Below are 72,089 nucleotides of genomic sequence, written 5' to 3' on the forward strand. Positions count from 1 at the left end.
TCTTAGCCCCGTCGCAGACCTGTCTAACTCCCAGACTCTTCCGCCAAGCCCCTTTCCACCGAGCGCACTTGTGCAGGGCTATGGCATAGGAAAACCGAGGCCAAATGAATGGTACAGAAATCCTTAGAGCGTTAGGAAAACAGGTGGCTTGAGCCCGTGTTTGTAATTCTATCCGTCTTTGTTTACTTGTTAAACTGTTTTAAGAAACCATCCCCAATTTCTAGACAACTCATGGTCACAAAAGACAGCAGTAACCCCTCCCTCCGTCTCTCCATGGCAACAGTAGCTGCTGTGGAAACCGCAGAGGAAGAAAAGGGAGAGACAAATGCTAACACTAACTTAAAGGATCCTTCGGTTCCAGAGTGGAGGGACAAAACCGACTGTGAAAATCAGGAATATTTTAGAAGACTGCGGGAGGCCCTGCTCAGTCTCCCCTAGGGAGAGACTCTTTCTGATTTTTTTTCCTGCTGTCTTGCTGCAAATCGAAGGTTATTTGGGGTCACTCGATGGGCTGCTTAGGGTTTTTTTGTTTTTGTTTTTGTCACCTTGAGAAAGGAGAACTCCGGTTGAGAAAAAAATGCCTCTATCAGATTGGCTGTAGGCAGCTCTCCAGAGCATTTTCCTGACTGATGATTCGGTGAGGGAGGGCCCATGCTGCTGTCTGTCGCCAGTGTCACCCCTGGGCAGGTGGTCCTAGTGATGTAATGAATAAGCCACGAGGAGCAAGCCAGTAAGCAATGTTCCTCTGTCATCAGTTCCTGCCTCCAAGTTCCTGCCTTGGGTTCTTACCCTGACCTCCCCTGGTGATGAAAGAGAAGCCAAAATAAACCCCTTCTTCCCTAAATTGCTTTGGCTCTGGCTCTTTATCATAGCAATAGAAACTTAACGAAGACATCCAGGTTTCTTCTTTCAACATCAAAAACAATTCTGGGGCTCAATGGGTAAAACGGCTTCCAATGCAAACCTGAAAACTTGGGTTCAAGGACCAGAATTTATGGAAGGCGAGAACTGACCCCATAAAGCTGTCTTCTGACCTTCCTACACATGCCGAGGGGCACAAGACACACACATACACACATACACACCTATACAAACACATATACATGGTGTACATATACATATCATGCACGTGCACACAATAATATTAATTCTGGGTCAGTATGAGTATACAAACCATTAACACGCTAGCATGACTAAGTTCAGTTAAAAAGCTTCCAAAACGTTCACTGTAGAAATGGCTCCAGAGAGAAAGAGAGCTTGGACAGGTGTGTTTGGAAAGTGGATTGATTGAGGATTCCGGGGGAACATTTGAGGGGCAGAAAAGGAGGCAGCAGAGGAAGAGGGACCAGAAACAGAATGAACCCCTGTGCAGAGAAGAGCTGTCCACCCACTGCAAGAAGATTCTGCCGCCACTCAAACCCCCGGGACAGTTCACTAGTCACGTAGTTAAATATAGAAATAAGCGGGGTTGGGGATTTAGCTCAGTGGTAGAGCGCTTGCCTAGCAAGAGCAAGGCCCTGGGTTCGGTCCCCAGCTCCGAAAAAAAGAAAAGAAAAGAAAAGAAAAAGAAATAAGCAAGAGACATTCAAAAATATGACAGCTGTTGACATACATAAACTTCACCTAAATGAAAAAAACCTGAGTGGTTTTATATTGCATGTGCATGTGTGTGTGTGTGTGTGTGTGTGTGTGTGTGTGTGTGTGTGTGTGAACATGGAAGTTAGAGGACAGCTTTCAAGAGCCAGTTCTCTCCTTCCTTCCACCATGTGAGATCTGGGGATGGCGCAACCGGAGGGTTGTCAACCTCGCTAGCAAGAGCCTCTCCATGCTCAACTGTCTCATTAACCCCTAATTAGATGTTTTAACTGAGATTGCCTTGAAGTCTTTACTTTCTCCTCCTTTCTTAGAACCTGACCCCCAGACAGAACTCACGTGAGGTCCATCTCTATACTTCATAGCAGATCTAGCAGACTATTACCCTGCTAAAAAGTGTTTTGCCTCCACAAGTATGGAGGGAGATTGGTTGGTGGGTCCTAGGGTGAGCTGGAGAGAGATTGTGGGGGTTTAATAAGATCAAAACACATCTGATTTGTACTCGACGGGTCTGGGTGTACCTGGAAGAGAATGGGGGACAAGAGACGTGAAGAAGGACGCCAAGACAAGAGTCTGATCAAGGCGACAATTTTATTTTTCTCCAAGGCTGAATTTATACCATAACATGAGTAACAGAGGGAGTGGGGAAGTAATACGCAGGCCAAGGACACAATATTCGTGTGATCAGGGAATCGGCTGATGTTGACAGGATGTCAGGATGTCAGAAAAGTCACAGGGTTGTCATATCTATTAGTCAGCAGGATATTGGTTTTTCAGAAAGGTTACAGGTCACCACATTGGGTATCTTGACGCATCATATTTGTATTCGTCTTCTGCAGCTGGCTGGGGATTTTCCATGAACCCAGTCATACTTAATTCTAACCATAATAATAACATGAACAATGGAGGGCTTCAAGGGCATCGCTCCCAACACATCTGCATGGCCTTTGGGGGAGGCCTGGGACATCAACATCGATCCTGGTTGCCATAGAACCACAGACCCAGACATGACCCTCAACAACAACCTGGGCCTGGATGTCCCCTTGGCCTCAGGCACAGCTTAGGACACTCAGAGCAGCATGTCCCACCATGACAGCATGGCCCTTAAATATCTACATGGTCTTTGGTAGCAACCCCAACATCCACTTGGCCTTTGGGGATAACTAGGGCCACAGACATTGACACAGAACCCAGCTGCAGTAAGACCATGGACCTAGATCTGGCCCTTGGTGGCAGCCCAGGCCAGCATCTCACCCTGGCCTCCTCATATCTACCTGTTTCTCACAGCCTTCGAGTCTTCAGTCCCACCTTTCTCCACAGTGTACAGACCCCTCGGCTTCCCCTTCTCTTTCCAACGCAAACTCCATCTATATCATCTTTCTCTCACACATTTATCCATCGTAGTGGTGCTGGCAGCAGGTCCTTGGGTATCTTTCTTCCGACCTGCCCTGGTCTACCAGTAGGATAAATTCAGCAAGGGAGAGACGTGCCCTCTAGCCCTTGCCTCCTGCGGCAGGCAGGTGAGCTGACCCAAGGTCATGAAGAGTGGAAGAGAGCAGAAGAGATGCCCCTGCCCCTCAATGGCTGCAGTGCTCAGGAGAGCAGACCGTGGGTAACACAGTAGAGCTGACCATAGGGTGGCAGGGGTGTGAGCCGGACCCAGGGTCATAAGAGCAAGAGAGCTAACCTTGTCCCTTTGTCAGCTGCAGCACTGGGGCATCTAGCCGAGGCAGTACTGGAGCGCTCACCCTGGAGGTGTGGATGCAGGAGAATTGGCAGATTGACCAACTCAGCTACCACCAAACTCATATCCAGGGGATTGAGTCGACCAACCATAACATCTACGTCTACTGTGATCTACTGAACTCCAGGAAAGGGCTGGTCCTGCAGATCAGAAGCTGCAGGATCTCCATGACACGAGGCCATAATAGGATATCTGAGAGGAGTCCCCTTGAGGATCTAGAATAGACAGGGTAGGAGAAGCCAGAGGCCTCAAAACGGACCAATGAATTGCAATGAACGTTTGCAAATAGAGGTATGGACCAAAAGGGTATGGTGTATGTGACACACTACAGCTTCCATGATGAGATACTATTATTATTATTATTATTATTATTATTATTATATCATCATCATCTTATTTTCTTTTGTGGGGGAGGTGGCAAGGGCAGGGGGCAGATATGAAGGAACGAGGAGTGGAGTGAAGTCATTGAGCATGATGGGTTCACAAAGAATCAATAACAAGTACGATGAATAAGTCTGATAGTATAAAGTAGCATCTTGTTGCTGTAATTTATATCTCTTTGATCTCTGAGTTTGAATTTTATGCCTATGCCGGGACACTTCCCATATATCTACCCTGCTTTGCGGCTGGAGTCTCGTCTGTTTCTTGTTGGCTTATGGAGTGGCTGTAACACTGGAGACTTGTCTCACCAGCCTCGCCTGCCACAAACGTCTTCTCAGAGTCTTCCTTCGGTCAGTTTTGTCTGAATCATGGGGAGCAGCGTTATGAACACAGAATTGGGAGCACAGCATGGGTCTAACGCTGGCCTTGTCATTAAGCAGCTTTGAAAACTTGGGCAGGTATCTAACGGCTCTGAGCCTCCATGTCTTGATTTGTACAAGGGGATTTAATAATTCGTTAGCCGATCTTAGCCAAAAGGCAAAGAAATGATGGATTTATTATTTATTATTTATTATTCTAACCCTTAGCCATATAAGACTGTTATAAAATGTAAAATGTACATGAACCTCCAAAGCAGCAACTGGTACATGGTAAGTTTAGTAAATACCAGGTTTTTTATGAATATTATAATTATTATTGAGTAAAATATATATAATTTCTACATATAAACCAAAAGATGCTTATTTGTTTTTAGCTTTAACGTTGCCTTTCTCCCAATTCAAACACTTGTAAAATACTAAAAATTAATTTTACCACATATATTTACTATTCACATCTCTGGTGGTGTTCTTCATTTTGGGTTGGGTTAGATGGGGTTGGGTTGGGTTGGGTCGGTTAAGACAGGCTCTTGCTCTATAGCCCAAGCTGGCTTTGAACTCACAATCCCAACTCAGACTTTTGTATCTATTCCTTAAAAGACCAGGCAGAGGGGTTGGGGATTTGGCTCAGTGGTAGAGCGCTTACCTAGGAAGCGCAAGTTCCTGGGTTCGGTCCCCAGCCCCAGGAAAAACAAAAATTAAAAAAAAAAAAAAGACCAGGCAGAAACTTGAAAAAGTTACATGTAAAGGAATGGTCATATGATTCCGAACAGCATGCCCGGACTTCTGACACCATACTCTGCACTTGCCCTTAACCCTTCTACTGCCTAAGCAGCCGGTATCCGTGTAGGCTTCTATTTTTCAAACCTACTTTACTTTTAATAGGGGTTCTTAAATGCTTTAACCTCCCTTCTAGCCCACCTCCCACCAGAGGCAGTGGAAAGGGAAGGTTAACAGGGCAAAGGAGGATGTGGACCTGCTTAGAAAATAATTCGGTGGAGTGAATCCAATCTGCGCCATCAGCATACCAGCCATTCAGCTCCCAGGAATCAGCAACAACAGCCCTATCTGGAAGAAACTACGAGCAGGGCTCTGCCAATCAGCAGAATTGGAGCAAGGGGTGAGAAGCCTGCCAGTACCGCACCAGAAGACCTTTGATGCATTTCTCTCTATGAAGTCACGACGAATGGTGACCAGCAAAGAGTGGCAAGGCGAACCAATACCACAGAGCATTGTCAGGGAAGCCCAGCTTCAGCAAAGCCCAGTGATGACCAGCAAAGAATGATAAGGTGTAGTGAACACACAGCCATGTCTGCTCTAGCAAAACATCACATGCCCTTTCCCCAGGCTGCTTCCAGAAAAACACCGTGTCTGTTCTCAGCAAAACATCCTCCCATGTGTCTGCTTCAACAACAACAAACCCGCTAAGACAGTTTCCAGAAAAACATCACATGACACAACTGAGTCTCCAAAGGAACCAGAACTCTGTTTCATATCCTTGTACCTGATTTCGTTACATAGTAACTGGTCATTTAACACCTGCTCTGTTCTAGATATTGTCTTAGGCTCTGTATTTAGAGAATCCCAGAGAGGCCCATGGAGATTATCCTAACTCTAATGAGAGTGGGTCAGATGGCCAAGTCAAACAGGACACTCTGGACTCAGCCAGGCTGCACCTCCGCCTTTGAGCAATTTCAACTTTTTCCTCTATTCTGCCAAAAAACAGTGTCTACCCTTTTCTCTGCCATGTGGCACCTGGATTGACCCTTGAACTAAGTTAACAATGTACCCACTACTGTCTAATTTAAATCCTGACTGCAATAAGAAACCTGGTTTCAGGATGTCCTTTATGGAGACGAAAGGTGGGTGTATTCCATCACTGAAGCTTTTTACAAAGAGCTTCATCTCATCTTAAATGTTTTAAGGGCTTCTCAGCCCTGTTTCAGGGTACAAACCCCATTATAAGAGGGTTTCTGACTCTCTGACTCACAACGACATTGTCAAATTTCCTAAAGATTAAAAGCACTCATCTTTGATATCTGAGATTTTCGATGGTGGTTGATAAGAAATGAAAGATTTTTCTGGAACTGTACCAACATCTGGACTTGACAGGCAGGCTGAAATCACTGGGAAAGGGGGTGGGGGGCCGGATAAGTGATTCCTCTTGCTGTTGGGACTTAACTGATATGGGATTGTCTTCTTCCAGAAGAAAGTGGGATTGTTAGGATCAGAGAATCTCTCCAAGCACGGCCGTGAGTGTGCCAAGAGGCTCTCATGTAGGCCACTCGACAAAGTTTTCTGTCCAAATCAGACAACAGACAAGCACACAGCTTCTCCCACCATCTTGGCCACAGGGCAGCAGTCCCCAGCTGACAGCCTTGGTTTTCTGATCCAATGGTTGCTAATACTGCAGCTGGCCTGGGCCTAGGTCTTCCTGAAGCTGCTCTGATGTCTCAGACCAAAGGCAGTAAGAAGATCACCCTATTCCCTGGTCATAAGTTTGTGATCAGTGTGGCAGTGGGGGAGATGAGCTTTCAGGACAAGTCAGGACTCCAATCTGCAGCTTGTACCGTCTGCACCGCATGCTGTCGGAGGGTCAGATTTATGACCCAAGATGATGCTGATACAGTAGTGGCTGGATTTCAGAATTTTGCATTTGCCCTTCATCACTTATGAGATTTTCCAGCCTGGGCTCTGAACGTACTAGGATCACGATTGGCTCTTTAGCCATTTCCTCTAAAGATGATTTGATAATGAAAAAAAATTACTGCTATGCTAGCGCTGGGAACATGATTGTACAGTTCAAAGGGAGGACTGGATCAATGGAGGCTTGTGGCTATGGACTCTCAGTTGGTGCTGGTCACATAATTGCCCCTAATTCTGAAGGTCAAGGTACCTTGTCATGCTACTATAGAAGATACAGTAGTATAATGTGAAGAGCTATCCTAAACCAGCACACACACTATACCCATGTCCCTGGGAGACGCTGCAGCAAATGCACCATTAAGCATCTCTTGGGGGACCATCATATATGCTCTTGAAGTTTCTTCAAGGAAGAAGCCTCAAGACATCGGCTAGGAGCTTATAGGGGTGCTCATGGTTGCTTTTACTGTGCAGACTTGACTTTGAAAACTACTAACAACTTTAAACCCAGATGGCGCAGACCCAAGATTTGATATCAATTATATTGCCAGGGCTGAGTATGCTAATATATTCCTCTAGCTGCAGCACTTGGAGGCTGAGGCCGGAGGAGATCAGTCTGTATCACAGAGTGAGCGTTGGGTCAGCCTGGGCCAGAAAGCAAGACTGCCTCACATAAACAAAAACCAACTGCAGACACTGGAATGTAAAACAGAGGAAAGACCTGTGGGGCTCACCAATCAGCTTGGGTTTGGTGGTATTAATGCAACACTGTATTGCTGTCATGTAGGACAAATCATTTGTAACCATGCACTAGCCTGTTACTGTTTTTAAAAATATTTAAAATGTGTCTTAACACTTAACACCAGAAATAACATCTAATTTATATAGTGTGCCTCAATTTAAAGTGCTACAGCAATTTAAGATTACCGAAGATTGATGGGCATAATGGCACCCATCTGGCATCCAAGCCGGGGATTATGAGTTCCAGTTCAACCTGGAATACACACTGAGCCGTGTGTTAAGGGATATATGAAGACTCTATTTTTAATTTTTAAAATATCATAAAAGTAAATGAATACTATATGACCTAAAGTCTGACTACAATGTCTACTATGTCTACTAAATTTTTACTACAAGACACCTCAGTTAAACAGTACTTTGGTTTATTCCTGCCTCCAGGGAAGAATAATTTCTGACAAACAGATGGCAAGATCCAATTTCCCCTTTCACATCCAACGACTGGTCTATCGGCTCGGCCCATGGGAATCCTGAACAGAAGCAGAATTCCCCAGGCTCTCCTATTGAGCTGTAATTGACTTCTGACAACTGTCAGTCAGCCCCTAGAGGCTAGGCTCCTCTTTCTTTTCTCACCTTCTCATTGGTGGAAGAGGACCTGAAGGGAGACACCTTGAACTCTGGGGACGGACGCTATGGCTAGCTCAGTGAAAAACCAAGCACTTGATCTCTGTCTGTCCCAACTGGGACTTCAGCACAATAGAGAAATCGGCCTCCACCCAGTTAAAGACACAGTCACCTGAGCTCATCCAACCACACCCATGTTCTCCAATGTCCTCTGATGTCCCGCCACCCTCCCTGTTCTTACAAACGTTAACCGTCAGGTCTTCTTGCTGCAATTCAGATACCCTTTGTCCCCATCTATTAATAAAGTAGTTGTCCACCTCCTGCCAACAGTAACTGTCATTCAGAGACTACACTAAAGTAATTATGTACCAAGTCCGAGACCTAGGCAGCCATACCGTTTCCAATTTTAAGAAATGAGTTACCAGACAGTTAAGAGCCGTACACTTTTTTTTTTATTATTTTACTATTAAACTTTCTGTAAATTTGAAATTGGTTAATCTTAAAGAAAAAAACTAACCATATATTTGTCTTTATACATTATATACACTCAAGAAATAAATAGTGGTCTGAGCATTTTTTTTTTAAAAAGCAACAGATATACAAAAAAGGCTTCAAGCCAAATGGATAAATACACGACCCACAGAGGATTCAGCTCTCGAACCTTCCATTACTAAACACAAGCTGGACATCACAGGATGCATGGCCAATAACAAGCTTCACTTTGGCTAGAAGGCAGTCGCAGAAGCACACCCGGGGCTCGAGAGGGCACTTTGTGTGAAGGGTCAACTGGCTATGTCTTCAGGACTTTGGCATGAAGCAGTGATAGAAAATTGGGACGGTACAGATACGAAGAAAGCCCATCACGAACCTAAACACAGTGATCGCTCTCCCACCCCCAAGCCGAGAGCACACTCACAAAGCCTTGCCCCTTCTCCCATGTGCTCTCCTGCTTGGATCTTAAAGGAAAGGGTTTGGATTTTAGAATAGCTCTGAAGCTTATCACGCATCGGGAACATATTGGTGGGAAATGGCTGCAGACATCTTCATGGAGTTACTGAAAGGATTTCATGAACTTGGCCTCCAGGAAACCTTGCCGGGTCCTTAGCTTGCCCCCCCTCCCACCACCACCTTGATACGTCGTCTAGGCAGGTGGCTGGACTTCCCTAAGCCTTGATTTCGTAGAACAAGAATAATGGCTGCCTTGCTCCCTGTACTCTAATTAGGTTGCACACATGCAAGCTGTCTAAAAGCTACAAAAGGGTGTCTCGGGCATCACGTGTATGAGTTCACATGAAGCTCTAGACTAGGGGGGCTTCCCTCCAGGAGTTTAATAGATAAGGCACTGATATAAACAAAAACTATGTTGTGGAAGGAAGAGCACTGTAGCAAACACCAAGTCAGCTCTGTCCAGCAAGTATGCAGAACTCATGCCATACTGTGTAACTCCCTAACCAGCGAAGACTTTGCTCCACCACTGCGGCCAGCAGGCTTGATTTTCTGCTTGCCATTCTGCTAGTGATCAAGGACGGCCCTCAGAGGAAACGGTACAGAAAAGCCTCAGAGCCCAAGTTCACTCAGCCTGTAGCCCTCGCCTTGATCCCATCTTTCTTTAACTAACACAGGCACACCCAGGGGCCCGTGAACTTGAGAGACTACAGGGATCTTGATCTCATTGGCTCCGAATGCCAAAGTTGAGTCATGTGTCTGCTGCCTGGTGCTAATTAGTTGAAATGCCCAATAAATGTTGGTTCAGCCGAAGTATGAATAAAAGGAAAAGGAAATGCCAACGATGTGAACTTCAGAAGGTGTGGTGAAATAAGCAGGACCCATCAGTACCTCGTCGGGGAGGGCAGCAGTCCCAGCCTGATCTACGGTCCCCTCTCTAGGGAACAGGTATGCCACAATGGCATGAGACAGCTCCTGAGGCAAAGACTTGTCACTAAGGTTCAACAAGGCCAAGCAGCTGCCAACCTTCCACACAGAACCTGTCTTCCCTGATGCTGGACCAAGCCAGCACCCACCTAGCAACAGTGAGAGCAGCCCAGAGTGTACAGGGGCTGTGGGCATTCCAGTGCTCACACAGCAACCCGGACTCGGCTTCCTGAGGTGGCAACAGAGGTTTGCAGTTAGAATCATCAGCAGGAGCTTCGACAGTGCACAGGCCTCTCTGGGAGAAGTCCCGGATGTTAGGGGAGACAGGATAAGCCCAGCGAGCAAGCTCCTCCTGGGGCTCAAGGCTGAGGTCTTCCATCCAGTGGGTCTTCAGCAGTAACGTTCCTCCATGTATATGGACAGTAGGGTGTGGGTGTGGACATCAGGACTTCTTGGGCCCTCAGGCCAGCTCCACAAAGGGACTAGAAGGAACCGTGTGAATCCAATGTTAGGTCACTCACCAGCAAGTGGACAAACCAAGGTACATCTACCAAGATTTGAACAAGAGCTAGTGTTCTGCTATGGACAGGCTAATTTATTGACTTGGCCTTAGGAAGATAAAAAAGGTCCCCCTCCCCCTCCATGAGAAACACGCATAGGCTGTCCAGGCTGCTAGGTGCACATGGTATAGAGTTGATCCATTTATGTGCTTTGGACCACACACACACACACACACACACACACACACACACACACACACACACAAAGGGAATTATCAAACTTCTCTATCTACAAGACTCCACTGTGGCAGGAAGGGAATAAGGCTGAATCAAGAGATCTGAATTCTATTCTCAACTACAGGAAGTCTCTGAGCTTTAGTCTCCTTATTGGTGAACAAGTTCATGTCAGGAGAGAGAAAGCTGATGGCAATGCATGTGACCAAAGACACCAGGACTTCCTAGTGCTCCTTCACTGCTTGGGTTCCTGTTGTTTTCTGGGTCTTGGAGAGGAAAGAAAGGGCTGACTTGTTTCCCAAAAAGAAAAAAGCCTGAGCCAACTTGTGCATAAGCTGGAGCATTCTAGAACAGAAACGGTAAGGGATCGAACCTTATCCCTTACATAAGTCCTTGTACGGTTTACTGTCTATCAATTAAATTAACATATACAGAAGCACTTTGAAAGAGGAAAAATTAAATACAAACAAAAAAGGATTGAGGTAAGGAAAGGAGCCTGCACCAGGCTGCACCCCTTAATGGGGGATGGGGTCAGTCTTCAGACCCCACAAGTCTGTAACTGCTAAGTGCAGGGTCTGCTGATAATCCTTTACAGAAGTGTGGCTACCTTTACAGAAGCCACATCAGCTGGGGGTGCGGTCAGGCCCACTGGGTTGGCAGATGGCCAATCACAGGGGATCCCTGAGCATGGCTTAACTAAGAACTGGTACCTAAACAGAGGCCGGTGCTTCATCCGAGCAGGTGAAAGCCCTCTACCGAAATGAGCAGGCTTTAAGTATAAAAAACCCATCACACACCAGGCAATCTTGGGGGGAGATACTGCCTCTCCCCATGCCTCGGTTCCCTCAATGTCCACAGAGACATGAACACCTGCCTCCTGAGGTAGTCAATAAAATTAAACCATTCTGTAAGTCACTGGAGGCCACATGCTGTGTGTCCAACATTCCACTGCAGGATTAGCATCCAGTGCTCCCCCGAAGGCAAGGGGCAGGAAGCGCAAGTGGCTAGAGAGAGAGCCTCCCTCCTCTCCAGAGGGTGTTCTGACTTAGATGGCATAAGACAGGCTCCATGGAAGATCCCATTACCATACACTACGACATGGACTTTCCTCCCCCTGAGGTCATGTGGTTCCACGCCAAGCAACGTGATGCTACGCAGGAGAGGCTCTCCATGTCACTTGACTCTACACGCAAGCATTTGTATAACTCAAATTGGGCAAGAATTAGGACACTGACATGAGCTCATACCAACCTGGGTTCCAGGAAATCTTATAAATGGGGTATATCTTGCCTTCTCACCCTACCACCTACTCCAGCCTAGTGGCAGAGAGGCTAGGAAACCAGACTTCTCCCCAGCCCTGCTCGCCACAGAAAGTACCACCCTACAAGGAGGGGTATGGACACCGGTGCTGGGGGTAGGGGGTTAACTACATGTACAGTGAGCACAGAGAGAATAAGACAGAGGGAGGGGCAGAGAGACAGACACACTCCCCTGAGGCCTCATGGTTTGGCTTCGGTGTTTGTGTTTGTCTCTCACCCTCCACCACATGAGTTTTTTTGTTTTTTGTTTTTTTTTTAAAGAGAGTCCATCGGTGGCCATGGGCAAGTGGAGCATAGGAAGTGCTAGTTACCTGGTTTAGTTTTTCACTCTACAGTCATTCTGACACTTGTAAAACCACAGCTCCTGGCCAGGGGAGATGCTATTCTTCATAGGGTCTTGAACGCAAAATGCCACTCTAAGAGAAAAGAGAAGCGACTGTTGTTAGACAGAACTCTAGACAGTGCTTTCCGGATTCAGCATATACGGGAAAGAGACTTTCAGTGTGCTGCGTCCACTCCAGAGTCTTCAGAGCGGCCCATCAATCCCTGCTCCAGGACCACCCATCGCCCCTGCAGGACTGCCCACCCATTACACAGGACTGCCCATCACTGCCGCAGGACTGAAACTGCTCTAGGGTTTTGAAATGAATGGTCAGTCTTCCCACCATACTTGAGGTCCCTCCGGGACAGTGCTATGAACTATCCACTGACGGGAGCCTTTGGAACTCAACTCCACACCAAAAGCAAAGGTCTGGACTGGAGAGATTACTCAACAGTTAAGAGCACAAGCTGCTCCGTGAAGACAGGTTTCTGTCTTTGGCATCCAGGTCAAGTGGCTCATAGCCACCTGTCACTCCAGCCCCAGAGAATCCAATGTCGTCTTGTGAACTTTGTGAGTACCCACGCTCATGTGCACACACCTACACACACATGCATACAATTTAAAATTTAAATTTTAACTCTTAGAAAACGTGTTCAGCACACGGACAGCCCAAAGCATCAGAAGGAATCAAAAGCCTAATAATCCTCGTTTCACAATAGTCTGTGGCTGCACCACAACAGTAGCCTTGGCAGTGTGATTACCACACTGATGACCAGCACGATTGGTCATTTCATCCTGGTGCTGAGACAGGGGGAAAAAAAGACATACTCTAGACCTTTCCTGGGGAGTTTAAGCACCTCTGGGCCTACGTGCTTATAAACTTATAAAAGAGGATAGCTTATCTCACGCAGGATCAGAAAATGTGAGTTAATACACTGCCCAAAAGACCCGTCCCCATCTCACAGAATGGCAACAGTGTCCCACTGTGGGCGAGGAAGCAAAAGAGGGAAGTTGTGACTAGAGACAAGATAGAAAACGGATCCAACCGCTCTGGAGAGCTAATTATCGATAAACTACATCTAAGGTTACTGGATAAATTCCACAGACATCTGAATGCTTAAGAGCAATGTATAAAACAGTAGGTCCAATCCTGGAAAACTTAGGTGCCTCTGAAACAACTCTACATGCTGCTAATGGGTAGAAACAGAAGTAGTAATGGGCGTAAAAATATAAAGGGAGGAAACACCTTACCGTTAGTTAACGTAAAATTTCCCTTTCCCTCTGGTTTAAAAGAAGGGAGGACATGAGCAGAGGAAGGATACAGAATTGACTCCAGTGTTTCTGTGACAGATACCTGAACATAATTTGGGAAATTGCTTGCATTTATTAAGTCTCGATAGTGAGTGTTTACTATGTCTGAAACGTTTTATTATAATAGTTGTGTTTCTGCTACGGCGCCCGTCAGCACAGGCTGCACGTAAGAGTGTGGGGGAGTAGGACAGGTACAGATATGCAGGATACAGGCTGGGTACTCATCACTCCCCACTCAAAACATCGCCAATCCAGGTCCCTACTCTAGACATGCTAAGGAAGGACTCACTCCCCTTGCTGCCAGCATGGCCAAGGACAATAGACACAGAAAGAATTGTGGAGACAATGTCAGAGGAAAGACAAAAAAGAGACAGGCAGCTTCCTCCAACCCAAAGCCAGTGACAGGTGGTCACTTATGCTGAGGGAAGAAAACGGCTCTCTCTGCTTCCTCTGCTGAGGAAGCTCTCTGGGGCTTCACTGCCTTCGAGCCCTCCTTGGCAGAGTTAGGGCGCAGTGACAAGAGTTGACATATAAAGATCTGGTATAGTGTTCAAAGAAATGAGACGTGGTCAGCCAACACAGCATAGAGCTCTCCGCTAGTGGAAACTACAACCCCAACTGGGACTTGGAGGCTCTTAAGGAGACACAACAATGTTCTGAAAAGTGAGGTCTGGATCGGAAGGTTCCATAGGAGATGTCACATGTGGACCCAGTTGCTCCAATCTGCCCCTCAATGCAGCACACCCAGAGAGCCCTGTCCAGGGAAAGTCCACCTCCTCAAGGCTGGCACAGGACTTGGCATACAGAACGAGTCCTGAACTCCAGGGCCCTTGCCCATCCCCCTCCCTCCTGAGGGCTGTGATCAGGACATAAGACGTATAACAGTTTGTTTCCAGAAGCCCTTATCTGGGAGTCATAGTCCTTGCACAGTTAGCTGAGGTTTCTCTGGCAAAGAGAGCCCAAGTGCTCTCCTCACCCACAGACCAACAAGGGCAGGAACACTTACTTTCGCTGGGTTTCCCCAGACTTGACACGGATTCGTCGGATGTGCAGCTCCCTCGAGGGGCTGCTGGGTTGTGACAGGTAGCTACGAAACTCATTCCACAGGTTGTACCAGGAACTGGATACTCCCTCCCAGGTAAGTCTGATCTTGAAGAGATCACCCAAGTACTCCTCAGTGTAGACCAGGAAGGTGTTTGTGGCATTCAGCTCAATCTTCTCCACGCTGCAAGGTGAGGGCGAGGCTTATCTCACTCCCCTCCCCCATGTGGGAAACTGCCCACCTCACACCCTCCATGTCCCCACTCCACCGGACCATGCACCATGACATGACCATGAAGCTGAGTTGTGCTCCACAGGACAAATAACTCTGCCCAAAGAGCCCGACTTCTTATCAAAACCATTCCTGAGCAGCTCTCTCCCTTTGTGCCACTAACTCCTAAGAGACAGTACCAAGGAAGGGCAGAAAAGAGAAAATGCTAAGTCACCTCCCTGATGCAAGCATGCTGTCCCTCAGCTCAGAGGCTACAGTCTCACTTTCTCCCTCCCTTCCGCCTCCTCCTCTCCCAGTTTGCATGGGCTGCCTTGCCACATCAAGCTAGCAATCGTAGATGGTCTAACCTTGTCTTCCAGCAGGGCTGGAACCTTACAAGTATGACCCTAGTGGCCTTCCTTCCTTTCTTATTCCTTACGATTCGCTCGATGACCAGGTCCCACTGTATTTTCAGGCTGGTCAGGAACTCCCAAGTTTCCTGCCACAGCCTTGCTGGGATTACGGGCTGCACGGCCACACCTGGCTCTGAGATTCCTTCACAATGCCAACACCCCTTGGCAGGGGGACGCTTTGCACGTGGTGGGAATTGAACCAATCTCTACAGTCGTCTACGCAGTCCTCCCACAGATGATCACCACAGAAGACCCAGGGATGATATTACAGAGTTCAAACCCCTAAAGCCTCCGCTCGGATGTCAGGCGTGGCCTCAGATGAAGCTCCAGCAGTTTCTCACACAGCTGAATCATCTCAGGCGCTTCCCTCCCTGAAGCCCTCTGAGTCAAGGACTTGAAGGAGAACACACAGTAGAAGAGAGGAAAGAGAAGACACAGATGCCAGCTAGAACCGCCCCCACTCCTCCCCCAGGCAAGCTGGCTTGACTCTCCTGCCCGTCTCAACCTCAGGCTAAGTCGTGAATCAGAGTTGCCCGGAACGCTCACACTTACATCTCCAAGGGCAGGTTCTGGGAGTCTGCGTTGCTACCATACAGGGTAATGTAGAGGTCGGGCTGGATGTCTCCGCTGTTCTTGTAAGAGAACATGTGAACTTTCAGCTGATAATGGTAAACTGCAGAGACAAGAACGGAGGCCTCGGTGAGCCTTGCTTGCATCACGAGAGTCAGACGGCACACTGACTTTTAGAGACAAACATCCTGCTGGCCCAGGCTAGTCTCAGCCTGGCTCCGGTCTCGCTCTATCTAAAAGCATAAGAAATCACTGAAGAGGTAACCTGACCTTGGCGGGCAGCTGCACAAAGACTCGGAGTGATTTCTTTTCTACTGTGTGACACTGGACCAAGGACAGAAGTATAAGCCTCTCCGAGTCTCAAGGTCTTCCTGTATTAAGGGCTGTTTTGCAAACCATTGTAAAGAGGTTTATAAAAGTAGAAAACATTGCTTCAACCATCTGTGTGCGTTGTTTCACAGCTACGGAACGTGAACGTGCTTTAAAAAACTAAACGCAGGGTAGAACTTCAAGATATTGATACAGATGATTATGGGGTAGTGGTGTCACGAAAGGGTCCTAGCCCTGGGTTTCCAAGGAGCCACTCTACTAGGGCATGCATAACATGATCTGATTTGCAATAACTGGCTACAGCTAAGTAGACCACAGCCTCCCTGGGCTGCAGCTACACGTTCTGCTTTGCGGGAAAATATAAAGGAAGAGAAAGGCTAAGGGGCACTTGGGAGCCGGAAGGTGAGTTACCTCTGAAAGGCATGCCCGCCCGGGTTTTTAAATACATCTTGCTATTCCTCTTCTTTCTCATTTTCTTAGCATTGTAGCCAATGTTGTTACAACGGTTCTTCCTGCAGCTGAGACAAATGCCCCTTTTGAAGCGGTTGGGGTCCGTGCACTGGAAAGCGAAGCTCGGCTTGTCCTGATTCACCAGAGAATCGACAAAGAGGTGTACGGCTCGCTCGTGCTCACATTTCACCATCTCTGAGATTGCTGAGGAAACACAGGACAGAGGACACAGGGGATGAGCCATTTCTGGGTGATTCCACCGCTCAGTAATCAATACACACACACTCAGCGGTCTGTGACTCTTAGCACAGGCTCAATGGTATTCCAAGCTCCTAGTAAGAGGCAGAGGGATTGAAGACCACTCCAACCGTGTAACTGTCCACTCCATGAGAGAAGGCCACAGCATTGACTCCAAGAAATAGAGAGAAGAGAGTTCACACACTGAGAGTGATCTGGATCCCACAGGACCCGTATTTTGAAGGGATGGACATCAACAGGAGGCTGTCCACCAGGAGCGGTGGCACATGCCTTTATTCCCAACACTCCAAGGTGGAAGACAGGAAAGCCTCTGCGAGTTCGAAGCCAGCCTGTTCTACATAGCAAGCTCCAGTACAACAGAGACTACATAGAGACCCTGTCTCAAAAAAACAAAACAAAACAAAACATTAAAACAGAAAGGAGGGGGATGAGGAGAGGGGGGAAGGGGAAGAAGAGGAGGAGGAAAATCGAGTGTCAAAGGGCAACCATGTGGTAGAGTCACTGAGCTCTAACAGCTGTCTGAATAGAAATACTAGACATAAATGCTGGGCATGGTGGCACATATCTTTAACTCAGAAGGCAGTGGGAGGCAAATCTCTGTAAGTTTGGATCCAGCCTGGTCTACATATCAAGTTCCAGGCCAGCCAGGGCTACATAGTAAAACCCTGTCTCAAGCAAAAAAAGAAAATTAATCAGTATCGACTGTGATTTGGAAGCGGGTGAATGCTGTTAACAGGCAAGCGATGTGCCTCACCACTGTGGAAAGAGACAGGAGTGATCAATTGAACTCCGCTAGCTCCACTCACAGCTTGGGCTGACTCACACGATGGACAGAGCGGATCAAACACGAGACAGATGCGTACGAACTCACTTCCATACGCGAAAGATCCCATGACATCGTTGAATCCGCAGCCGGGCTGGAAGTCACCACCATTGGGATAGATGTCAATGTGACCCACGGGCATCCGAATCCCAATGCTCAAGCCAAAAGACAGCGTGTAGGTATGCAGGACATCCACAAAGTCCGCATCGTCCGGGGACAGCCTCCTGTTGATGTCCACCCCTTCAAACATGGGTCCGGCGGGATCCAATCCTGCAGCAGAGAAGGCCAAAGCGAACTTGGTCAGAAGCATCAAGGCGTTGAGCCTTGACGTAGAGCCCGAGGATGCTGAGTGGAGATGCTCTCTAAGCCCAGTAGCCAAATCCTAATGTAGCTGGCCTGGAACAAAAAATAGAAGCCCTTAGGTGGTTGATGGAGATGCTAGCACCAGAATTAAGTCCTAGAATCATAGAACCAGCTTTTCTTCCCTGAAGCCCCCACATGTCCCAGTGCCTCAGTCAACCTGCTACACTAACCACAAGGTTTACTTCAGCTCTGGAGGAGCACGGGGAGTAAAAACTAGCACCGGTCTAGAACACGCTCAGCTCCTGGCCCAAGCCATCCATCCATCCCAGTCATCTGGCTCTAGGCACCTCCCACAGCAGAACTCTCTCTGCCCCAGATTGGTTGGCTCCTACTTTGACTCATTTCTCCCCCTTCCTTTATGGTCAGGGCCCAGGCCCAGGTTTGGATGATCAGAACAAAAGCATCTCTAAAACGCACCACAGTGAGAGACTAAAAGCCAGGGCCTCGGTATGCCTCTTGTTTTGCAGCCACAGTAAAAACAAGACTCTTCACCTCCCCACCTTCCGTGTTGAACATGAAAGATGCTCTACTCGGGAAGCCGTTTCTCCCACTCTGGGCTGCTCAGATCATATGAGGAAACTTGCTGAAAAGATTCTACCATGTAGCTCTCAAACAAACAAACAAACAACACTAGAAAGACACTATCCAAGCAAACGGTCATCAGCACAAAGGTGCATCAGGAGGGAACTGGTCAAGTGCACACAACAGGGTGAGACTTGAAACTGTCTTCTCATTCTGAGCTATACAAACACAGCAACATTGTTTAAAAGAAAGGGAGAGGGGTTGGGGATTTAGCTCAGTGGTAGAGCGCTTGCCTAGCAAGCGCAAGGCCCTGAGTTCAGTCCCCAGCTCCGAAAAAAAGAGAAGGAAAAAAAAAGAAAAAGAAAGGGAGCCCCCTCCCCAAAGCATAAATGTAGAATTTCTGGGTTCCTGGTCCCCAGAGAGTTCAATGGGGAGGGTTGGCATAAATTGGCTCTCCAGATGACCCTGAAGTCATGGCTTGTGGTCCAGACACTGAGAATTTTCCCTATTCTTCAGGACCATACATGAAGTGGGACCTCGGGCCTCAATTTATATATAGCACGTGTAGAAAAATTTAAGAGCTTAAGAACGTGTCTGTGTTCTTTTTTTTAATTATTTATTAATTATTTTATAAGTACACTGTTGCTGTCTTCAGACACACCGGAAGAGGGCATCGGATCCCCTTACAGATGGTTGTGAGCCACCATGTGGTTGCTGGGATTTGAACTCAGGGCCTCTGGAAGAGCAGTCAGTGCTCTTAACCACTGAGCCATCTCTCCAACCCCGTCTGTGTTCTTTATTATCAGGCTGTGATCATATACGAGCTGGATTTGTCCCAACCAGAAAGCTGGTTGCTCCATGGATGAAAGGAAAGTGTGGAGAGAATTAAGCAGTGAAATACATGGGTCCTATTTCATCCTGAACAATGTTGGACCCCAGGAAGTGCTTCTGTCACTGAGAAAACATTTTGTTGATTTCAGAAATTTTTGATTATGGCGCTTGTGGGTAGGAGAACTAGCAGCATCTACTGAGGACAGGCCAGAGATACAGATAAACATCCTACTGTGTGCCACATGGCCCTGACACACACACACACACGCACATGCACACACACACACACACACACACACACACACACACACACACACACACACACACAATCTCCAGGAGCCCCACAGAAAAGCACTTCCCACACTGAGAGACCCTAGTCTAGAGATACCAAGGCCTGGAGGTAATAAGGCCAAAATCTGTGTCATTTGTTTTGTGTTGTTTATTTAGACAAGAGCCTGGGGAGCTGGCAGAATGCTAATCAGTGCCACATGCAGCAGCCCCCATGCCTGAAAGCAGGCCCTTCCCTCTACCCTCTCTGCAGCGGGGAACTGGCCTCTGTCCAGTTGCACGCCCCACACTCTTGTAGAACTCACTATGTAAACCTCACTGGTCCTGAACTCTCGGAGATCTACCTGTTTCTGCTGGGATTAGAGCGAGCGTCACAGCACCCAGCAAATCCACGTCTTAGAGAGAGGCAATAGGCAATGGAACCGCGTTCCCCAGATCCAGTACAAGGAAATGTCGAGTTCACAGGGATGCGCATGAGAGGGTAACTTTAGGACAAGGACTCCTTGCTCACAGAAACATGTGGAGGCTAAAACCAGAAAGTTAGAGACATTTGGATGATTTTATGGGTGACCACGGCAGAAAGGGGTCCCAGGCAACTTAGGGCTCAACCCTAGCCCAGGACCAAAAGAAAGATGGTGTGAAAGTGTGTCCTTTCCAGGATAGTCCACAATGTCCTGTTTGATAGGCTGCAAGGCCACAGAATGACACAGAAGCTTCTCCCTGCCTCTCACCATGTGCACCGAAGGGGAAAAGAAAGAAGAGGAACATTATGCTTTGCAACCAATACAAGAGAGGGGCTCTTTGCTTGGTGCAAACAAAGGTCCCCACCAGACAGGCAACTCCATAGAAACGAAGCTGGGCTGGAGGAATGCCGACAGCTGAGGGGGCCTCACAGGCCAGTGTGGGGCCTTCACCTACCCAGACTGAGGCAGCTCCCTGCTCGGACTGTGTGACACACATCCCTGGCCCACGAGCCAAGGCAGAAAGTGACATGATCTATTTTTTATTATATATTTTAATCTATACTTTTAGATAGTCGCTAAGGGCAGGCCCTGCAATCTAGTAACCTGGCCTGAATCCCAGATCGACTACTTAATATTGTGCAAGATATTGGGCTCATTGTTTAATCATCCGGTCTTCCTTCCCCCATCTGTGAAAGCTGCAAGGTTACTGTGTGGCTTGGAGATAACATGGAGGAAGTACCATACATTTGAGGATCGGATGTTAAACAGCGCCTATCCTATAGCCTTCCCAGGAGTCATACATACCTCAGTCATACCCTTAAAGGAATCTACCTGCTTGGTTCTTGCTGATTCAGTTAGGAATGCATGACCTCTCCCCTCCCCACCACAGATTGCTGTCTGAAGCTGGGGAAGGTTAAACTCCTGCAAAACCACACCCTCAAGCCAGGCAAGCCTGGGACTCAAATCTCTTATAGGCCCCGAGCTACCTGTGGTCTCTGCACGGTGGTATCACTGCCCCGAGAACCACACACAAGCTGTGGTCGTCTCCAACCTCTTAGCGCTCAGGACTACATGAGAAGAGACAAGACAGGCTACCCCCATCAGATACCTACACCAGTATGTGGCACGAGACTGGACAGAGGCCAGGTCCCTGCTCCACAGAGAGGTTGGAGGGAAGGGCCTGCTCCGGGGACAAGGGCTGCTGCATGTGGCACTGATGAACACCCTGCCAGCTCCCCAGCTGGTCACAGACAGGAGGCCCTCTCCTCAGCTGCCACCACCCAAACAAGCAAAAAGCTGAACGGAAAAGCTCTCTTGCTGGCCCTATCTCTCCTCAGACTAGGAACCTGGAAAAACAAAAGCCTTGGTTTGTCCTTCCTACCAAGGACACACTTGGCCTTGATCCTGGTAGAGACTACACGTGTGCACAGTTTGTCCCCGGCTGGAACACTGGAGAATGGCCACACAATCACAGCCTCCTTTGGACAGTTCAAGCCCCGATACACTACAAGTCAGGAAGAAGAGCTCTCGAGGTATGCTGGATGGAATCACTGGCTCTAAAGGAGTTTGTAAGCATGTCTATGTGTGTACCCATTAGATGCTGTGTGTGCCCCTACTAGACTGTGTGTGTATCTATTAATCGGTATGTGTGCACACCCGCTAGACTCTGTATCTTTTAGACTCTGTGTGTGCAACTATTAGACTCTGTGTGTACCTATTAGTCTGTGTGTGCACACCTGTTAGACTCTGTGTGTACCTACTAATCTCTGTGTGCATTAGATCCTGTGTGCACCTACTAATCTCCGTGTGCACACCTGTTAGACTCCTTTCCACTTGCATACTGTCTTAAACTGAAAGAACTACAGGGAAAGCTGGTCATACCTTTTCTTCTAGGTGCCCTCTGTGACTTAAATGTATTCTCCCTACAAAATTCACAGACAGAAAAAGAAATCCCAAATCCATGGTAATTTGGAGGTGAGATGTTTGAGAGCCAATTAGCATCAGGAAAAAAGTCATCAGGGTAAGGTTCCCAACCTGATTCTGTTGGAGCTTCTAAAAATAACTTATTTTCATTTTATTTTATGTGCAATGATGGGAGGATGTCAGATCCCTTGGAACTGGAATTACGGTTCTGGAGACAGTCGTGAGCTGCATGTGGGTTGCTAGGAATTGAATCTGGGTCCTTTGGAAGAATAGACAGTACTCTTTTTTTTTTTTTTTTGGTTCTTTTTTTCGGAGCTGGGGACCGAACCCAGGGCCTTGCGCTTCCTAGGTAAGCGCTCTACCACTGAGCTAAATCCCCAGCCCCCTAGACAATACTCTTAACCACTGAGCCATCTCCCCAACCCTGATTCTCATGGTCTTATAAGAGAAAGAATGACCTATATAAGCACAAGTGTTCTGGTTAATCATGAGATACCGTCTGCCATGTAATCATGCAGCAAACAGATGCCAGGGAGAAAAAAAAAAAACCTCCTATTATAAGTCATCTAGTCTGTGCCATTCAGTTATAGCAACAGAAAGCAATCTAAGACTTTATCCTTAGTACATTAGAGATGAGAAGGGAGCTAGGGATAAATACCTGTAAATGAGTGCTGGAAGGAGAAAGAGGGTCAGGGCAACAGATTCACCAACGTTAGTGTAAAGGAAGCTCTCTTGTGTACCTGACAGACGGCCCTCCAAAAACTGCATAAAGGATCTTTGACATTCTCCCTAATTGGCAAATAATTTAGTCCAAATTCAAGCATTAAAAGTTCAATTTTCACTAGACTATGCGGGGAGGGTGGCAATGGGGGGAGGTTTGGGAGGGGAACACCCATAAGGAAGGGGAGGGGGGAGGGTGATGTCTGTCCGGAAACCGGGAAAGGGAATAACACTTGAAATGTATATAAGAAATACTCAAGATAATAATAATAAAAAAAAAAAGAACATTAATAACGGGGTTGGGGATTTAGCTCAGTGGTAGAGCACTTGCCTAGCAAGCACAAGGCCCTGGGTTCGGTCCCCAGCTCCGGAAAAAAAAAAAAAAAAGAAAAAAGAAAAAAAAAAGAACATTAATAACAACCTGTAAATACACAGAGTGGAATCTTAAAAAAAAAAAAAAAAAAAAAAAGTTCAATTTTCAATACAGGGGGAAAAAAAACATTTTCTATTGAGTACCTGGATACCAGTATCAGAAAAGTCTCTTTAATTACCAAATTCAAGCACTCGTACTGCACAGGTAACTGTCACTGATAAAGAAACAACCTTAACCCTGGAAAGGAGGTGTCAGAGGCAGGACTCAGAGTAGACTCTGCCACTCGCGCCCTTTCTCAACTCTCTGGAATCTCAAGGGTGGAAACCAAAGCCCAACACTCAGAAGCTTGGAAGCCAGGGAGGGCCCTTTGGCGCCTGCTCTGGAGTTCTTAGCTATTTGGCCCTGAGCAAGTTTTCTCACCTCTGCCTGTCTCCTCTCCTCCTGGACTAGACCAGTGGTTTCCAAACTATGTTCCCTATTATCAGAGACCTTGGTATTTCCCTACCTTGAATTTCTCCCAAGAAGGAGAAAGTCAGAAAGGCATGGCTAATACAGCCCATATATACATGTGGAAGGGCACAGCTAACACAACTCATATATATATATATATATATATATATATATATATATATATATGTATATATATGTATATATATATACACACTTACATACATATATACACATATATGCATACATATATACATATATTCATATACACACATATATAATATATACAGATAAACATACTTATACATATGCATACATATACGCATAAACAAATATACACATATATACATACATATACACATAAACATACTTATGCATATACATACATATACACATATACATATATATACATACACACACACATATATATACCTATACATACACACACATATATACATATATACACACATACACACACATATATATACATATACACACATATATGGTGGAAGCAGATCTTACCAGTGATCCTGCCCACTGTTCCCTTCACAAAGTTGCCAGCGTATCCAGCCACGTGTGCTCCCAGGCTGTAGCCAATCAAGTGAACATCCCCAAGAGAAAACTCTCCCTTCTCCTGCAGAAAATCATCAAAGAGTATGAGCTAAAGAGGGAGGGTAATCCTGAGGCTCCAGGATTACCAACAATTAAACAAGCCCATCGTGAGAAAGAAGGGCTGTAGGAGTCATAGGCATAGGACTCCCTGCATCACCAGTGTTGCAGCATGCAATGTGGATGGTCCACCAGGGAGGGGCAGAGGGTTCTAAAGGCCTCAGTGTGGCTCTTGAAATGCCAAGGGGGTGGGATGGAAGATGTGACTATGGGCGAGAGGCCTGACCTTTCCTCTGCAAGCAAAGAACGGTTTCCTTCCTTTGGGGCAGAATTTGGAGGACACATCATCAGTGTAGAGGTAAAAGACACCATACCTACTGCCGACCAAAGTGCCAGCCATGACTGCAGTGAACTTCGTCCTGCCTGTATCCTCGGGATTTGACCGCTACTCTACCTCCAAGAGCTTTTGATTCCTCATCTTAAGCTACCTGAGGGACAACATATTGGAGCTCAGGTATCCATCTCTGACCTGTGGCTCAGAAAACACTCTCTAAAGTTTGTAGAGCAAAGAAATACTGCTTGAAAATCTTATCCAGGATGCTGCCAGGACTCATAAGATTCCCAGGTGAGAGGAGAGCCAGGCAGGAAATGCTCAACCCCTGTTAAGTCTACCAGTCTCAGGCAAGCAGTTAGCTTATAAAAAGTAAGTCAAGACCTCAAGATCTGTTTATTTAGCTCAGTGGTAGAGCGCTTGCCTAGGAAGCGCAAGGCCCTGGGTTTGGTCCCCAGCTCCGAGAAAAAGAACCAAAAGAAAAAGATCTGTTTGCACATGCTATTTCAAACAATACAGTGGCTGCTCTATTTGAAGCAGCCTTCTTGCCATCCCACAGCAGTCACCCTCTAAAGGGAAGAGCATCTTTCTTTGGCTCCTTCAGATTGAGAGCCGGCCCAAGCTCCTGGCCACTCTCAACCACCCTAAGATCAGGAGCTCATCTCCCTCTCCCGCAAGGCAATTTTTTCAAATAGCAAATAAAGTAACAGAAGAATCCAGAGATCTATCAATAATTAAAAGTCCCCGATGTGGGCTTTGAAGCAGTTCACGAGGTGCTTTCATTTAGCAAACTGTAATGCCAGAGATTTCGATCTCCCTCGAAGTTCACAGTAACAGCATGTGCTCTGTTTCCTAAGGAAAAATGTTGTGGGAGGCGCCTCCCTTTCATCTCCGCTTACCTGCAGCCAGTTTAGCATCCCAGCCACTCTCCGTCCCACCACTCTGGTGTTACTGACGGCATCTATGTACAGCTGGTGAGCCAGGGGCAGCCAGTCAACCACCACTACGTTCGCCTCTTTCTCTCTCGTCTGCAGGGCTGACACGAGTTTATGCAGCCAGCTTTCAAACATGCCACTCATCTGCCAAGAGAACACAACGATTATCTTCCTTTTAACTCTTCCTTCTGGATCTCATTAACCCCATGATCCTCTCCCCATCCTCCACATAGGCTGCTGAGGAAATGAGGATTCGAACGTGTGCAAGTCAGCCGGAGGCAGAAAGGCTTGAAGCTTCTCCCCACCCCACCCCCGCTCCCCACCAATGCTCTGCATGGCTCCAGTTTCCCACCAAAATGCTCACAGCCCCTGTGCTGTGCTCTACTGTCTTGCGCTCTCTTACACGGGTATTGGTAGTGAGTGAATAATGGTGTGGCGTTAGTCTGAATCCCTCTATCTGTCAGGCAAGTGGCCTGGTCCATCCTTCAAGGAGCTGGAGAAGGTTGCCTTGGAGAATGAGCTCCCCCTCCCACACCCACCCCGAGATGCAGGGAGGCACTGTCACTTATGCAAACACCAAGTTAACAAATGATCCCTTCCCATAACCCATCTCTGCCATCCTCTTGACCCCAGAGTAAGGAAAACCCACCCCTGGAATTCCAAATTAGAACTCAGAACACATTTTCCCACAGAAGCAGCACTATACAGGGTGACTAGAAGCACACGTACATTATCAAATAGATTTTTTTTTTCCCTGTGCTTAGCCTGGGAACCCAAACACTATTTACAACTTCCTTGTATGGGGAACTACCATTCCTGGTTCCAAACACATTACAAAAGAACTTTCTGGAATGCTCTCCCTCCGTAAGCTCCAGGCAGTTAGTATTTGCATTTTTGACAGGAGGACCTTAGAGAAATTCAAGTGTGAGATTCCACCCGTGTCCCGAGGGATGAAGACGGACAGACAGACAGATCCTCAGTCTTCTTTTCATTCACTTTAGGAAAGAAGACTCCTAGCATCCCAACTCCCAAGCCAACTGCTGACAGTGGATCTAAAGACCCAGCAAGAATGTAACGGATATGAATTTCTCATGATTAAGCGGAAGAACGTCCCCTCCCAATTAGTCCAGGCAGAAACCTGTTCACTTAATAGCACCATTTTCCTACAGACTGTCATTATATGAATGAACAAATCCCTCGCTGGCCAAGAGTTTCTGAAGCCGAGTGTTAAAGCCCTTTTTTGTGGAAGTTTGTCATGGGCCTTTCAATGGGAATTGCTCAGCTAGGGCACATAAAGAGACCAGTGCCTTTAAACGGGGCCTTCTCTATGCAAACAGGAGGGCAGCATGCCAACAGAAGCCAGCCAACCAGGCCAGCTGGGCCCTCCAATTCTCTGAGCCAGTTACTTGCTTCAGTTCGGCTCTGCTCTTGGAGTAGGAAGGGCCCCCTCCAGGCGGTGGTTGGCCAACGTAATTAAGCATAATTAGAGCCCCTTCATAGCTAGAGGAGTTGGGCTGCTGGCCTCAAGAGAACCGCTTTCTGAAAGCCCACTGCATGCCTGCCCTAAATGCCACCCTGCCGAGCCCAGATTACCCCCTCTGAGAAGTACCCATTACATTCTTCACAGCTGTCTGAAATACAAGCAGCCCACAAGGAAAGGGGGGAGAGGATTTGGGATCTGCGAGCAGCACTATTCTTTTTAATTGACCAAAACAAAAGGAATCAAATCTTCTAGAAAGCTGCAGAGCCCCCTCCTGGGCTCACCGTCCATCCATGAATGATGAAGAAGGTTTTGGCTGTCATGTTGAAGCCACAGTTTTCTAAGAGTTTGCTGTCACCAAGGGAGAGATTACACCCTTCGTGCTCTGGGTCCTTAGAAGTGCGGATGTTAAAAGTCACCGAGGGTTTGGTGGTAATGGTAACTGGTACTCCGGTGGGTTTATGGTGCTCATCTGGGAAGAAAGAACAGGGTGATTGGAGTAGTGAGATCGAGTTCAATCCTGAGCAAATTCCTTTTCATTTGGGTTTTACTTCCCCCCCCCCCCCCGGAGCTGGAGACCGAACCCAGGGCCTTGTGCTTGCTAGGCAAGCGCTCTACCACTGAGCTAAATCCCCAACCCCTTGGGTTTTACTTTTTACACCTACTGAGTGTTTCCTCTTCGCCTCCTAAGGGACTCTGAAATTATCATAAATCTGATATCCCAACTATCTTCAGTGAGTATTAATTAGTCATTTGAACTAAATTCTGTGGCTCAGAAGTAGCTATCTTTCTTACTTTTCTTTATTTTTTCCCTACCAAACTGATTTTCCCTCCCTTCCCTCCCTCAAATTCCTACCTTTGGAGTGTGGGTTCTCTTTTCCTGAAATCCTTAGGGCCAGGTGAGTCAAGAATTTAGAAATTTTCAGATTAAAAAAAAATGTTTATGGCCAGGCACGATGGTATGTGTCTGTAATACCAGCACCCCAGAGGCAGGACTGGGTGGGGGCAGGATGACTGTGTATTCTAGGCTAGCAGGAGCTAGAGAGAGAGTTCCAGGTCCCTTGGAATCTGTCCTCATCCAATATTCTCTCTCTCTCTCTCTCTCTCTCTCTCTCTCTCTCTCTCTCTCTCTCTCTCTCTCTCTCTGGCCTGTTGGCTCACACCTGTTCAAATTACTTCATAATGACTAATCTCAGTACTTGGGAGGCTAAAGCAAAAGGATTACTAGTTTGAAACCAACATGAGCAGCACAGTGAAATCCAGTCAGCCAGGGATTTATGTGGCAAAACTGGGGGAGGGAGAGGGGTTGGCAAGGAGTGACAGCGACATCAAGGGAGGAGGCAAGCATTGAGAAACATACTGCATATTGCAGGGCAGCCCCAGTAGAGTCTGAGGTATCCCCCATGGATCAAGTGTACTAACACTTTTCTGCAGAGAAACATAGGACAACTCACACTCTAGAGAGAAAAAATACAAAGACCACAAGTAGCTCTCTCTCGGGGTTTGCTGCCACAGGACCTGAGAGCATATCAGGTTCTTGCCATACAAGTTCCCAGGTTCCAAGTTTTGAGAGGTTTGGGATTATATTGATCCACTGTACAAAGGGCTTTCCCTGACATTCCCATTGCGATCTAACACTTACTTCAAAGACCTTACACATTCTCAGGGCTCTCTGCAGGAGCAACAGGCACCAGTTTGTTACTCCAATAGCAGAAGCCACGGGAAAATGCCTCAGAGCAGCAAAGCTGCCCCTTCCAGCTCTCTGTCACATACACTGCTGTCCTTTCCTGCTCCCAGGACGTGGCACCGACGGCCACGTGACACTATCACTTAAGACAGTCACTAACTGGCCCACACTGTGGCTCCTCCATCCACCCTAGTAAACCTCTCTTGATAGTGGATTAGGAAAGAAGAGTGTACTCAGCTGTTACCCAGAAATCTCAGGGAGATATCAAATGAGCATCCCGGAGCCTAATTTCACCAAGAGTTAAGAAACGGAAGGATGAGGCAGTTCTTTTTTTTTTTTTTTTTTTTTTTTTCTTTTTCTTTTTTTTTCCGGAGCTGGGGACCAAACCCAGGGCCTTGCGCTTGCTAGGCAAGCGCTCTACCACTAAGCTAAATCCCCAACCCGATGAGCCAGTTCTTATATGTAGCACAAGACTGTCGTCCCAGCTACTTTGAGGCTGAGGGCAGGATGACAGCAAGACCGGAGACCTGCCTGAGGTACAGAGTGAACGGAAGGCAAATCTGAACGATTTAGCCAGTCCTGGTTTCCAATTCTTAAAAAATAACAAGCACTCATAGTTAGTTGTAAGGGACCAGGGGTGCAGCTCTGTAGCACAGGGTGTTTGGTACATGCAAGGCCACGGATTTAATCTCCAGAATCTCAATGATACACAAGGGAAACAGTAATGAAACTCAAGACAGTCAACAGCCTGCCTGGCGTGCACAAGACACTGAGTTTGAGGCTCAGCACCACACAAACCAGGTGTGGTGGCACATGCTTGTGAGTTTGAGGCCAGCCAGGGCTACATGAGACATTGTCCCCCCACCCCCACCCCCATCCCTAAGGGAAAAACAAAACAGGGAAGAGGGCAGAGAAACGATAGCCATGGAGACACAAGGCGCTGGGGACATATGCCAGACGAAAGAGGGACGAAATCCAAAAAAGCACAGCTAAAGACACATGACCCGAACACGGGTTCACCGTCATGAAATTAAAGCCCCAACTGGCAGAAATTTGAGCTACCAATTCTGTCCTCCAACCTGGATAACCATTCTCACAGAGAGCAGATGGGGTAGCTTAGGGAAAAGGGGGAGCTGTTGGCCTCCCAAGAGAGCTGAAGCTAACCCCAAACATAGACAAGGAGGACCACCCTGATTCCTGGCTTGCTCTGACCTCACCCCACTGCAATCCAGCTTGGTTCCTACAACTTAAGGACTGGTCATTTTGGCTTCTGGGCCTTCGTGGTGGTTCTTCACCCAGATGACCCTCTCGGTTTCTTGCTCAGGGGTCAAGTTCTAGATAAGGTTCTCCCTGACCGCTCATGGTAAAATGTACGCCCCCCCACCCGCTAACCCCCAACCTGATGGCAGCACTTTAAACCTCCCTCAGCTTTGCTTCCCTCCCTCACTCCTGAATAGCTTTTGCCTACATTAGTTTGAAAGGCTGAGATTAGATCCCACAAGGATAGGGACTGCCATCTATTCTGTTCCTTGCTGTCTTCCTCCCACCATCAACAGTCTCTGGTACTGGGATGCAGGGATAACTTTTCAAAGGAATGGCACCATCCCCCTAGTCAGAACCACCGAACACAGAAAGTTGAAAGAACTTCAGATGCCACCTACCTCAAGTCACCCTTCATGCTAACACTAGCTAGGAGAAGCTACCTTCCCCCCCCCGCCCCCCAGCCCCTTCCAAATTAAGCTCCCAGGTACCGATAAACTAACGTGGACTCCTAGCTCCTGGCTCTATATCTGCAGATTAACTGAAATGATAGGTCTTGGCTTGGGTGCTCTGGGGCCCTGCACTGACACTGGCTCTGGATGACCCCGCCCTCACTCCGCCCGCCCGCCCTTGCAGGTTGCCTCCGGTCCAAGAGTTCTATACCGAACCAAAGAAGCCAAGAGCAAGACGCTAGAAGAATGGGGGAGAGGGGAGAGGAAGGACGATTTATTCCGGGAGGATGTCACAGACCAGGTGTTCTCTACAAGCCATTATTCATCTGAGACTCTCCACGCCACCTCCACCGTAACTTCCAAAACACCTAAGCGCTGATGAAGGGGGGCAGGGGGAGAGGCACCGGAAGTTAGAGCGCTTTCTAAGAATCCTCTAGCCTCACCAACCTCCAAAGACAAGACACGGTTTAAAACATGATATAATTTAAGCGCGGCTAGAAGGCAGCTCAGCTAGCCGGACTGCGCTATCAATGGGATGGGAAGGAAGCAAAGAGAGGGCTCCAGCCCACGCACTCTGCTCGCCCGCAGCCTCCAGGACGGCTTGCTAACGGATGCTCTTCTCCGAAAGGCCAGGGCAAGTGGCCTCCGAGACCGAGGAGGAGAACACAGACAATGCAGTGGGGAAGGATTTCGTTGGGATGTAGAAGCACTGACGAAGGGTCCGCAGGACGGTAAGGGCCCAGCGCAGAAAAGAAGTGAGAAGAATAATAATAAAAATAAATGCACATTACCTCGCAGCGACCCCTGGGGACGTAAGGTTGTGAGACTTCCCGCCGGGAAGCAACAATAGAGGCTCCAGAAGCCGAGCAGGAAAACCGGGTCTCGCATCCTTCCCCGCCACGCCCCCTCCTCTCAAGCAGGTTTTTTTTGGTTTGGGGTTTTGTTTTGTTTTGAAGCCACTAAAACCTCCTGAGCCTAGAAGTGGACAGGCCGGGTCCCGGCCAGAAGGTGATGGGGTGGGCAGCGGGAGCAGAAGTTACAACCTGGAAGGTTGGTAGCGCTGCGAGCGGCGAGGGGGAAAGGGAGCGGGTGGAGGGACACGCTGCCCAGCTCGACCTGTCCTCGCCCGGACCTGCAGCGAAGCCGGGACTCGCCGCTGTCACACCGCGAACTCCAGGAGAGGTACTTTTTAAAAGTATTCTAGTCATCTGACCCATCGCCAGATGGATATTTGCATAATTTATTCCCGTCTCGGGACTCTGATTGGTCACACCTTCACTGACGCCCGAACCGAGAACTCCCCAAAGTTTGAATGAAAGTACCACACACCCCACCACGTGGACGCCCGCAGGGATAAACTAGCGACACTGCGGTCCCGCTGCACGGGCTGCTGAGTCGCTAGCCTCCCCGGCTTCCCTTCCTATCCGTGAACCCTCAGATCCTCCACTTGCTCCTGGATCCAGCAAAGGGATAGTTCTCCAAAATGGTACTCCCTCTGGAGAAGAGACCCCCGGAGACAAGATGGGGGAGCCAGCAGTGCTGGGGTGGTCCCTCCGCACCCAGAACTGAGGGTGGGGATGGGGGAAAGCCACCTAGTCGTTCGCTCCATCTTTCTCTAGAACAGCTTTGGCCCCAGGTGCTAGCAGCATGATGGCAGATCCAGGAGCTGTGGACTGGGGTCTGCATTTTAGGGTTACACATACCCCACCTCAAAGACCTCGTTTCATTACTAGCTGCCACACTCGGGACAAGCCTCCCGACGTGTACAAGGCCATTCCCTCACCCCTTAATGTAAGGGGATAACAGTTCCTGAGGCTTAGGGATCGTGAGCTAATTGGCTCGCTCGCCTAGGAGAGCGCTTAAGGCGGGTAGGCGCTCTGTTGTCTCTGGGGAGTACCACACGCAGGTGAACCCAGAAAGGGTCTAAGACATGTGTCCCAACCTCTCCCAGCTTCCCGGTGTGTGAAATGAAGCATCCTCCTGTCAAGTTTCCATCCTTTCCTCCCTCTTTAATCTGGATCCTGTATCTAGGGGCCACAAACGGACGAAACTGTAATCCGGAGTCTGTACAGAGTTCCTGAGTCTGGGGCGGTGACCGAGGCAATGCACCTCCCAGCCAGTGGAGACCCTGAGCGCCCGGCCAACTGGAATCCGCGCCGCCTCGGGGCTGCGCGTCACCATCCACTCTTAACAGCTAGGGAAAACTGCTTCACTGGCCACACCCTAGACGGAGAACCCCTCCAGTAGCCCCGCAACCCTTCCTCCCTAGAGTGAGCGTTCCAGCTGGAGGGACCCGTGTGAAAAAAAAAAGAAAAAAAAAAAAAAAAAAAAAAAAAAACCGGCCCTAGCGAGTAAGTCCTGTTCCGTGACTCTGGCTGCCAGACAGCACACTTCGTGGCTCATGTGAGCTGTCACCGATTAACAAGAAGTAGATTGGCTTTATCTTTTGAGAGTAAGATTCAGTGTGATCGATTTGTGGGAAGGTTGATATCACCTCCAGTGTCCCTCCCACTGGCCCTTTCCCTTGGCAAACTAAGAGCACAAGGCAGGTGTCACCTGCACTTAACAGATAGAAACCGGCACCAGACTGGCTGCTTCTTTGGAGGAAGTCTCCGTCTGTCTTTACTGCCCTAGGTTGGCCTTGGCCAACTGTCCTCTAGATAGGAGCCTTTGGCAAGCTTTACTAGCTGAATCTTTATAGCCAAAATCAAGGGCTAGCCTGTGGTTGATAAATAAATAAATAGGTAGGTTTTGTTTTCATTAGTTGGGGACAACCACGGTGAAAGGATAGCAGGAGCGCAGAAATCTCCCAGCAGCCTTCTCCAAGCCCCCTTTCTCTTTCTGCATTTCGGCCATTGTCTCGAGCAGTATGCAGGGTGTGTCTTGGAGACCTTTGTCACAGAAGAGACCACGAGGGAGGAGTAGGTATCCCTGCTTATTTTGCCCGGTGAGACAAACAAACAACAAAAACAAAAAGGTTCAGCAAAAAAAAAATTTTTTTAATTGAAAAGGCTGTGAAACCTTTAACGTTTCGTCGCTAGTTGTTTAGAGCGCCCACCGGTGTCCGCATGTTAAAACACAATGTGAGATGTTAAAACACAATGTGAGACGTTTCAAAGGACCTACTGAGGTTACAACCACGGCATTAGAGTGCACAGTATCAGTTGTCGTTCGTTCCTCATACATTTCAGGGGAGTTTTCAGCTGAACTAGTCTCATTAGGAACTTCCGTTGGGCTCCAGCCACGATTACAAGAGTTACCATGGTAAAGGATTCTAGACATTTACTTGGGGCAGCCAGCGTCTGAAGACCTTTCTTGTGGTAAAGAAATGAATCCCCTCGTATTCTAAGACCCATCTTCCAAAGCAGGCACTAACGCCAGCCTCCCTCACATGGGTACCCAAGTGCACCTAATGAACAGACTAAACCAGTGAGGTTCGCATCATTCCTTCGTGCCGGTTGGTTAGAGCGCCCTCCTGTGTCTCCACATTAAAACAACGGGAGACGTTTCAAAGTTCGAAAGGCGGTTACAATCAAGGTATCCATAAAGAGCCAGTTCTACTTACCTGATGCAGCGTGGAGAGTCGCCAGTAGATGAGTGTGCAGAGAACTCTGGGCTTGCCACCTTCAAGCTGAGCCCTTCAAGCTGGGTTGCTCTGCTCTGAGGGTTCCAAATGCTACTCAGTGCCCCAGTAGTATCCAGAGCCGTTTACATTACTTACAACAAAGAAAATGACTCAACTGGTGTTTGTGGAGCAGCTACTTAGAGACAGAGGGACTCAGAGTGGTCCAGACGCCATCCTTGCCTCCTATAGCTACAATCTTGATCTATAGGTGCCCAGAAATTTCCATTACAGCTGTATTAATTAACTCCGGTATTAGCCCCGAAAACAGCTTGATTTTTTTTTTTTTTTTTTTTTTTTTTTTTTTTTTTTTTTTTTTTTTGCTGTTCTACAAGTCCGGGATGAGTAAAGCAACATTTTCCAGTTCTACTGAAAGCCCTTTATAGCCCTCAGTGTGTACTTACATAGCATAGAGAGCCCTAGTGTCTCTTCTACCAACCATCCTAATCCCACAATAGATCCTACCCTAGAGACCTCAACAAAACAGCCACCTCCCAAAGGCCCTATCCCCTAAAACCGTCACACCGGGGGCTTCAACATATGAATGGGGGGAGCATGATTTAGTACAAAGAGTCGTGTATATAATCTTACATTTATTTTCTAGTAGCCATATTATAAAAGTAAAAAAGAAACACACGAAATTTGGGGGTTTTTTTTCTTTTTTTTTTTTTTTTCGGAGCTGGGGATCGAACCCAGGGCCTTGCGCTTCCTAGGCAAGCGCTCTACCACTGAGCTAAATCCCCAACCCCCCGAAATTTGTTTTAGCAATATATTTTATTCCAGTACACCCAAAATATTATTTCAAAATTGTTTCAAGGGCTGGAGAGAGCACTCAGTCAGTCACTGCCTACCTTGGAAATATGAGAACGCAGGTTCAATCGCTAGCACCTCCCTAAAAGTTGGATCGTGCAGTGTGAACATGCGATCCCAGTAGTGGGGAGGTGAACACAGGAGAATCTCTGGGACTCTCACTCTCTGGTCAAATCAGCAGCTCTGAGTTCAGTGAGAAACTCCTATCTCAGAATATAAAGAACAATAGAGGAGAACACCTGACGCTGACATCTGATGTTCCCACCATGCACACATACGCACATGTGTGCACACATACGCACACACACACTATTTCAACATGGTGCCAATATGAAAATCATTAATGAAACATTAAAAACTCTTCTTTTGAAATACAGGCTAGCCATGCTTCAAGCGCTCAACAGTTAATGTCTCCCGTGTTAGATAGTACAGTTCTATGCTATCAAAACTAAACCCAATCTTAGAGATTCGCCAAGTATGCCATCTCCCTTTACAGATAGAGAGTGGAATGGACAGCAAGCCAGAATTGCTAGGTGAAGAGGCAGAGGTGGACCCAGGCATGGTAATCCCTGTACTTAGAAAGCTGAGGCAAGAGGAGCCTTCGTTCAAGGCTAGCCTGGGATACATAGTAAATTTCAAGGCAGCCTGAGCTCCATAGGAAGGCACCATCTTACAAATAAAGAGAAGAGAGAAAGGAGGAAAAGGTGGTAGTGAGCCAGGGCAAGCAGACTTTGCAGAAAACCTGGAGCAAAGCTATACCATTGGCTTGTAACAAAGAAAATTGCCTGGAGAAACGGCTCAGAGGCCAAGAGCACTGACTGTTCAGAGAACCTGGGGTTCAATTCCCAGCATCCACATGGGAGATCACAGCTGGCTGTAACTCCAGCTCTAGGGATCCTACACTCTCACACAGACACCCATGCAGGCAAAACACTGATGAAATGAAAAGAAACTAAAAGAAAAAGAAAGCTCACAAACATGACCCCATCGAATATTATACACTTAGCATTGTGCTAGAGGCTGTAAGACGCTCGAACGCGATAACAATCTGTGTGGCTTACTCGGAGTTCAGAGAAAAACTCACGCACAAGGAGCTGGTAGGAAAGACCATGGGTGAAGCCAAGGCTCTCAGAGACCTTGATAGATGGGCTTATTCCCCACCTCCTGGCTGGGCTCTTCCTACATTATTTATTGCCTGCAGAATTTGGAATGCGAGCGCTAAAGCTAGGTCGGGAGACTGGCATTCGAGCGATAAACAGCTTGGCACTCCCCCTCCACAAAGTAAGGCCACAAGCTTCCAACCACTGAGGTTCCATCAGCAACAACACTTTGTAAAGAAATGAACTGGTAAACTGGCTCGAGAAGATCCAGTGCCCGACCCCAGGGTGTTTACATAGACTAAATGTGGAAAAACTGAGTAAAGCAAGCTGAGTCTGAGTCTGGCTTTTTTTTTTTTTTTTTTTTTTTAAACAGCACTATTTCTCAGGAGCATTCGTTTACTTGCAGCCATCGTATGATCTCAGCTTTGAGATCAGGAACCTTACTGTAGTCGACAACCCCTGTACGAAAGACCTCAAGGGTAGCATCATCCCATCTCATGTCACGTCACGCCACATACGTCACGTCACACGTCACGTTGCGTCACGACCCTCCTTTCTCTGCTTCTTTTCGCTCGGTCTTTTCTGTTTCTCTGTACCCAGCTCAGTGCTAGCACTTTGGTCCGCAAAACTCACTTCCGTTTGTAACTATGCATCATTTGTCTGGCTACTTGAGTAATGCCCATCCCCCTCCTGGGAGAAGTTGCACGAAAGCAGCAGTTGGGTTTGGTTCTGCTTCTGATTTCCACAGATTCCCAACACAAAGCCTGACACACGAAGAGAGCTCATTTAATATTCGCTGAATGATTCTGCAAATGAAATATATTGTGAGTCTCCAAGACAGGAAGAGATTATTCAGCCTCGGCTAAATTGATTTGAGCGCTCGCCCCATGAAGGATTTATTGAGGGGTCAGAATTCTCCAGGAACAGAGTCTGAAAAGCATTGTGTCAGGGACTGCACGGAAATGAAATCCCAATCCTATTTGCTGGATGATCCCAGAGGGCTACGCAGAGGCAGCTGTGGGTGGGTCTGCTGTGATATCTTTCTTATTCCTGTCCCCTCTTTTACACATAAAGACCTCCATCCAGTTCTCTGAATTCTTTTATTCAGATGACACTAAAACCCTTACATGGTGGCGCATGCCTGAATTAAGGGAGCTGAGGCAGTAGGACCAAGACTTCAGGCCAGCTGGGCTACAGAGTGACTTCCAGGCCAGCCTGAGCTATATAAGGATACGTTGTTTCAAACAAATCAAAAGGACCTCAAAGTCATTCTTCTTGTAAAGACATCTTAGTAAGAATACATTTGTATGGGGTTGGGGATTTAGCTCAGTGGTAGAGCGCTTGCCTAGGAAGCGCAAGGCCCTGGGTTCGGTCCCCAGCTCCGAAAAAAAAAAAAGAACCAAAAAAAAAGAATACATTTGTACACTTTGTGCATAGTTTTAGTTTTTCTCTTGACTATGTATCCCAAAAAAAGCATATGAAACTCAGTTTTAACTATCGTAACCCAAAGGAATCTTCTAGAAACCAACCCATGCTTTCCTGTCTCTCTGGGGAGAGGCCATATCCGGTTACAGATCAACTCTGAATGTGAGATGAGTGGATAAGAAGCTCTACTCACATTTAACTTCCCATATCATAAAGCACGGTAATGGCTTTAATCTGATGGGTAGTCGATCACCTAGCCCCTACACAATACTAAATGAACCCTGATAAGAGATAAGATTAGCGAGACTTTCAGGATCGGAGGAGCCTGGCTTCCGCAGGGCAAAGACTGCAGCCAGATGTGTTCCTGTGCGAAGGAGCCCAGCTGAGGGAGAATACCATGTTAGCCAGCCTGCCCAGACCTTCCCACACACTCTCTTCATCCTAGGGAATGGAGGAGACTGCACAGAGGGTAGGGTCAGATGACAAGTGGGAGGACCAGGCCACCAAGATAAGTCCCTCAGAAAGGGTTATGGGTACTCCTGAAACTGTAGGGGAATAGTTAAGCTGGAGCCAAAAACGTTCCATTTCCTCGCAATAACTGGCCCCATCAAGTTCAAAAGCGCTAAAAGGACAGACCCTGTCTTAGGTTTACTGTTGCTGTGATGAAACACCACAACCAAAAGCAAGTTGGGGAGGAAAGGATTTGTTTGGCTTATACGTCCACATCTGTTCATCATCAAAGGAAGTCAGGACAGGAACTCAAACGACAGGAACCTGGAGACAGAGGCTGATGCAGAGGCCAGGGAGGAGTGCTGCTTACTGGCTTGCTCCTCATGGCTTGCTCAGCCTGCTTTCTTACAGAATCCAGGACCAGCAGCCCAGGGGTAACACCACCCACCATGGGCTGGCCCTTCCCCCCCATGGACCACTCATTAAGAAGATGCTTTACAGCAGGATCTTAGGGAGGCATTTTCTCAACTGAGGTTTCCTCATCCTAGATGACTATACGTGTGTCAGGTTGACATACAAGTAGCTGGCACTGACCTATAACCACAGGAAAAGATATTAAAATAACAGATGTCGGGGGTTGGGGATTTAGCTCAGTGGTAGAGCGCTTGCCTAGCAAGCGCAAGGCCCTGGGTTCGGTCCCCAGTTCCTAAAAAAATAAAAAAGAAAAAAAGAAAAAAGAAAAAAAAATAACAGCTGTCCTATCCAGTCGCTAACCCCAAAGCATCAAAAATATATGAATATATTTATCCTTGGATAAATTTCTTTACACTACCAAACTCTTAGCTAAAATCAGCTCTCTTTTTTTTTTCCACTCTGCTACTTACACAGCAGAACACAGCTAATGGGGAAAAAAAAGTGTGTTCTACTAAATTAAATCTATGACCACCACATCAGCTGGCTAAAACAGTATCTCCCTACACTGTTCGCCCCTCTTTGCCTTCTCATAAGCCACTCCTAATCACCCTCTCCTCAGACTTCCACCACCTCGCCATCCTCATTCCCAGCTGTTATCCCTCTTCTGGAAAAAACAGAAAGCAGGAAAGAGTGTCAATCCATAAAGTTACATTCCAGATCTGCACCTAAGTCTTCAGCCTGCTTTCTTGTTACCTAGGAAGACTGTATCTCTGTCTAAACAACACACACACAAAGACACACACACACACACACACACACACACACACACCCCAGATTCATTACATAAGGGCATTACTACAACTGCTTTTCCGTCTCTGGTCTTTACCACCAACACACAAATTGTGCTGACTCTGTTGTATATAATGAAAGACAACAGAAGTTAACAGAGAGGAGGCCAAGATGAATTACACTTTAGAAGACTGTGGCGTTGTAGCCAAGGTTATGCCCCAAAGGGAGAAAGCAAAAGAAATAAACAAAAACCAACAACAACGAGCTGGAGAGATGGCTCAGTGGTTAAGAGCACTGACTGCTCTCCCAGAGATCCTGAGTTCAAATCCCAGCAACCACATGGTGGCTCACAACCATCTGTAATGAGATTTGATATACTGGTGTGACTGAAGACAGCTACAGTGTACTCATATATAATAAATAAATAAATCTTTAAAAAAAAGCCAACAACAACAACAAAAAAGTTTCAGAAGAGACAAATGTCAAGAACAGCATGACAGGAAAGAAAAAGAGACCTACGAACAACAAGGGAGTTTCTGATGCTTACAAGTTCTTTCTTGGGGAGCATGGTGGGAGGGGTGGGTGGTCCAAATCACATGACCTAGGCTAAATGCCAGAATTCAGAAGGCAGACCCACACTAGATGAAGTTAATAAAGGTTGTCCTGGGCCAGCTTCCAGCTGTAATGCAGAAGGAGACTGCAAGGACACAGCAGGCTTCCCTTATCTGTCTAGGGAGAGGCTGCGCTGAGAGGCCTGGTGTCTAGGAAGTGGGGAGATGGGAACCTATGATGTAATGTACTCACTCCATGGAGGAAAAAAAAATGTTTATTGACTCCACTTCCCATTCTACACTCACATATTTCCCTGCTGTCCTTTAAAGATGTACCTATGACGCCAGGTATGGTGCCTGTGATCTGGAGATGGGGACTGTGAGTTCGAAGCCAGCATGTGCTATCTCCTGATGGGGGCAAGGGTGGGGTTACAAAGGCCCCCTCAATTCCGGTTCCTCTCTTTCCCATCATCCCTTGTGCTCCCGTCTGACTTGGCCACCACCACCCAACACAACTGTTAGCATCAGGTCAACAGGTCACCAATGGCCTCCACCAAGCCATGTCAACCCCCAGCACTCACCTTAGCTCAACATGGGCCATTCTTAAGTTCCCTCTCCTCTCTCTAGTCAGCTCTGCTAACTGACAATTGGTGGGGCTCCCCAAGGATCAATCCTCCCAACTTCTTTTTCGTTTACCTAAAATCACATCATTGATAATCTGTCTCCTCTCAGATTGAAAAGTCATTGATAATGTCCTTCCCATCCCATAGCTCCAGCCTGAACTCCCTGCCTGGACTCTGGAATTATTTGTAACTATTTCCTCCTAATTGAAACATCCCCTCTTGGAAGGAAGAGGGAGGCATAAGACTCAGGAAGTTCATGAAACTTAAGAAGTTCAGAAAGCAGGGTTGGGGATTTAGCTCAGTGGTAGAGTGCTTGCCTAGCAAGCGCAAGGCCCTGAGTTCGGTCCCCAGCTCCAAAAAAAAAGAAAAAAAAAAAAGAAGTTCAGAAAGTTATAAAGATTCATGAGGTCCCTCCCAAGGTTATAAACGCAGCCCAAAGTTGCTTGGAACAAGAAACTATCCCAGTCAGCCATCTGCTACTAGTCAGGAAGGAAAACCCAAGGATGCAACTTTTGTGAGTATGCACCCATGCTAGGGTAGCTTTTTTGATCCTCCAGCTCTTTTCATGTTTCTTTACATAATTAGTCATTGGTAATTCTATAAATAACTACAATAAATCACGGGTTCACTAAACTAGGCTTGAGTAGAATTGTTTATTTGGTCTGTTGTAGAGAGTGTCTCTGGAGTTGATAGACATTTTTTTTTGTCTTCCCTAGGAAAAGTCACACAACACTAACCAGCCAAAGGACATCTGAAACACACTGTGTCCAAAACTGAAACTCTGATTGTCTCCCCAAATTCACTCCTGCCTCCCTCTTTTTAAACCTAGTAAGTGACCAACTATCTTTCCAATCACTGACTAACAATTAGAATCAAACTTGACTTCTTTTGCTTATCCCATATCTAATAAACCCCAGAAACTCAATGTGATGGTTACTTTTGGCTGTCAACTTGACAAAGCCTAGACTCAGCTGGGAAGGGTTCTTACAGCTCTCCCTCCTTCGGCATGGCCTTTCCCATCCTGGGCATGTTTCCCCATTCGGTCACTGATCTTGGAGATGATGCTAATAGGGTTCACTCTCTCAGGACTGTGCTCGGTACATCTTTGTGTAGGTCTGTCTTTCTGAGGCTTCCTGGCCACCAGCCTTAAAGTGAAACCCCCTACCTTGCAGTTACCTCGCTTTCCACTCTCCCCTTGCTCTCATAATGCTTACCATCAGCTGACACATTCTGCATCTTGACCGTGTATTTGTTCACAACCTGCTTCTCCCACTAAGTACTTTTGTTTATTTTGATCACTGTCATATCTAATGCCAAGGTGTATCTATTAAATGAACACACAGTAAACTCCTAAAATACCTAAATTTTTTTTTCGGAGTCAGGAAAGAAATAAAATCACCCAAATTCTTCTTGCCAAGCCAGAATAACACCGATATCAAATCTGACAAAGACTGAAAAACAAAAGAGAAAAAGAAGAAAACTACAAACCAACCTGATTTTAAATAAGTTACATAAAATATTAGCAAACAAAGCCTAATAGCACGTGAAAGGGGGGAAAACATTATCAAGTAATTCCTAGATTCAGTCTACAAATGAAATGAGCATAGATCAATACGAGGAAACCTATGAATATAATCCAGCACGTCAGTACGTCATTTTTTTTTTTTAGTAAGTCATTGAGAAGAATCAGAAATAAGACGTTGGATGGGTCTGTAACTTAGCAGCAGAGCACTTCCCCGGCATGCATAAGGGGCTGCTTTGAATTCCAGTTACCGCCCCTCCTCATCCAAAATCAGCAGGGGGGTGCGTGGTGATGTGAGCCTATAATCTCAGCCTCCAGAAACAGGGAGAAAAGGAAGGCAGGCTAAAGCCATTCCGGGGCTGGAGAGAGCGCTGGCTACTCTTGCAAACATTCAATGTCCAGCACCTGCATGCATTTCAGGACCACCTGGGACCCCAGTTCCAAGGAGGCAGATGTCTACTGGGTTCCTCAGGCACCAAGAACGCATATGGTCCATGGCCATACATAACACCCAAGACAACCATACACATAAAATAAAAGGGTTTTTTTTGATGTTTAAAGAAAATCAGTAATAAGAATGATTGCTAATCTCAACACTTGGGAGGCAAAGAGGCAGATGGGTCTCTGTGAGATCGAGACCAGGTTGGTCTACGTGGTGAGTTCCAGGACAGCTACGGCTCCATGGAGAGACCCCATTTCTGCAAACAACACAATAAAAACAAATGATTGGGTTTGGGGATTTAGCTCAGTGGTAGAGTGCTTGCCTAGCAACCGCAAGGCCCTGGGTTCAGTCCCCAGCTCTGAAAAAAAGAAAAAACAAAAAACAAATGATTGCATAGTTAATATATAAAAGGTCTACCACAGTCTCACCAGCAAACCATTAGCAAAGGCTGGCCTAGAAATCCCAGCTATGGTTTCTCCTCCTCTTTCTCCATCTCTTGTGCAGGAAGTGACTCAGAAGGGAGAGCTCCTGAAAGTCACGGCACTTTTTTGCTGGAGGGCACTCGCTGTCCAGATATTTCACTGTATCATATAAACTCTGAACTCACACAAAAGCACTTATTTAGCTGAAGCGTCGCTTTACACAAATTCACACACCATAAAACACAACGTAAAAGAAAAAATTACAAACGTGGATGATAAAACAGTCATCCACACACGGCTAAGATTCGCTTTTTCCATTACCATTTCTTTGTTAATTGTTTATATATATATAATCTTCTGGGAGCCAGCCAATGTCAGGAATCTCAAAAGCTCGAAGAAAAAATAAAGGCTTTTCTGTGAGCCTAAATCAGTTCAGAGAGTGATAGAATTCAAGCCTGCGGTTCAGCGAAGAGTAGCGTAGCAGTGCTGAGCCTGTTTCCGATGGCTCGATGTACGGTGGTGTTACAGCCTCGTACCCTTGGAGGAGCTGAAGAGGGAGATACGAAGCTCACTACATAAACAGAACACGAACAGCTTTCGTAACTTCGCTGTGAGGCAGAAATCAGAAACAGCACGGTGGAACACACTAATCTCAGCACTCTGGAGGCAGAAGCCAAGAACCAAAAACTCAGCCTTTAACACAGGCGTTCTCTCACAAATCAGAAGTACACAGAGGCCCGGGGATGTACCTCGTTGGCAGAACACTTGCCTAGTATGTGTGAGGCCTGGCTTCAGTTCCCAGCCTCACTACCAAAAGAAAGGCTTTGTTCCGGCTTGAAGCTCACCAAAGGCAACGGTGTGAACTCAGCAGAGACCTGAGACGAACAGAATGAGCCCATAAAACCAAGTAAGGTATCCTCCTGCCCCTGCAGCCCACCCCCACTCCTGGCCCCCTTGGAACCTGGCCTGTGTGAATTCAGAGTTTTTCACCCATTCACTCCCCTGGAAAGAGACCCCATGGAAGACACATTTGAAAGCCAGTTGCCCACCCCATTGTCTTGACTAATGTAGCAAAACCCCATTCACGTATGTCACCTCCTCTTTGAATCCAACTTCCAGGGACAGATTGACGAGAATTCTGCATATCTGTTAGAAGCAGGATAGAAAGACAAGGGACGCTAGGGGGACACATAAAGGGAAAGCATCCCCCACCCCCACCCCAGGATCTACTCTGTGCCTGGCTGATTCAAAGTCAAGAAACGTTAACCCAATTGATAAAGCCATAATTGTCCACAGAGATAAGGCTTGTTTTAAAAGAAACTAGAGTCAGGCTTGGTGGAGCATGCCTTTGATATCAGTACTTGGGAGGCACAGACGGAGAAGAAGCTAGAAGGGTCTCCTAGCTGCCTGGAAGACACTCTTTCTGGCTGCCTGTGGTCTGTGGTTTATGAAACAGGTTCCAGGCCAGACAAGGCTACATAGGGAAGCTGTATATTATTGGAGGAGGAGGAGGAGGAGGAGGAGGAGGAGGAGGAGGAGGAGGAGGAGGAATAGGAGGAGGAGGAGGATAGGAGGAATAGGAGGAAGAGGAGGAGCAGAAGAAGGAGAAGGAAGAGGAGGAAACGGAGGAAGAGAAGAAGGAAAAGGAAGAAGAGGAGGAGGAAGAAGAAAGGAGGAGAAAGAAGAAAGGAGAGGAGGAGGAAGAAGAAAGAAGGAAGAAGAAAGGAGAGGAGGAGGAAGATGAAGAAGAGGAAGAGGAGGAAAGGAGGATAGGAGGAATAGAAGGAATAGGAGGAGGAGAAAAAGGAGGAAGAGGAGGAAGAAAGGAGGAGGAGAAGCAGGAGAAGGAGGAGGAGGAGGAGGAAAAAGAGGAGGAGGAGAAAGAAGGAAGAAGCAGACTGTACTTACTTGGCCTGGAGTTTTACTGAGTTCACACTCCTCTCTCATCCTCAAATCTAAAGCGCACACCTCATACAACCACCTCACAGGGCTGAACTGGAGAGATGGCTTAGGTTCAGAGCTCTGGCTGCTCTTCCAGAGGCCCAAGTTTGATTCCCAGCAACCACATGGCACTCAACGATTATCTGCCACTCCAGACCCAGGATGTACAAGGCCCTCTTCTGGCCTCCACCAGACAAGTGACCCACGGACAGACACGCAGGCGAAAACTCATACACATACAATTTTTAAAATTTAAGAATCCTTTTAATTGCAAAAAAAAGTATTAATTTTCACTTATAAAAGGAAATTCCTTCAGATTAGAAAAGTTAGTAAAACAAGTCATATTTTTTAAACTCAGTTTTTGTTTATTTACTTATTTATTTATTTATTTATTTATTTATTTATTTATTTATTATCATTGTTGTTAGAGACAGCGTCTCCCAAAGTAATCCTGTCTGTCTGGGAACTCTCTATATAGACCAGGCTAGCCTAGAACCCCCGGAGAGCTTCCTGTATCTGTGTCCTGAGCACTGACGTTAAAGGTGACACCACACCTGGCTTTTTCACTCGATTTTTAAATCTTACTTGATTTTTTAAAAAATTTATCTAACCCTTAAACCTTGGTATAAAGGACACTTTGAACAATGGAACTTTAAGAAAAAAAATAATCTATCATAATCATTATAAAGACACCTAAGGACAATTGCCCCCTGACACCCTTGCACACACGCTTGGATGGTTGAGGTGGTAGAGGAAGCAAAGGAGATGGAAATGGCGGGGGTGGTCCAGGTGGAGGTGGTGGTGAAGGAGGCAGAGGTGTGGAGGGGGTGATGGACACGCTGGCGGTGGGTTGATAATAGAGATGGTGGAGGTGGCGGAGACCATGGTAGAGATGGTGGTAGAGGTAGAGGTGAATGGAATGGCGGAGGCGGAGGCAGCGGAGGTAGAGGTAGGGATGGCGGAAGTGGAGGTAGCGGAGGTAGGGATGGCGGAGGTAGGGATGGCGGAGGTAGGGATGGCGGAGGTAGGGATGGCGGAGGTAGGGATGGCGGAGGTAGGGATGGCGGAGGTAGGGATGGCGGAGGTAGGGATGGCGGAGGTAGGGATGGCGGAAAGAGGGATGGCGGAGGTAGGGATGGCGGAGGTAGGGATGGCGGAAGTGGAGGCAGCGGAGGTAGGGATGGCGGAAGTGGAGGCAGTGGAGGTAGGGATGGCGGAGGCGGAGGTAGAAGCAGCAGAGGTAGGGATGGCGGAGGCGGAAGCAGCAGAGGTAAGGATGGCGGAGGTAGGGGTAGCGGAAGTGGAGGCAGCAGAGGTGGGGATGGCGGAGGCGGAGGTGGAAGCAGCAGAGGTAGGGATGGCGGAGGCGGGGGATGGCGGAAGTGGAGGCAGCAGAGGTAGGGATGGCGGAGACGATGTTGCTGAGCTGCATCTTCTGCTTCTCTCCTTCCCCCTTTTCTTCTTCTTTGAAACAGGGTTTCCATACAGCCCCTGCTAGTCTAGAACTCACATCTGGCTAGCGCTGTCCTTTTTCTGGCTGTGCCTCTTTCTCCAGACTTCTGTTCTTAAAGCTACTGGATGTCTGCTTCTGTGTATTAAATAAGCCTACGGATCTAACATCACCCTGACTCATGTAAGGATCCACTTCACCAGAGGGGAGGTTCTTAATTTGGGAGACTCTCCAGGTGACAGGGCTGGGCTGGCTCTACCTGCACCACTGTCACCCCCATATAGAGTGAAGACACTTGATAATTCAAAGGAGCCCACTCACTCAAAGCTTGTGGTGGTTTGAATATCCTTAGCCCAGGGAGTGGCACTACTGGAGGTGTGGGCTTGTTGGAGGAAGTGGGTCACTTTGGGGATGGGCTTTGAAACTCTTCTCCTAGCTGCCCGGAAGTCACTCTTTCTGGCTGCCTTCAGATGAAGATGTAGAACTCTCAGCCCCTTCTCCAGCACCGTGTCTGCCTGGAGGCTGCCAGGCTTCCTGCCATGATGATAATGGACTGAACTTCTGAAACTGTAAGCCAGCCCCAATTAAACATTTGCCTTTTAAAGCGTTCCCTTGGTCACAGGGCCTCTTCCCAACGGAAACCCTAAGACAGAAGTGGACTGTGGGTATCGGGGAGCACGGCCCAACAGTTCTCTGCAAGACCAACTCGCTGCCTTTTCCGGTTGTTGAAAGTGTTATTCCTAACGGCTCAGAGCAAGCCTGGAGTTGCTCTTCGCTTAAAAGAATAAAACACTCACTCAGTCACACACATCTGTACACATATGTATACACACATGCACAGGTACAGGATCTGTCATGGGATGTCTGCAACGGCAACATAGACCACTCAGCCATCGGGAGCTGGAAGTCACAGCATTCTAGACACAGTGAGGGACAAGTATTGCATGATAAAACAGAGTAATGGGGAGTAGCATAGAGACTAGGCAGGCCAACCATGGAGACGGGCACCTGTAATCAATCCCAGAACTTCAGCGGCAGAGGATGACAGACTGCAGCAACTCAGAGGCTCTCCTGGTCTCCACAGTGTGTTCCAGGCTAGCCAGAGCTCAGGACATTGCTTTGTCTCCAAACACAAATAAATAAATAAGTAAATAAATAAATAATCAGGTATGTCTTAAATGTGCAAGTTACAGATGAGTATATATGATGTTTAAATTTGTGTCTAGATAACAAAGAAAAGCTAGAGGGATGGCTCAGCAGTCAAGAGTACCAACGAGGGGCTGGAGAGATGACTCAGAGATGTGCTTCCATAGGATCCTGGTTCAATTCCCAGCACCCGCACAGCAGCTCACAACTATCTGTAACTCCAGTTCCAGGGGATCTGATGCCCTCTTCTTCACTGCATGCACACCCTTCACAGACATACACGAAGACAAAACACCCATACATATAAAATAAAATTAATTTAATCAATTAATCCAAGGAAAAAGAGCACGAACTGCTCTTCCATAGGATACCCCCCCCAATTAATTCCCAGCACCCACACGCAGCTAACAACCGTCTATAACTCCAGCTTCTGGGCCTCTGTGAGCAGCACACACACATACAGACAGACCTGCATGCAAAACACCCCTACACATGAAATAAAAAATAAATAATCTTAAAGAAAAAGCAAAGACTGGAGAGATGGCTCAGCGATTAAGAGAACTGGCTGCTCTTCCAGAGGTCCTGAGTTCAATCCTAGCTTCCACATGGTGGCTCACAACAGTCTGTAAAGGGATCCGATGCCCTCTTCTGGCGTACAGGTGTACATGCAGCAGAGCACTCGTACATTATTAAATGAATAAAATAAATTTTTAAAAATGTCTTTAAAAAGAAAGAAAATACATATCCGCCTTTGTAAACTTATGGGACGTCTTTTAGCAGCTTAGAGGAAGCTGGAAACAATGGCACCTCTAAGGGAAGGCATTTGGGTAACTAGGAAAAGAATGGAAATAGATCTTGTTTTAGCTCTTATGATTTCATAGGTTTTTGAAAGCTTCTGAAATAATGAAGGTTTATCCTCACTCAAAAGTAGATGAAAGAACATACAATAAAATAAATGTTGCGAGAGCTTTTGGTTTGGAGACCACAGCAGTGGATGGTGCTCATGAAAGCACTTTGCTATAAAAATAGAGCCTACTGCTCTTCCAGAGGTCCTGAGTTCAAATCCCAGTAACCACATGGTGGCTAACAACCATCTGTAATGGGATCGGATGCCCTCTTCTGGTGTGTCTGAAGACAGCTACTATATATATATATATATATATATATATATATATATATATATATATATTTGAGCCTTCTAGATGTGACAAGGCAAGTGAGGGACAGGGGAAAGGACAAGAGGGTCAGCATAGGCAGAGAAGTCTTCACTGAACTGACCCAGCCCCACAGGCAGACATCTGATCCAAGCCCAATGCTGACAGAGGCCTGTGGGAAGCCCAGAATTCCCAACACTACCATCAGGAATTAACCTGGCTGATCAGACTCTCAACTCAGCCTTTGACCCAGTGAAACGACCCTGTAGTCACCAGCAGGAAGCACAGGAGTGGGTATCAGGCAGAAGTCCAGACCATGAGTCTAAAAAAGCAAGCTGTGAGCCTAAAAAGAAAAGAAAGGGGCTGGGGATTTAGCTCAGTGGTTAGAGCGCTTGCCTAGGAAGCGCAAGGCCCTGGGTTCTGTCCCCAACTCCAAAAAAAAGAACAAAAAAAAAAAAGAAAGAAAAGAAAAGAAAAGAAAAGAAAGAAGAGGTCTGGGGATGCCGGGCACTAGCAGCCCAAGCAGGAGGCCATGGATTCTCTCCATTGGAGAATCAAATCATCAGAAAAGCAGCATCAGAAAACGGCGGCCAAGAGCCATGACTTTCTGGCTTAATTTTCCTCTCCTACCTTAAGCCCAGGTTCTGTGAGGCCTAGCCCCAGCAGAATTTCTCATGTGGATACCTGGCTAAGTGTCTGAAGCAACCCCTTACCTTAGCGTGGCTTTCAGCAAATTAGCCTTCTTGAACCATGTGACTGACCCACCCAACTGGAGGGACTCACTCATGACAGATTTACACAGGGTCTCACTGTATAGCCTTCGCTGTCCCGGACATCCATATGTAGACCAGCTGGGTGGGAATTCACAGAGATCCTCCTGCCTCTGCCTTTACTGGGCGTCAACTATACCGCCACGCCTTGTTCAACTGGATTAACTCTTAACAAAGGAGACAATGGCATGTCCACCCAGAGGTGGCTCCCATTCTTTTGGCCAGGAGGGAAATCGCTTTCCTTCAGTGAGCCTCTGCTGCAACTGCAACACTGACAGAAAGCCTGATCTCTCTAGCATGAGACAGTTTCCTGCCTCAGAGAAACCAACAGCCTCTCCCCACTGGTCCAGGTGCCTCACAGGCTTACTTCCAGCTGCCCTTCAAGGGCCATCTCTTCAATGATGCCCTTCCTGCAAATTACACCCAACTTGTGATCCCGCGGTCACCTCTCATCTCTGACACAACACTTGCATCCTGTCGTAGAATTAGCATTCAGGGGGTTGGGGATTTAGCTCAGTGGTAGAGCGCTTGCCTAGCAAACGCAAGGCCCTGGGTTCGGTCCCCAGCTCCGAAAAAAAAAAAAAAAAAAAGAAAAGAAAAGAAAAAGAATTAGCATTCAGTTCACATGATGCAGCCCGATGGAGTGCGAGTATGATGTCTCTGTGTCACCACGCTGCTCATTTAATATCAGCTATTGGAGCGTTGGTGGGAATTGCATTTAGAGTGAGAGGGAGGATAGAAGGAATGATTTCTTATTATTGTACACAAATCATGGCGAATTCGTTAAACGATGTCTACCTCCTCCTTGTGGAGCTCCCAGCAAGGCTAGCCTGCTGAGTCAAGTGCAGATTGGGAACATTGTGACTAGCAGACGTTCCTTGGTAGATGTTGGCTAGTCACATGGTGAACTTGAGCTGCAGGGACAGTTTTCTCTGCTGTGGGCAGAAACTCCTTGTAAGCCTTTCCCCTGAGGAGCTCCAGCCCCCCCCACCCCCACCCTGGACTTCCCTAATGGTCCTAACCCAGCACCTGAGGTAGAGTGGCCAAGCCCCACCCCACAGAATAAAATCACCAATCCCGGAGCTTGCCACTAATTTCTCCAATCCCAGGCCACTCTGGAAATCTCCTGCCTCAAATTAAAAAAAAAAAAAATCCTTTATGAACCCTGTGTTCTGCCCCAGTCTCCACTGCCTCTCTCCCAAGTAGAGGCAGCTGCCCTTCTAGGTTTTCCCCTCCGGATAAATCTCTTTTGCGAGGCTTGTTGAGCTATGTGACTTTGTGGCATTTCTTGGCTATTCCCAACTACCAGAATACCTTTCCCCTCAGCGCTGTTCCACATACAGTGGAAATAGATAATGACTAGGAAAGGTTAGTGCTAGATACCTGTAATCTCAGCACTTCGGAAGTTGAGGCAGGAGGATCATGAGTTCCAGACCAGCCTGGGCTATGTAAACCTTTCTACAAAATGAGGAGGACGAGGAGGAGCAGGAGCAGGAGCAGGAGCAGGAGGAGGAGGAGGAGGAGCAGGGGAGCAGGGGAGGAGAGCAGGAGAGGGAGAGGGAGAGGGAGACAGAGAGGGAGAGGGAGACAGAGAGGGAGAGGGAGGAGGAGGAGCAGGAGGAGGAGGAAGAGGAGGAAGAGGAGGAGGAAGAGGAAGAGGAAGAAGAAGAAGAAGAAGAAGAAGAAGAAGAAGAAGAAGAAGAAGAAGAAGAAGAAGAAGAAGAAGAAGAAGAAGAAGAAGAGTCAAGAGGAGAAGGAAGGGGTTGGGGATTTAGCTCAGTGGTAGAGCGCTTGCCTAGGAAGCGCAAGGCCCTGGGTTCGGTCCCCAGCTCCGAAAAAAAAGAACAACAACAAAAAAAATTTTAAAAAAAAGGAGAAGGAAGAAGAACAGAAAACAGACTGGAAAAAGAAAGAACTCCTAAGTCCCAAACGTACTCTTCCTTGTTCTCACTCGTCAGCAACCAGCCTTCTCTCTGTGACGGGATCGATCGCACCAGCTGCAGTCCGTGCCAAATGGCACTTTCATCCTCAATCCAATGAAACTTTATTGCTTCCCACAGACTACCTATCTTGGAAACCAAGACTTCCAAGCCAACAGAGCCCAAAGTTGCAGGAACTGCAGGCCAAAATTCTGTGAACAAGTTAGGTGCCGTGATTCATGGGGCCTCTTCTACATCTGCCCCTTGGTTCTGAGGCAGGTTAGACACTGCTTGGGAAAAGCACCACCAAATTTTTTGATCACTGGCTCAAAGCTTGTACCATACCCTGCAAACAGAGACCTCAGTGTTTCAGGCTGCTGTTCTCAGTTGGCACCAGATCTGAGTCTTTATTTTCCCCCACCCGGGGTTCACAATAGGAACAGTGAGTTATGTGGATCCTTTTCTGTTGCCACTTTTTCCCACTGGGAAATCATTCCATGGGCAGAAATCATCTTATACAGGTGACATTACAGTGTATAAAGTGTTTCCTCAGGCTACAAGTGCTGGTGGTGTCCACAGTGGGAAAGGAAAATTTATACTGGTACACACCTGAGACTCCAGCACTCAGGAAGCAGAGGCAGATGGATTACAAATTTGAGGCTATCCCGGACTATATAGGTAGATCCTGCCCCTCACTAAAATGAAGGAAGGAAAAAGGAAGAGAGGAAAAGAGAGAGGGAGGTTGGTAGGTAGGAAGGAAAGAAGGAAAGGAGGGAGGGAGGGAAGAAGGGAGGGAGGAAGGAAGGAAGGAAGGAAGGAAGGAAGGAAGGAAGGAAGGAAGGAAGAGGGGAAGTCAGTCCACATTCAGAGTACTATCTATCTCTAATGAAACAAATGTGGTCCCTTCATAATAAAGGGATCCAATGTCATCAACCTCCACCATCTGGCCAGCTGGCCCCCCACTCCACACTAGGAAAACTGCTAACAAGGACCCTGCACCGGTCTCTGCACCCGCCAGGTTGGGTTCTCAATAAAGCAGCACCTACTCTCACCTTGGTGATCAAGAGACCTTCCCAGAAGCCTGAGTACCCACTTGAAAGGGCTGGACCTTCCACTGTGAGGCCTGAGGAGCAGGAAGTCCCACCTACTCATTCTGAGCTCCAGGTAGCCCCTCTGCTGATACATCATAGCGAGGCCCCTAACCTCCTCTCGTCCTACCGCTCTCAGCTGGAAACTACCCACTGTGGTCTGCATCTCTGGATTCTTTAAATGGTTTATTTAATCCATTATTTATTCTCTTGTTTGTAATTTGTTGAATGGTTTAGTAAATCGTTTATCATTTATGTTAATGCCTGCTTTCATTCGTTCAGCCAATTGGAATCGAGAAGCGGTAGAGAGGAAGAAAGAGCCCACCTATGAGATGCCTTCATTTCTGTTCTGGGCAGCTTCCCTACAGAGGCTCCACCATAGGGTCGCTTGCTGTCATCTTCTCACATTTACCTCTGACCTGAGCCCGTTAGGAGCTCCCTTCAAATAGCTCATCCAGTAAGTTATCTCGTCAGCTCCTGCACCCACCATTGAGTACCTTGGTCCATCCATCATCTGCCTAGCCAAGCCCTAGCGCTCAATTCCCTCTCTCTCACACACAGTGGTTTCCCTTGTGCTGGCTAATCATTGACTATGACACATTCCTTTATTGATGTTTGCCTTTTGAAGGCATGTCTGCAAATCTTCACTGCACCCCTACTGTGACCCGGAAAAAAATCCTATTTCATACTCATACTTCAAGTCTTAGCAGGCTGTACCTTAGTGCTACCACTAGCATTTGCCTGGTGTGACAAGCCCCTGGGTTCAGTCCCCCACACAGGAAAAAAATCCTCTTCCTTTTAAAGACTTATGGAGACAAGAGGTAGTTCACTGTAGGTAGTTAAGGACTGGGTGCATAGGAACTTATGAGCTACTAATGCAGTAAGCATGACTCCCTCCCCAAAATATGTCAATAACCCTTCTTGCATGCCAAGGAGGTGTGCATAAAGAATGTGTACTCCTTACCCTAGGTGCACTCAAAAACAACCAATCCCAATAAAGACTACCCATGTCTCCATCCAACTCCCACCTTTAGACCCATAAAAGCCCATGAGAGAGGACAAAGCTGCAATGTTCCTCCTTTGGAGCCCCTCCCACTCTGGAGGTTTGGTTTTATTGTTGTTAACAAATCGATATTCCCTTCGCTTGCTTTATCTCTTAGTGTGTGAGACAAGGAACACAGAAACCATTGGCTCACAATGGCTTTAGTGGCCATTGATTTCTGGTGCCCTAGCACCCCAAGTTAAGCTCATCAAGAGCCAAGGAAGGCTCTGTTGCTCTCAAAGAACCTCTGTCATTATCCGGGGCCAGGTGGTGGAGGCTGATTACATTGGATGCCTTCATTGTGAAGGGACCACATTTGTCTCAATAGAGATTGTGCTCTGAATGGGACCTGACTTTCTCCTCTGAATGTTATCTCCCCTCTATCTGGCCTCACCTCCTCCCTCCCTTCAATCCACAGAACTGCCTCCAGCTGCCCTGACATTTAATTCTGTCATCTAGTCAACAGAGTGTTTTGTTTTGGTTTTTTTCCTGTGCCTATCTTGACTTGGAGTTTGTGGATGGCGAGAAGTAAATTGGGGGCAGAAGAAATGACTCAAGTAAAACTTCTTAACCACACAAGCCTGATGACCTGAAGTCAACCTTAGAATCCAGGTTTCCACACCTAATACAGTGGCCTGGATATGTAAATTCAGAATTCCTATGGAGAGATGGAAGGCAGAGACAGGACAGGACCATCAGTGCAAAGTGTGTGGCCAGCTCTCCTGGAGGATGCAGTGGGAGGGAGGGAGGGAAGAAGGAGGGAGGGAGGGAGAGGGAAAGAGAGAGAGAGAGAGAGAGAGAGAGAGAGAGAGAGAGAGAGAGAGAGAGAGACCCTGCTTTAGAAACAAGGTAGGGGGCTGGAGACATGGCTCAGAGGTTAAGAGCACTGACTGCTCTTCCAGAGGACCTGAGTTCAATTCCCAGCAACCACATGGTGGCTCACAACCATCTGTAATGGGATCCGATGCCTCTTCTGGTGTATCTGAAGACAGCGTGTGTACTCAAATAAATAAAAATAATAATAAAAATAAACCATTAAAAAAAAAAGAAACAAAGTAGAGGGAGGGAACCAACTCCAGACCTCTGCTCTGACCTCTACACACAAGTACACTGTGGCACAAGTGCCAAGGGGGACACACACACACACACACACACACACACACACACACACACAATTTAAAAAAAAAAACTAAACTGCTAGGTGTGTCAGTGCACATCTTTAACCCCAGCACTGGGGAGATAGAAACAGCTAGATCTCTGTGAGTTCCCTGGGAGTCAGAGCTACACAGTGAGACCCTGTCCTAAAATTAATTAATTCTGTATTAATTAATTAAAAGAACTAAACTTTATTTGTGCATTTCCATGTGTATGCATCTGACACATGATAGATACTCAGTGAATATTGTAGAATGGATTGCATAATATTGATCTTCTCTACATCGAGCCAAGCCAGGGGAGCTTTAAGTGGAGCCTCATCATCTCATGGATGCAGAGTTAAAACTGGGAAAGATGGACGTTCCTGGGGATGGGCAGTGGAGATGGGCGGTGGAGACGGCCACATAACAGTATGAGCGTGCCTAATAGCACTGAACGGAACTCTGAAAACTCTGAAGGCCAGACACAAATCTCAACACTAAAGAGGCTGAAGGTGCCTGAGAGTTTGTGCCCAGCCTGGGAGACAAGACGAGTTCCAAGCTACAGAGTGAGATCTGGTTAAAGATGTCTCAGCAGGCAAAAGTGCTTGCAGCTCAAGACTGAAGGCTGAGTTCACTCCCCAGAACTCCCACGGTGGAGAGAAGCAACTCCCCAAAGTCGCGCTTTAACTTCCACATACGTCTTATACACACAATAACAATACATTCAAAAAACTTTAATAGTTACAGAAACATACTGACAAGTCATCTTATTCTCAACTATGAAACCAAGTCCTCATTGTGCACCTTCAGATCACCTTTGAGATCACACCTGTAGGTTTTCACTGTTACCTTGTTTACAATAGTAACAAAAGGCATGAGAGGGCCTGGAGGCTGGCTCAGTGAGTTCAAAGCCTCCTCAGCCCACGTGGTGGGAAGAGAACAGACTCCTGAATGTTGTCCTTTAATCTCCACACGTACACTATGACCTATACACAAGTACACACACACACACACACACACACACACACACACACACACACACACACACGAGACAATAAACAACTTAAGATGCTTAACATGGGTTAGGAGGAGAGACAATGTAAATGTCTACTTAGGAAACTACTAAATTGCACATTTTGTAACATGAAATCCAGTATATCATTGCTGCAGGGCCTGGGGACAGGGAATCAATGAGTGATGTAGCAACAATGAACAGCATAGCTGAGTATATAAATCTCAGAAATGCTCATGCAAAGCCAAGGCTGCACACCATAGCTATGGCGGGATACCACTTAGCCGGTCATCAACAAAACAAAACAAAAAAAGCACCTATTGCTACATTGTATATCTAGCAACGTATAAAAACAGGAAACTTTAGGTGAGGGGTTAGACTTAAGGAGGGGGAGGTAGGGAGTTGAATCTCTGGCTTCAGTTGTAATTTTAAGAGTTCCCAAGAAAATGTCACACGTTTGTCATATGAAGTAAAGCACATGTATAGAGTCAGTTAGACTTTTCAGTATTATTTCTTGTTGGTTTTGTTGTTTGTTTGTCTTCTTGAGATAGGACAGCCCGGGTAACTCTTAAAAACTGTATGTAGTCAAGGTTGACCTTGAACTTGTGATCCTTCTGTGACACTGCTCAAATGCTGAGATTATAGTTGTGCTCTCCCATACCCAGCTTTTCTGTTGATGGGGTTCTAAGCCCCAGCTCCGTGTCTGGACTACATCCTAGCCACATTTTTCTATCATCTTGAAATATTTTATAATGTAAAATCGTAAAATTACACTGATGAAACAAGCATGTATACTGTGATAAACCATATTCTCTCTGCCTCACCACCTGAAAGCCCAGGCCTTTGTCTGCTTCCTAAAGCATTAACCAGAGATGGAAGATGTGAATAAAAAACTATTTTAACAGAATGATTTGGGCAACAAGACCTGTTCAGACATGTGGACGTGTGTACAACAACCGAACAGCTAGCTATAGAATACTAAATTTAAAGATCCAAAGTGCTAGATCACTGAGAAGGCTCAGTGGCTAAGAGCACTGACTGTTTTCCCAGAGGTCCTGAGTTCAAATCTCAGCAACCACATGGTGGCTCACAATCATCTGTAATGAGATCCAATACCCTCTTCTGGTGTGTCTGAAGACAGCTACAGTGTACTTTTATATAATAAATAAATCTTTTTAAAAAAATATCCAAAGTGCCTGTAGGAGGAAGGCCTTAGGATAGAAATAGAATTTTTTTAAAAAAGAAGCAAGTAGGTCATTCATGACTTAAAAGTAAAATAGCCCCACTGATGACAGCCATCAAAAGCAAGATGCCTGTCCCAAGCAGTAACTCTGTGAGAAGAGTGGAGAGGAACACTGTTTTTTCTTAGCCCAGCTGGGTTGGGGGTTTGGGGAGTTGTTAAAAGGGGAAACCAAGGTCAGTGTGCAGCTGACAGAGGCCAGGAGGAAACAGGGAGGGAGGAGGCAGGAAGTCCCCTGCCCAAAAGTACCTGCAACACACAGTCCTGAAACTCCACCATGGCCTCTAGTGTGTAGAATTCCTAACAGCTAGAGCCTCACAACCTTCACCCTGCAGAACCCTCTTCCACAGCCACTCCACCCCTGCCCACATCAAGCCTCACTCAAACACTGCAATGCCAGAAAGCCCTCTCACAGTCTTCATGGCAGCTGACCACATTGCAGGACCACTGTAGTTTTAAGAACATGGGTTCCGGGAGCCATTTGTAATGGGCTCTGATGCCCTCTTCTGGTGTGTCTGAAAACAGCCACAGTGTGCTCACATACATAAAATAAAAAAAAATTTTTTTAAAGTTGCTAAAAAAAAAATGAGCACTCTGTGTGTGTGTGTGTGTGTGTGTGTGTGTGTGTGTGTGTGTTATGTGTTATATACCAAAGTATTAACATTCTGAAGGTTGGAATTTTGTATTTACTTATATTTGTTGGTTGGTTGGTTGGTTGATAGTTTTGAGGTTTCATCTTGTAACTCTGACCTGACTCTTGCTGCATAGACCAGGCTAGCCTCAAACCTGGCATCAAATCTCTGCCTTTGCCTCTCTGCCTCTCTGCCTCTCTCTCTCTCTCTCTCTCTCTCTCTCTCTCTCTCTCTCTCTCTCTCTCTGCCTCTCTCTCTACCTCTCTCTTTCTGCCTGCCCCTCTCTGCCTGCCCCTCTGCCCCTCTGCCCCTCTGCCCCTCTGCCCCTCTGCCCCTCTGCCCCTCTGCCCCTCTGCCCCTCTGCCTCTGCCTCTGCCAACGCTAAGATACTAGGCGTGAGGCACCAGGTCAGCCTTCTCTTCCTCTTTTGCCTCTCTGTATTTTCTATAATAAAAAGGCTTTCTTGTGGCAAATTGGGAAGAAATAGAATCACATATTGCTGACACTCTAGGGAGGGAGCTTAGGGTGTAGCTCACTGGAGGGGCAGCCCTGCAAGGCCCTAAGCTCAATTCCAGAAATAAACAACAAAAGGTGAGTTGAGAGATAACGTTCTTTGTCATGGTGGTAAAATAGTCCATCTCATAGCTTTTTGACTTCTTTCTTCCTTCCTTCCTTCCTTCCTTCCTTCCTTCCTTTCTTTCTTTCTTTCTTTCTTTCTTTCTTTTGACAGACTCTCTATGCAGCAGCTTTAGTCTGGAACACTGTGCGTCCTTGGCCTCTCCAGTGCTGATATTAAAGGTGTGCACCAGCGTGCACTAGTCTTTGTCCTGTTGCATCTAGCTTCAAGAGAGAAGTAGGTTCAGGAAGACAAAGTACTCCTGCCTTCCCATGTGCTCCATACTATACACAGCTGTAACAGCTGAATGACACCTGTTATGTCAACACCATGCACAGCTGTAACAGCTGAATGACACTGTTATGCGCTTAGCACCATGCACAGATGTAACAGCTGAATAACACCTGTTATGTCAACACCATGCACAGATGTAACAGCTGAATAACACCTGTTATGTCAGCACTATACACAGATGTAACAGCTGAATGACACCTGTTATGTGCTCAGCACCAGGCACAGCTGTAAGGAGCTGAAGCCTGTTCTCAGCTCAGATCAATAAGCAGAGAAACCAGTTTCCTCTTAGGAAAGAGGCACTCGGCTGTCACATTGTAACCAGCCCTAGGCAGAGATACAATGATTTCAGTGCCAGTACAGCCAGTTCAGGTGAGTAGAGGGATGTTCTAAGCCGAGCCCTGCAGGAGAGAAAAATAATTGTAGCACCTGATATTTAGGAAGCTCTTTGAGAAACCCTTTCCTAAGGGCTAGAAATGTATCCTTTAATTAGTGGAATGCATGAAGGTCCTGAATTTGTTCCTCAATATTCCCTAGACACAGAAACACCTTCCCCAAGGACCATCTTACTTAACTCTTAACCCAGAATGTTTTCTACCTTGCCCTAACCAAACACATCATGCATTCAAAATATTGCACCTGCCTCTCCAGGGAGGAAGCTAGGAATATTAGGACCACAGGCAGCAAAACAGGGTTGGGCCACAGAATCTCCATTGCTTCTTCCAGTGCCTGCTACCATGTCCTTTGTCACAGTGCCCAGGGGCTTGGACTCCAGAGTTCATTTCCAGAGCCTGAAGATGGCCCCACCCTCACCATCTATCACAGCCTCCTACAGGACCTGCCACAGAGCGATGCAGATATCAGCTTGCTGGCTGACAGGATTTGCAGCCCCAAAATCCCTCTGCTGAGCATGGGGATTGTGAGGCCTGTCTGCCTACAATTTATTCTCGGTGGCCACTTTGACGGCAGCCAAGTGCCAGGAGAAATTTGAATCTGAATGCTGCACCATCTGAAGTTCCACTAGGAAAGTGGATGGGCTCTCTTCAACAAAGAGCCCGCCTCCCTGGATTTGAACAACCACATTTGGGGTAGAATAAAGACACTCAGGCAGACAGTGGCCAATTCAATGGAGCCTCAGGAAACCAGAGGGAGATTAACTTCTTACAGGGAGTTTAAGGCTGCAGAGAGGCAGACAATCCCCACAGAAGGGTCAAATGAAGGCGGAGTGACAAGAAGGGTTAGAGAGAGCTTAAAAGAGGACAGAGTACATCTCTCGGGGTGCATTTGGAGAGTCAGAGTGTATGTGATAAAAGAGTTATTTCAGTATTTTGTTTTGTTTTTGAGACAGGATCTCACTGTGTAGCTCTGGCTGGCCTGGAATTCCTTATGTAGACTAGGCTGGCCTCAAATTCACAGAGATCCATGTTTCTGCCTCCCAAGTGCTGGGGTTAAAAGTGTATGCCACCATCCCCTGATCGGTGACAAGCACATAAGCGTATCTGTCAAAGCGACGTTTGCAATAACATCACATAGGCAACAACTTCCAGGTGCCCTACTGCCCAGCTACCTACATACCAACCACGCGGCTACAGAAAAGAACCAGGTGGGTCGAAATGGGCCGGGAAGTTGAAAGTCACCTTCAGCTGCATTGGTAGTTCAAGGCCATCCTGTGCTATATGAAATATGTCTTTAAAAAAGGGGGGGGGGGGGTTGGGGATTTAGCTCAGTGGTAGAGCACTTGCCTAGCAAGCGCAAGGCCCTGGGTTCGGTTCCCAGCTCCGGAAAAAAAAAAAAAGAAGAAAAAAAGAAAAGGGAAAAAAAAAAACTACAAATTTCTTTGGGGGCTGGAGAGATGGCTCAGCGGTTAAGAGCACTGACTGTTCTTCCAGAGGTCCTGAGTTCAAATCTCAGCAACCACATGGTGGCTTACAACCATCTGTAATGGGATCTGATGCCCTCTTCTGGTGTGTCTGAGGACAGTGACAATGTACTCACATAAAATAAATAAATAAATCTTTTTTTTAAAAAATAAAGCATAGGGGGGCTGGAGAGATGGCTCAGTGATTAAGAACAGAGACCCAGACTGGCTTCCGAGCATCCATATGCTAGCTCAACTCTAACTCCAGTTCCAGGGGATGTGATACCCTCTGCCGATAGATTATATCCACCAGAGAGAGGTAACATAGAGACTCTATATGATGTAATGTATGTGTAAATGTATTTTCTATTTCTATAAAATGCATGCTCTGTAATATGTGAACTCTTCACACACATCCTGCCTGCCCTGTTTCTGTGGAGAACCCTATGGAGTATACCAGAGCCTGAGAACATTTCTGATCCAAGATTTGGGCAAACGCAGAAAGAAGGAGGCTGGGGTTGGGGATTTAGCTCAGTGGTAGAGCGCTTAGCAAGCACAAGGCCCTGGGTTCGGTCCTCAGCTCCGGGGGGGGGGGGGGGGGAGGCTTTTGCTCTCTTCTGGGAGATGTGTGGTTCCTGAGAGCCACTGACCTGGGGGATAAACACCAAAACCTCATTCCAGAACTCATCAGGGAAGAAGGTGGGTTCAGCACTAACACGAGTCTACCGTCATTTCCTCGGATGCTTGAAAACTCCGACAGCTGGTAGGTGCATTCTGATGCCCCGGCCCTTCCTGTCGAACTTTCTCTTCTCTCCCCTCTCCTGTTTCAAGTCTTTTCTCTTCCACATCTTCTTCGTGAACAAAGAAACACTAAAGGGGCTGGAGAGATGGCTCAGCGGTTAAGAGCACCCGACTGCTCTTCCAGAGGTCATGAGTTCAATTCCCAGCAACCACATGGTGGCTCACAACCATCTGTAAAGAGATCTGATGCCCTCTTCTGGTGTATCTGAAGACAGCTACAGTGTACTTCTATATAATAAATGAATAAATTTAAAAAAATTTAAAAAAAAAGAAACACTAAAAATGAAAGCCCATGGACAGTCCTGCTCCACACTGGGTTGGATCCTACTTGCTGAGGTCAGTGATTACTGGTGGTTAACACGCAGGCCACAGCTGAGCTAAAAACAGGCATCCAATTACTTTGTTTCAAAGACACAACTAAAAAATCCTACCATTTTCCTCAGCTTTCCCAGTTTGGCTGTGCAATGGCTGTTCTCAGTTGTCAACTTGACTACATCTGGAACGAACTACAAGCCAGAAATGGAGGGCCCACCTGTGATGCAGATCCTGAGGTTGGAAGACAACACAGGCTTTTGACCCAGATCTTGAGGCATAGTGGCCATGAAAAGCTTAGGCTCAGGCAAGATAGTACATGCCTTTAATCCCAGGAGATTGAGGCAAGCAGATCTCTAAGTTCAAGGCCAGCCTGGGACGCAGCAAGTTCCAGATCCAGATGTGGTGATATGCACCTTGAATCTGGGCCACACCTTCTGCTGAAGGCCTACATAAGATCAATGGGGGAAAGGAAGGGTTCATTCTTCTTTGCCTGCTAGCACTTACTTGCCAGCACATCTGTTGGAGCCTACTTCCTCAGGACTCCAGCTTATTCAGAAGTCCAGAAGAGACACCTATCCTCATGGGACTGAGAAACTACTGGATTCTTGGACTTCCCATCCACAGCTGCCATTGTTGAGTTAGGTGGACTGCAGCCTGTAAGTCATTCCAACACGTTCCCTTAATACATAGAGACATTCCATGAGTCTAGAGAACCCTGACTAATACAGGCTGTGTAACCCCAGGCAGGACACCGTTGCACATGCCTGTGATCCCAGCACTTGAGAGGCAAAGGCAGGAACATCTGTCAGTTCAGGGCCAGCCTAATAGAGCTCTACAGCTGAAAGGAGTGAACTGGCCTGAGACAGGCTGACTCCATGACTGGCTGCTAACTAGCAGTTAGCCAAGCTTGAGTTAGCCAAGAGGTTAAGAGCTACCCCTCCTTGGCATGAGCAAGAATAGTTAGTCTGAGTCATAGCATCACCAAGGCCCCCAGGGATAGAACCCACCAATCAAGATACAGATCCCCTCCCCCTCCCTACTGTTCCTCTTTCTGGCTTTAAAACTGAATCAGCAAATTCAGTTGGGGTCCTTCCATCCCCGTGGAATTGGGCCTCTGCGTGCAGAAATAAGCACTCCTTGCTTTTCTATACTATATGAGTCTGGGTCTATTCTTCAGAGACCCTAACACAGTACAACTCAGTCTCCAAAAGGCAAAAACGACAAAACCAGGTGGTTCCAGTCAAGACAGAAAACGACACGCATTTTCTTTCCTTTCCCTTCTGGTTTCGTGATACACTGAACTATTCGCATCAATTCTGTTATTCATTCTTCTTTCCACTGCGAAAGAAATAAAACGGCCCCACACCTAAGGTCCATGCATTGGGTGGCCCCTTTAAATAAGTCTCCTCAGCCATCCAGACGCATCACGTCGGTAGGGGCTCTTACCTCAAAACCCAGAAAACCCAAAGTCAACCCCTGGAAGTCATGTAGAGGTGAAAGGAGAGAACTGGCTTCCTTGTGTGCACTATGGCACACACGCGCCCAGACACGTGCATATGTAACGTAATGTACAGTGTACATACTACTGCTGTAACAAACACTTTCTATGTGGATGGGTGCGTGCCCTGCATGTGTGTACCACATCACATGGTGCCTGGTGCCCATGGAGGCCAGAAATCACATCCCTTAGAATGGAGTTACAGACAGCCGTGAGCTGCCATGTCAGTATTGGAAACGAAACCTGGGTCCTCTGGAAAAGCACTCAGTGCTCTTCCTAACTGCTGAGCCATCTCTCCATCCCCAATAAAAATAAATAAATAAGATAAAATCTCTCTTCATGAATCCCAGCTGCAATTAAGTGGTCATTCCAGGGCTGGAGAGATGGCTCAGCGGTTAGGAGCACTGACTGCTCTTCCAGAGGTCCTGAGTTCAAATCCCAGCAACCACATGGTGGCTCACAACCATCTGTAATGGGATCCGATGCCCTCTTCTGGTGTATCTGAAGACAGTGACAGTGTACGCATATACATAAAATAAATGAATAAATCTTTAGAGAGAGAGAAGAAAGAAAAACATTTTTTTAAAAAGTGGTCATTCCATCAAGATAAACTGAGTCCAGCTATGGTTAAGGTCTTAGCCTACTTTCTGAAAGGATTCAAAAGAGCTGAAGGAGTCAAGGCCAAGAAAAGAGGCTAAGACACAGCACACAGAGATTAGAAGCAGGCAAAGCAGAGGAGTGTGGGGTCCGAGGAGAGCAGCTCTGTCAGGCACTGACATCGCTCAGAAGGCTGTGGGCTGGACAAGAGTGAGAGAAAGGTGTTGAAAAGGACTTCTGCTTTAATTCTGTGATGTGCTTTAATCCTTCCGGTTCAGTTTGAGAGACTACTCAGCATGCCTGTGCCAGAATGGTGAGGTAGAGGGGGATTCCCAAGCCTGTTTGCTACCTGAGTGACACGGGCAAGAATGTCTAGCCAAAAAAACCTCCAAAACATAGGGGAAGGGTCAACAAACCAGGCCGGCTGAAATAACGGAAGGAAAGCCGTGAGAACGGGAGCCCATTCCTGCTTCCTCAACAAGAGAGTTGAGCTCTCTTGTTTTCTTCACATCCCACCTCCGCCTGAGAAGTATAACCAAGCATCAGCTGAACCAGGATTCAAAGGGGTCAGCGTTGACCTTCACACCCTTAGCCCCTGTCAGAACTCAGCTGCAAACCCAGCTGGCAAGAGAGAGGGGCTGCTACCTACAGCTGAGGTTCAGGCTGTTGCTACGTGTTGTAATGCCAAACTCCGTACCTGAAGGTCTAGTGTTGTGCAAACCTTGTTCCTTGATTTAAAACTATTGGTTAAATAAAATTGGCTCCCAGACAGTTACTGGAGGGATTAGAGGTAGGTGGGCTTGGAGTTTGGAGTTACCTGTTTGGGGGGTGGAGAAGAGAGGAGAGAGGAGCTGAGAAGAAGGAGGAAGAAAGAGAGGTGAAGAGAAAGCTGCCATGGCGGGAGATGGACCATGAGCCCATGGCCAGGAGAAACAGCAAGTATCTGGGGTACACCGCTGAGGAGGTAGCCGGGCCTGCGGTTAGAAGAGTAGATTTGGGGTCCCCCTTCTCAGTAATCGTCAAAGCCCAATGGAAGAGCCACAGTCTGAGTCCCGTTTATTTGAAAGCCAGTTGTGGACAAGCTTAGATCGGTTCTACTACAAGCTACTTCTTTCTGACTGACTTCATATCAGAAACTTAAGACTGAAGCAGCATAGCAATGCCGGCCAGCCAAATACATAGAGAGCCTTGTCTTGTAAACAAAGTTATGCCTGGTGCCCCAGAATGTGGTTTGACACAAACTGAGCAACAGATAAAAGAATTGCCAGCAAGACAAGGAGTTTGTTCTGAGGCCATAAACGGTGGGGCGAGGTATCCACTCAGTTCATTGGTCTGAAGCTTCCAGATGAATGTGGCCCGATCATGGGGTGACCAGCTGGATACATTGTGCCCAGAGGGGTTGCAACCCCAGCTGAAGGGAGCAGAAGAAAAGCGAGTGTGACCTGCCAAAAGATATGACACGGCGGCCTCTACTTTCCCTCCCTGATAAAATCGTGGGCCTTCACAAGGCACTTGGACAGCTCTGCTGGCACTGAGAACTTTACCTCAGTAGATGCTCAGTGGAGGAGGGGCTGCTCTACGGAGCCTCTCTAGAGAAGCCATGGCCCTTCATAGGTTCTGTGTGAATTGTTTGTCCAGCCCAAGCCGGAAACAGGGAGTGATGAGAGCCCCTCTGCAGCTTCCTTTGACTTTTTTACTCAGGCCAGGAACCCAGCCATGAAATGGTATGACCCACATTTATGGTGAGTCTTCCCACCACAACTAAAGTGATCCAGAAAGCCACGGACATGTTCAGAGGTGAAATCCAAACCCATATTCATTCAGTGTAACAGGACAGTGAATGCCCGATGGGCCTTGCCCAGATCCCTTCCGTGTGCTCCCTTTGATGAGTCACTAAGCCCTGGCCTTCATGTCACTCCCACCACAAGGCTGGGACAGCCGACCACAGAGGCATCATGGCTGACAGACTAAGACGCCCCTCTGATAGCCGCTGGCTGGTACTCATTCTCACATAATCCCCTCTTGTTGAGTACCAGCATGTGTAGAAGAAAACATCAGCTCTCCTCTCTCTCTTCTCCAACACCACTCCTTACTCATTTCTAAAACCAGGTGTTTGAAGGTCTTATCCCTGCATGGAGCTGTTCTCCATGGACCCATGGAGTGTCCTGAAGTTAATTCGGTCCTAACCCCACTAACCTGGCCTAGACTCTGACCCTTACTTCCAGGGTTTGCTCCACAAGACCAATCCCTTCCGTCTCAGACATCAACCACAAATACTTAGGTTGTCAGCTAGACTTCTGACCCCTGGCTACAAGCCGGGGTTCTATGGCCCCCTCCTCAGATCCAATTATTCACTGTGATGGACCCCCAAACTCAGGAAACACTTTTTATTATGTTGGGGGTGTCGTGTGTGTGTGTGTGTGTGTGTGTGTGTGTGTGTGACAGGGTCTCACAACGATGGAAGGAAGGAAGGAAGAAAGGGAGGAATGAAAATCTCCCTTAGAAACAAAAGAAAAGGAGCAAAATTTGTACCTTCTTTTTTTTTTTTTTTTTTTTTTTTGGTTCTTTTTTTCGGAGCTGGGGACCGAACCCAGGGCCTTGCGCTTCCTAGGTAAGCGCTCTACCACTGAGCTAAATCCCCAGCCCCAATTTGTACCTTCTTATAGTTGTCTCTCTCTCTCTCTTTTTTTTTTTTTCCCAGAGCTGAGGACCGAACCCAGGGCCTTGCACTTGCTAGGCAAGCACTCTACCACTGAGCTAAATCCCCAACCCCTATAGTTGTCTTTTAAAAGGCCTCAGTTACTAGGGAGGCCATAAGGCATGCCCCGCCCTTATTTTTATTCAAACAATTGGCTATATTTGGGGAGAAAGTCTTTGCACAGAGAGAAATTGAGGAATAGTTCTTAATCTGCATAATAAGAGGGTTGGACCAGAGGACCTCTTCAGACCTCCCAGCCCTGATGCTGCCAGGCACTTGAGTGGCAAATTTCCCTGGTGTGGGAATAGGGGTTTATTACTGTATCATCCTCCCCACCACCACCACCACGACAGGCTCAGTTCCCTAGGTCTCTGAGTCCGCCTTCTCAACTCCAGCCCCATTCACAATCTCAGCACTGCAAGGCTTCAAAGCCCTCTTTCGAAGAAGCACCTAGTTCATCAGAACAAAGTCGTCGGGTTTGCAAGTTCGGAAAAATCGTACAAATGAAGGCGAAAGCGGTCCAGACGCCGAGCTGGTGCCATCTAGTGGTTCAGATGCTGCTCGGCCACCTGCAACAGGAATTTGGTCGCCACTTAAAACAGTCCCAGAGTTTCTAGGCTAGCCCTTTACAAAACCCAAGACAAAAGTTCCCAGAATTCCTGTATCCCTGGATTCTTTCTTTGTGTCAGGCAGATGTAACGGAAAGAGAGGCAGTAGAGGAAAGAGAGGCAGTAAACTCAAGCTCTCCTCTCTTGAACACCAAGTGAACGCATCCTCAGCCACCTACCGGAGTTACTAGCCAGTTTACAAAGCTGTTGTGAGACTGTGGGGGAACACACAGCAGCTCGTTCCATTCTCACCTCGGCCCCGCTCTGCTACGGGTCTGTGCTATCTTCTCCCCGTGCTCTAGAATTTCTTTCCTGTCACCCAAAATACTCATTTGACGTACAAAGGATTCGCGCTAGAGACTAGCCTTCAGTCCTTCATCTACTCTGTAGTTGACAAGGTTCAATAGCCTTTCTTGAGAGTCCGGGAGTCAAAGCCGGTTGTCAACCCAGTCCTGTCCTGCAGTCGCCTGCCTCTTCTTTTTTACTTTCAACATGACAGATGTCGCTGTGTCCTTCGCCAAGGACTTCTTGGCTGGTGGAGTGGCCGCGGCCATCTCCAAGACGGCGGCGGTAGCACCCATCGAGCGGGTCAAGCTGCTGCTGCAGGTGCGGCACGCCAGCAAGCAAATCTCGGCAGATAAGCGATACAAGGGCATCATGGACGGTGTGGTTCGCATCCCCAAGGAACAGGGAGTCCTGTCCTTCTGGCGTGGCAACCTGGCCAGTGTCATCAGGTACTTCCCCACCCAGGCTCTCAACTTCGCCTTCAAAGATAAATACAAGCAGATCTATTTGGGTGGTGTGGACAAGAGGACCCAGTTTTGGCGGTACTTTGCAGGGAACCTGGCATCAGGTGGTGCCGCTGGGGCCACATCCTTGTGCTTTGTGTACCCTCTTGATTTTGCCCGTACTCGTCTAGCAGCTGATGTGGGCAAAGCTGGAGCTGAAAGGGAATTCAAAGGCCTTGGTGACTGCCTGGTTAAAATCTACAAATCTGATGGGATTAAGGGCCTGTACCAAGGCTTTAATGTGTCAGTACAGGACATTATCATCTACCGAGCTGCCTACTTCGGTATCTATGACACTGCAAAGGGAATGCTCCTGGATCCCAAGAATACTCACATCTTCATCAGCTGGATGATTGCACAGTCTGTCACTGCTGTTGCTGGCCTGACTTCTTATCCTTTTGACACGGTTCGCCGTCGTATGATGATGCAGTCTGGACGCAAAAGAACTGATATCATGTATACAGGCACGCTTGACTGCTGGCGGAAGATCGCTCGAGACGAAGGAGGCAAGGCCTTTTTCAAGGGTGCATGGTCCAACGTTCTCAGAGGCATGGGTGGTGCCTTTGTGCTTGTCTTGTATGATGAGATCAAGAAGTACACATAATTATGTCCTAGGTGTTCTCCCCGAGAACAGGCATGTTGTGTAATAGACCATATTCTTGAACATTCTGGACAGATTCTCTGGGCTTGTCTGTTTTATCAATGGCAACTATTTACCAGTTGAAAAGTGGGAAGCAATAATATTCATCTGACCAGTTTTCTCTTAAAGCCATTTCCATAATGACAATAATGATGGGACTCAATTATATTTTTTATTTCAGTCACTCCTGATAATAAAAAATTGAAGAAATAAAAATATCCAAAACCAAAAAAAAAAAAAATAGACCTTCTTTGTATCAAGAAAATTGGAGTGTAAGGATGATTTGGTGTAACAGGTACAAACAGCATCCAGTAATTACAAAGATACAGTCAGGAAGTCGTGGGGTGGGGGTGGGGGAGTCAAAGAAATTCTAAGCCTTAGATTTAGGGTAAGGAAGAGAGTAGGCAGATATCCAGGCACGAAGTCAACTATGATATGCACATGTTGACCCCAGTCTTGACCCCAGTCTTAGAGTTAACTTGGAGGGTTTAAAAAGGCATTTATCGGGGTTGGGGATTTAGCTCAGTGGTAGAGTGCTTGCCTAGGAAGCGCAAGGCCCTGGGTTCGGTCCCCAGCTCCGAAAAAAAAGAACCAAAAAAAAAAAAAAAAAAGGCATTATCAAGGTGTGTTACCGGACATTAATCACACTGTGAACCCTGAGTTGTTTACTGGAAAAGCCTTGTTTGTAGTTCTGTTGTGGCTGAGCCTTAGTACACACCTTTAATCCCTCTGGCTGGAATTCAGACGCGCCCTTAATCCCTTTAATCCCAATGAAGGTAAAGTTTGTAGAAGGAAGCACCCATGTTTGAAAGTGACACCTAATTGAGTAGCAGACAAAGTGATGAATCAGAGAAATATTTGACAGAATAGGACAGGCCCAACTCTCAGGAGAACGGAGAGGGAAGACAGGAGACTTAAGAGAGAACAGCGCAGAGGAGAGAGCGCAGATTTACTGAGACAGTTGTTCATAGAACAAGCTAGACGCAGGTGAAGACGGAATGAGCCAGAGAATGAGAAGGAACCAGGAGGTAAGAAGATATTGCCCAAGTCAGTATGAGGCCAAGCAGAGCACCCAGAGCCTGTCTGAGACAGAAACCCTGCATATATGTCCAAAGAGATCTATAGCCTTAGGGACAGTTTAAGATCTTTTCCTGATAACAGGGAGGGGAGAGATTTGTGTGAAGCTGAGGGAGCGTCCGGAAAACTGCTGAAGTCACAAGGACATCCACACATCCACCTGCTGTGAAGTTACACAAGGATCCTACCAGGAAAATCTCACAAATGCACACACACACACACACACACACACACACACACACACACACACGATGTCAGCTTATAACAAAATGAAAAGGAAATAGAACGTATCTTTCTGCTGTTTCGGTGTTGTGTGGTTGTTGTTGTTTTTAGGTGGGATCTCACAATGTAGCCTTAAGCTCCACCCCCTGAACCTCCTCTGTGATAGGATTAAAGTCATGTGTCACCATATCCAGCTAAGAAAATGTACTTTTCTGTATGTGGTCATGTGTGTGAGGGTACACGTGTGTGTAGGTATATGTCGAGGCCACAGGACACCCTCGGGTGTTATTGCTAAAGCACTTTCCACCTCTGTCTGTCCTTAGACAGAGCCTGGAAGTGGCCAAGTAGTCTAGAACAGCTGGTTTATTTAACCTCTATCTCTGTCTCCTGGGCACTGGACATGGGCTCCAGGGATGAAACGTAAGACCTTCTGTTTTCAAGGAGAGAGCGTTTTACTGACTGCACTACCCCCAACCCTGGAAATGTATTTTTTTGGCTCTCCCAGAGCCAGGTGTGGTGGCATATAACTATAATCTCAGAACTTGAGAGGCAGAAGCAAGGAGGCACTCATGTTCAGTGTCAACTTTAACAACAAGGAACTCTTAGCAACATGTTTCCAAAGGCTAAATAATAATAATATTAAAGGTATTATTAAAGATAATAATACTATAGTAATACTACAACATGTTATTAATATCACAATAATACAATATTATCAATATCAATATATCATTATTAATATATCAATATTATCAATATCATCAATTAACAATATCATATTATTGATACTATAAAACTGTGATTATAGTAATGCTATTATTAAATGTAATAATAATAAATAATTAAAATTTTAAAACTTGTACTTTAAAATCTTTCCCCTCCCTAAACCTCTGCAGAAATGGAGTTATGGTAAAGAATACACTGTAGCGTTGGGAATTAAAGTGTCAGGAAAACAAGAAAGTAGGATCCCTCAAGAAAGCCTAGCTAGGATCCCTCAAGAAAGCTTAGCTAAGAAATGTAATTCCAAACACCATCCTAGCTCTGGGCAATCAGGGAAAAACAGACTTGTCCCCAGAAGAATATGAAAGGATCTGACCCCCTGAGGAAAAGATTACATCCCCTCTTGCTGTCAGAAAGGAACCCCCCTTTCCTGGCTAATCAGACTGCAGAGCAGAGCAGATCTTCACCAGGGATTGAGTCTTTTCTCCCTGCTCTCCTGGAGGCCCGGAGACCAAGCTGCTTTACTCTGAAAAACATTGTTCCAGAGGCAAGGGAGGCCAGTGGTCACTCCACAAGACTTAAATATGGAATGTCCACTCTGAAAATCCCCAAAGACAGCCCTTCTGTGAAGATGGGCAGGCTAACCATCTTGGTCAGTTGGTTTAACGAGGCAGCTGATTCTTCTAGGATCCATTAACTATAAGGATCAGTTGTTTGGACAGACTGTTATACCTCAGCAGGGTCCACTTGATGCCTGTCTTTGCAGGTCCGTGAGTAGATTCAATGGCTGCTGCTGGGGAAAGGCTGAGGGTCGTTGTTTTCTGCTGCTCTGGGGGAGATCTTAAGGGTAAAGGAGTCCCCAGTAGTCAGTCACTGTGAAGGAAAGCCAAAGGCAGGGAGTGCTTTACTCCTCTCAGACAAGCCCCAGGGCATTTGCTTGCAGCCCATAACTGTTTTCTTTGACCTTGCCATCTCCTGTTGCCTGGGTTTCTCTACAGCTCTCCTGATACTAGAATCCAGACCCTTGTGCACCCCCAGCACTGGACAGAGGTGCTCCTTTTCAGGACCAACTTGAGGACAGCAAGCAGTCGTGGTCGCACAACTGGAGATTGTGCATCAGACCCTGGGGAGCAGAGTGAACAGCCTAAGGCAAGGGAGGGAACAAAGCCAGCAGCTTGTGACACAGGGCCACCACCAGCCACTTGGAGCAATCCAGAAAGGATGGGTAGGCAGTGAAGACGGTGGGAGGAGCCCAGGCTTCAAAGGTAGATTGACGTTCACATCCTGTTCTTTCTCCTTCTGGCCCCCATTACAGTCCTTTCCTCCTCCCTCTCTCCCACAGGTTTCTCTGTGCAGCCCTGGCTATCCTGAAACTTGCCAGATAGACCAGGTTGGCTTCGAACGCAGAGATTCACCTGCTTCTGCCTCTGAGTGCTGGGATTAAAGGCCTGTGCCACCACTGCCCTACAGACCCCAGTTTCTGATCCATAGAATGATCTATTAATATCTATTATGGGGCTGGAGAGATGGCTGAGAGGTTAAGAGCACTGACTGCTCTTCCAGAGGTCATGAGTTCAATTCCCAGCAACCACATGGTGGCTCACAACCATCTGTAATGAGATCTGGTGCCCTCTTCTGGCCTGCAATCACATATGCAGGCAGAATGCTGTCCATAAAATAAATAAAATAAATCTTTAAAAAAATATATCTACTATGATGAGTTGTCTGGTGGTGGTGCACACCATTGATCTCTGCACCCAGGAGGCAGAGGCAAGTGGATCTCTGAGTTCAAGGGCAGCCTGGTCTAGAGAGCAAGTTTCAGGACAGCCAGGGCTACACCAAGAAACCCTGTCTCAGAAAACAAAACAAACAAACAAATATCTACTACGGTGGATGCTGACTGTGCTTCCCACCCCACCTTGCTCCTAGTGTCCACTTGCTAGAGTATTTGATAACTGGCTGCAGACGGCTACCTCACAAGCAGGGGTGGTGGCCCTCTCCTGTAATCTCAGAACTAGGAAGGCTGAGGAAGACTGTGACTTTGAGGTCAGTCTGAGCTACATAGTGAGACCTCGAAACTGGAAGACCAAGAAAACTAATCTTGGCGTGTATCTCCAGGAATTCGAAGGCTATAATAATATGTTTAAAGACACAGTAAAGATGCAACAGGACAAATCCTGACGTACGGACTTTCCACGCCAGCCACTCTGATCTCTTCCAC

At 47.1% G+C, this 72,089-nt stretch overlaps 1 protein-coding gene and 1 pseudogene across 1 annotated transcript; one reads left to right on the top strand and one right to left on the bottom strand.

Annotated features, from left to right (window-relative positions):
• Positions 1–10,352: 10,352 nt before the first annotated feature.
• On the bottom strand, positions 10,353–31,602 carry Lipg (lipase G, endothelial type). The gene is given in 10 exon segments (NM_001012741.2): positions 10,353–10,454; positions 12,337–12,441; positions 14,665–14,883; positions 15,876–15,996; positions 16,635–16,877; positions 17,803–18,024; positions 24,208–24,319; positions 25,525–25,704; positions 27,325–27,512; positions 31,231–31,602. Coding segments are annotated over 9 exon segments (1,482 nt in total). The 5' UTR covers positions 31,328–31,602; the 3' UTR covers positions 10,353–10,454; positions 12,337–12,341.
• On the top strand, positions 66,836–68,075 carry Slc25a5-ps11 (solute carrier family 25 member 5, pseudogene 11; annotated as a pseudogene).

This window comes from Rattus norvegicus, chromosome 18 (genome assembly GCF_021556685.1).
Source record: "Rattus norvegicus strain SHRSP/BbbUtx chromosome 18, alternate assembly SHRSP_T2T, whole genome shotgun sequence".
Classification (NCBI taxonomy): Eukaryota; Metazoa; Chordata; class Mammalia; order Rodentia; family Muridae; genus Rattus; species Rattus norvegicus.